General features: G+C 49.0%; 2 protein-coding genes and 1 long non-coding RNA gene across 3 annotated transcripts; 1 reads left to right on the top strand and 2 right to left on the bottom strand.

Annotated features, from left to right (window-relative positions):
• Positions 1-2,046: 2,046 nt before the first annotated feature.
• Cimap2 (ciliary microtubule associated protein 2) lies at positions 2,047-22,700 on the bottom strand. Its single transcript, XM_069987041.1, has 10 exons — positions 22,593-22,700; positions 21,335-21,422; positions 20,624-20,788; positions 20,304-20,426; positions 16,844-16,981; positions 16,590-16,733; positions 14,136-14,297; positions 13,105-13,224; positions 9,944-10,077; positions 2,047-2,363 (listed from the first exon to the last, which is right to left on the bottom strand). The coding sequence occupies exons 1-10, from the start codon at positions 22,646-22,648 to the stop codon at positions 2,291-2,293; spliced, it is 1,203 nt and encodes a 400-aa protein (XP_069843142.1). The 5' UTR covers positions 22,649-22,700; the 3' UTR covers positions 2,047-2,290.
• A 4,317-nt stretch (positions 22,701-27,017) lies between these two features.
• Ttc22 (tetratricopeptide repeat domain 22) lies at positions 27,018-48,620 on the top strand. Its single transcript, XM_069987131.1, has 7 exons — positions 27,018-27,765; positions 41,398-41,453; positions 41,621-41,736; positions 42,419-42,537; positions 43,313-43,474; positions 46,078-46,230; positions 46,674-48,620. The coding sequence occupies exons 1-7, from the start codon at positions 27,199-27,201 to the stop codon at positions 47,208-47,210; spliced, it is 1,710 nt and encodes a 569-aa protein (XP_069843232.1). The 5' UTR covers positions 27,018-27,198; the 3' UTR covers positions 47,211-48,620.
• On the bottom strand, positions 30,057-37,161 carry LOC138803299 (uncharacterized). Its single transcript, XR_011364928.1, has 2 exons — positions 36,984-37,161; positions 30,057-31,502 (listed from the first exon to the last, which is right to left on the bottom strand). It is a non-coding gene; the product is annotated as an uncharacterized lncRNA (long non-coding RNA).
• Positions 48,621-59,477: the final 10,857 nt, after the last annotated feature.

Below are 59,477 nucleotides of genomic sequence, written 5' to 3'. Positions count from 1 at the left end.
AAAATGTCATTTCACCAGTAGAGTCCCTCTAACAAAGTGAAGGGCAGGGTTCAGATCATGAAGGGGAAGCAGTAAGACAATGAGGCAGGGTTTCAGTGAGAGATGGCAGCAGGTCAGGGAGAGTGCCATCCTTCTAAGGCAATAGACATGCCACCAGATGGCAGCAGGACATCTGGCTCCGGTCCCATGTCTGTTACTTGGTTATGACCAACTAATTTTGACAAGCTAGTTACTCCTGATAAGAGTGTTTCTTCATCTATAAACTGGTGGGAAAACACTAGCTGTCCACAAGGCATTCCATTCCTCAGCCTTCCCAGTGCCAGATGCATCTTTAGGTTAAGCATCTCTCCCATGGATAGGAAAAAAAGTTCATGTCTGTTCTGGCTCCCATGCATTCACTGACCAGTGACATAAGTAGCTGTGTTAGGTCAGAAGCTTGGATCCCTGACTCATTGTGTAGAGAACTACCTACCACCCAGAACCCTACTATGGGCTATTATGGAAGTGAGAAATAAACTCATAGTTGAGACCTCTACATACTCTGGAGTATTGTTAGAGCAACATAACACCCCAACTGTCAGTGTGGTGCACTTCAGTGAAGAGAAGTAGTTCGTTTAATACCATAAGGTTTTATGCAAATACAAAAATACGCATTTCCCTAGAATATGTGTCTTATTCTAAAGTTGGCTGCAAGGATCTCGATAATTCCTTTTCCAGTTAAGTTTTGCAAATTAGATTTTGTGTATTGTCTCTAAAGGGCAAAATCTTTCATGTTAGCTTAGATCACCAACAAAATACCTGAGACAACTTGCAAAGGAAAGTTTATTTTGGCTCGGTTTTGGAGGTTCCAGCCACCATCAACTGGCTTAGTTATTTTGGAGCTGGAGCAAGAGAGACTGTTAGAGTGGACATGTAGTTGAGGGAAATTCACAAGACAGGGATCAAGAGGGAGAGCAAGTAACTGAGGTCCCAAATCTAATGACTTATAGACCTCCCATTAGGCCTTGCCTCTTAAAGGCCCCACCACCTCCTAACTGTACCAATCCAGGGATCAGGCCTTTAACATGTAGACCTTTGAGTGTTCCAGACCCAGACTGTAATATTTACTAAAACAATGTTTGCCACTTCAGCCCTAAATATCATTCGATACTTGAATTGTATATAACGTGTTACTTAATCCCCATTGTGTAGATGAGGAAAGGGAGGCTCAAGAAGTCAGGTGAGTTGTCAAAAAAAATATACTGAGGCTACTAATGAGTTAGACCACATCAGGTGCTAGCACAGATGGCCTTCTGGACTAAAGAGCAGCACTGTGCTGACTTGGATCAGAAAGGAGGCACACTGGTGGTCAGCAAAGAGTGTTCTGCTTTGACCCAGAGCAGTTGCTTCAGTGAGGACCCCCTCCAGCCCAACTGGCAATGTCGATACCAACATTCATGCCAAGGCTACCATAATTGGTTTTCCAAATGCCACTATTAGAACAAATCAAGCCAGGTACTGGTGGCTCACAGCTGTAATACTAGCTACTCAGGTGGCTGAGATCTGAGGATTGCAGTTTAAAGCCAGCCTGGGCAGGAAAGTCCCTGTGAGACTCTTCGCTGCAATTAATCACCAGAAAACCAGTAGTGGAGCTATGGCTCAAAGTAACAGAACACTAGCCTAGAGCACAAAAACTCAGGCACAGCACCCAGGCCCTAAGTTCAAACAGCACAATCAACAGGAGGAGGAAAATTCATACACATACTGTTATCCCTACAGACCTACCTCTGGGAAACCCTACAGGCCTGACTTTGGTGCAGCTGGTTTGGTCCCAGTGGCTGGACACTACCTTGTAGTCAGCAGTCTCCTAATATGAGGCCCTGCTGAGCTTCCAGAACCATCCTGGAATGGTTACAGAGCAATCCTGGAGGCCTAACACTGCCCTGTGACTTCAGCCATTCTCGGCCACCTCCATCTGAGCTTTAATAAGTACCAGCACTCTTGGCTTTGAATAGATGGGAGTTCCATGGAGTCATTCATATTCAACCCTCTGGTCCATCTGCTGTCTGATGTCCCCAACTAGAAGTCTCAGGACACTTGATCTCTTTTAACAAAAGATACCTGGCCTTGGCTGTCCCAATAGGTATTGTGACTTAGGTACATGGCTGCACCAAAGGTAACCCCTCCCACCTCTCAGGCAGTCTTACAGTCTTCTCCAAAACCCGTTGTTCCCACTGCCATCTTCCTGCCTCCAGATTTATCTTCAAGCCTTGGGCCCTCTGGTCTCCATAGCTGTCCTTTCCAGGTAGCTTTAAGGAGCAGGATCTGAACTGTGATCCACAGTTGGTTGGTACTTGCCCTTTGTGAAAGGTGTGATCCTTTCCCTTTAAAAAGACAGAGAAGCTGGATGTGATCACTTGGAAGGCAACGGGCTTCCACTCACAGAAGCCAAGTGGGTACCTGTCAGCTGTGCTCTACAGGGAGGCCTATACTGGGTGAGAGGCCAAAAAATGGTGAGCTCCAGACTTTTTGCACCAAAAGGCCCATTCTCAGGAAGACACCCTCTATTTTCTACTCATTTCAGTTCATCAAAGCACTCTGATTGGTGAGTAAGAACAATCAGTGAAAGATCATCCACCCCAACCCTGGTAGGGAGATGGAGGACCCAAGAGAAGAGGTGAAATCACTACAACAGTCAAAGCCAGGGCCAGAATACATGCCTGGACTTCATGATCTAAGTCCCATGTTTCTTCTACTGCTTTGACTCTGTCTTGGGAGTGACATGCCTAAGGACCTGGTCCCCATCCTGTGAGCCATTTGGAAGATGGCATTCTCATAGGAAGGACCAGGGGCTATGTCCAACAGCATCCACCAGCTGTTACCTTCCTTCCTTCCTCTTTTCCTCCCTCCCTCCCTTTTGTCCCCCCTTCCTTTCCTTCCTCCTTCCCTCTTTTCTTTTTTCCTTCTTCCTTCTTCCTTTCAATTCTTTTTTCTTCCTTCCTCTATTCCTTCCTTCCTTCCTTTCCTTCCTAACTTCCTTCCTTCTTTCCTTTGTTTCCTTTCCATTTTTTTTCTTTTGAGTGTATGTGGCCAAACAATGTCTTTGCACATGCTAGACAGGCATTCTACCATTAAGTTACATCACCAGCTGTGCATTTGATTATTGTCTTCTCCGCCAAATATGAAACACTAAGAAGGCAAGATTGAGATTTTCCTTGGATCTTCCCTTCACCTCAGTTGTAACCCATGAATTAACAAGCATTGTACAAATATAGTCAAAGAAAGGGAAGAAGGAAGATTGAAAAGAGGCAAAGAGGGGTCAGGAACAGGGGACCTTTCCTGCTAAACAGTGGATCTTGTCTACTCACTGCTCCTCACTGTCCCCAGTGTCTGGCTTGGCCCAAAGCCTTATCTCTCTTCTGAACCTTAAGACTGCTTCCTTGTCCCTACCCACCCCTCCCCCCCACACACACACACTCTATATTCTTTGACACAAGAATGCCAGAGCATTTTTAAACACACCAGTTACTTCCCATTGAAATCCTGAGTGTCTGGCAGAATTATTTGCAAAATATATGTCTAAGAAAAGACTTATGAGTGGTGCTGTGGCTCAAGTGGTAGAGTGCTCACCTTGAGCTGAAGAGCTCAGGAACTCTGTGTTCAAGCCCCACGACTGACCAAATTTTTTTTTTTTTTTTTTGGGTCCGGTCATGGGGACTGAACTCTGGGCCTGGGCGCTGTCCCTCAGCTCTTCAGCTCAAGGCTAGTGCTCTACCACTTGAGCCACAGCTCCACTTCCGGCTTTTTTTCTTTTTTCTTATGTGGTGCTGAGGAATCGAACCCAGAGCCTCGAGCATGCAAGGCAAGCGCTCTACCACTGAGCCACCTTCCCAGCCCCTGACCAAATTTTTAAAAAAAGACTTCTGTCTAGAATATATAAATACATTTTAAAACGACATAAAAAAGCAACCCATTTTTTTATACAATGTGAAAAAGATTTGAAAACATTTCAGCAGAGAGTTTCAATATGCTGTCATTGGAAAATGCAAATTCAAACCATAATGAAATATACTATTATGATGGCTGGAATGTTTTTTTTTTTAATCTGTTAATCTCAAATGCTGAGGTTAGATTCTTTGTACACTGCTGGTAGGAAAACACATTAGGTCTGGGATGTAGCTGAGTGATAAGATTATCTAGCATACACAAGGTCCTGGGTTCAATTCCCAGCACTGAAAAAAATGAAACAACACAGGAATACAAAATAATAGAGCCATAGACTGTGAGGCAGCGTTCATCATTCCCATTCTACAACTGAGAAGAGACAGCATAGCCTATGATAGGAGATGACCAAAGTAAGATTCATCTCAAGGTCCACACAGTTGTCAGAGGCCAGATGGAAATCCAGGCTAATCTAAATGAAGCCACCAAGCAGACCACCCTGGATGGAGTAGAGTCCAGGCTCCCCACTGGGACCTGAATTATAAATGCTGTAATCTCCTGGGAAATAGCATGGACTGGCTTATAAGCAGCACAATCCCATTCTTCCCCATTCCAGGGCTCAATTTTGTGGTCTATCATAAAGTTTCATAACCCTGTAAGGGTTCCCTAAATTCATACATAATGAGGCAAAGGTGAGTCCCAACCTAACTGTCCCTGCCAAGGACACATGTTAAATACTTGCTCACCAACCTGCAGCACTATTGAAAGGCGGTGGAACCTTTAAGAGGTGGGTCTTACTGTCCCTGAGCTCTTCAGCTCGAAAGCACTCTACCACTTGAGCCACAGCACCACTTCCGGTTTTCTGGTGGTTAATTGGAGATAAAAGTCTAATGGACTTTCCTGCCCAGGCTGGCTTTGAACCATGATCCTCAGATCTCAGCCTCCTGAGTAACTAGGATTACAGGCATGAGCCACCAGCACCTAGCAAATCTTTTCTTTAAATTGATGTTCTCAGGTAGTTTTTACAAAAGAAAACTAACAACAACAGCACCCCTACCCCTGTATTACATCTTCACATGGATCTTTCCACAGATTTCCTCCCAAATTGTGATACTTTGATTTGCAGCTAAGAAACCAGATCCAATCCCACCCCACAGAATCCACTTGGCTTCTTTCTTCCCCTTCCCTTTCCATTCCTACCCCTGACTGTCTAGCCACTCTGGACAGGCCTCCAGGCCCACATTAGCAGCTTGGAACGTCATCCATCTTTCCAGGCAGACTTGAACATTTCTCACTCTGTCCTTCACAGTCTCATGGGGCGCAGCCAAATCCTCTGTCACATATCGGATGCTGGATCCACCACTCCCTTCTGGCCCATTTGCCTGGGAACTGCCGAGAGCTCAAGCCCAACAGTATTCACTCAATTTAATTGAATCATCCACTTTTTTTTGTCTCTTGTCCCTTCCTAAGGCCACCATTTTCCTGCAGGCCAGGGAGGCCCTTCCTCCAGCCCATGCAAGGAGCACATTGCACAATACAATTTTCCTACATCTTCCTTACCAGCCCAGAAATACGCTCATCTCTATTCTCACACACCCCAGCAAAACACAGAAAGGGAGGTAGAAAATAAAGGAAAGAAAGAGAACAGGAAGGAAAGGAGGGCTCTGGCTCTCTTGGGGCTAAGTCCCTTTCTTTTGGAGGGTGGGAGGCACTCTGTTGTCTCCATGGCAACCACCTGACTTCTGTGTTGCACAGCAGCAAATGGATGGTAGGAGTTGAGGAGTAGCAGGGGACTTTGCATATTGAGCTTGCCGAGTCTCTCTTTCCCACCCATACTTCTACCTCACCAAAATGGCACACACACGAAAGAGATCAGATGAGAACAAGAACAGGTAGGGTGAGGCAGGAAGGCACATCAGTGAAGGCCAGCTCTGCCTCCATCTTCCTGGGCTCACCACATAACCTTCCCCCTGACCTCATCTTCCAGAAGGCATCCAATTGAGAAAGCTGTCTGGGCATTAGAAGAGCACCCTAGTCCTCCTTCCCATCTGTCTTCTGATTTCTTACAGCTGTGGAGAGCAGGGGGCGCACATCTTGAGAAGCTGGGAGCTGCTCAGGGGCACAACTGCTGTCTTGGCTCAGCCCTAGCATCCCAGGATCTAGGTTGGTGCCAGCAAATATTGATTGCTCAGCAGCTCCCAGGAAAGCAGGGACCAATGCCACGTACCAGCAGTGACTTGGGTAAATCATGTTCTCCCTGCCATCTTCAATTATCTAACGGAAACTCGCTGAAATTAACATCTGCCCTTTGGAGTTCTTGCAAGTAGTCAGCAGCACACACAAATGTAGTACTACAAATAAAGAATGTAGTATACATTCTTTGTTATAAAGAATAGACATTTGGGATTTTAATTTCCGATTTGGGAATCACGAATGAGTTTTCTATTAAAATTGTAAAAAAAAATTTTACCATGTGTATGCTAAAGTATTTAGGAAGAAGAATACTGGTAACTGGCATTTCCTTTGAAACTTATCAAAAATAGAAGATGATAGGGCTGGAAATGTAGCTCAGTGGTAGATCGCTTGCCTAGCATGTGCAAGACCAAGAGCACTGAAAAGCAAAAGATGATTAGTAGATGGATAGAGAGACAAGTAGACAGAAAGACACGTCATAGGGCAAAATGGGTAAAACAATAATACAGTCTAGCAGAGATGTAGCTCAGGTGGTAGAGGGCTTGCCTGGGTTCAATCCTCAGTAATAAGAAGGAGTAAGGGAGAGAGGAAGAGGAGAGGAGAGGAGAGAATTTCTCTGGATTATGTACATTTTATTTCTCTATAAAGGATTTTCCACAGGCTAGAGCATGGTTCAGAGGGCTCACAAAGCAAATTCAAACCCTTGAGTTCAAATCTCAGTGTCACAATTTACCCCTCCTATAAATAAATAAAGCACAGAATTTGACAAGGCATAGCAGCTAAACAGAGAGAGAAAGAGGAAGCTGTCATTTGCAACATACTTACAGGTATCTACAACATCCACAGGGTAAAGCACACTCTCTTTCCATATCCTTACAATGGGTGCAGGTGTAGGGATTGCCCAGCAAAGACAAAATTCCAGTACCTGCTGCCTTGCTCACCAGCTATGTGATTTGGGGCAAGGTATTAGCCTTCTTCCTCTCTCCAGTCCTGGTGTGATACATGGCTAAGCATCTGGGACAGCAAGGGGAAAAGCACCTTTGCACATTAAAGGTCTTCCTTAGGACTGGCCATCAAAGAAGGCAAATGACTCCCTTCCGAGAGCTACTATTAAGGACTTTTCTAAAAACAAAAGAAGAAAGTGAGAGGAGGTGTGAGGGGACAAAAGAGTTGGAGGTAGCAGGAAGGTAAGCAGAGCCCATGAGGCTAAAGAGCAAGTATCAAGGGAGACCATCTCCTACCTCCAAATTTCAGGAAGGCCCAGGGACTTCAGGCAGACATGACCCCCCACCAGCTCCACAGCAGGAGATAGGAGGTTAAATTTGTGCAGAGGGTCCAGACAGGGAAGAGACAGAGGAAGCAGAAGGAAGTGAAGAGACTTCAGTAGTCTGCCCAGCCTCCTTCTCCAAAGCATGGTACTGACTCTCACTTAGGATGTAAGATCTTTCCTAGAGAAATCCAATAATCCCAGAGAAAGTTCTTGAAATATGACAACTGAATGACTAATCTCTAGCCAGTAATACCCCCACCACACACCTGCTGCTGCCACATTCATGGCATAGATAGCTTCTTATTCACGAATGTAGAGAAAGTTGGTGGAATTGGAGATAAAACAGGTGACAAAGGAACTTCAGAAAAACTATAACTAACACCCTTAGAAGAACATACTGCATACATACAGAACTGGGTGCTATTGAGAGAGAGACACACACACACACACAGAATGAGCAATCCACAACTCTTGGATACCAAAAAAATGTGATAGTCAAATATTTTAAATGCAATAGTAGGATTGGAAAACAAGAGCTACCTAAAACTTACCAGAAAAAAGTAGAATGGAAAAGGTATAGAAGGAATGAGATGGGGGTGGGGGCACAAAAACACTAGCACACTAGCATACCAAGCCAAAACATTTTCCAAAAAGAGAGAAATGAAGCCAGGCATGATAAGTTCATGTCTGTACTCCCAGCATTCATGATGAAGAGGCCGAGGCTACAAAGCAAGACAGGGTCTATTGATGGGGATGATAGATGACTGACAGACAGACAGACAGACAGACAGAACAAAAGGGACTGAGTTTATAAACACAAGGAGTCCACTAATAGCTAGGACAATGGGTGAAAAAAGACCACATGAAACCTAACCATCATGAACTTTCAGAATACCAGAGACAGAAGGAAGATCCTGGAATCTTCCAGGAAGAAAAGGCAGATTAAATACAAAGAAAAGAGCAAGACTGGCCTCAGTCTTCTTCCCAACTTCACTGAAAGCTAGGAAGCATGGAGCAAAGCCCTCCAAATTCCTAGAACGCTATGTCCCACCAAACTCAGGATCAGCTGTGCAGGTGGGAAACTACAAAGCATTTTCAGACATGGAGTCTCTCAAACACCTTGCCTCCACTGCCCCTCACAGGAATCTTCCAGAGAAAGGGAGCAAATCAATGGGGAAGGCACAGGATGACTTCAATGAAAACAAAATATTATAAATTATACCCAAAAACTGGTTTCCTTGGCAATCTGGCCCCAGCATCTGCTTCTTATGCTTTCTCCACTGTTTCAAGAAAACAGAAAGCTCACTTCTAAAGTACATGTTCAGTCACAATTTATAATTTTTTTAATTGAGATGATATTACAGCTGATAGCCAAGAAAATATGGGAGCTCTAATATTTGTCAGCTCCTTTATAATTTGCCATGGTTTCCAATGGATCTTTTCTAGGCTTCACAACTGTTTTTGTTTTTTTTTTCTGTCAATCATGGGGCTTGAACTCAAGGTCTGGGCACTGTCCCTGCGCTCTTGTGCTCAAGGCTAGTGCTCTACCACTTGAGCCACAGCTCCACTTATGTTCTTTTCTTTTCTTTCTTTCTTTTATTCTTTCTTTTTTTTTGGCCGGGTTATGGAGCTTGAATTCTGGGTCTGGGCGCTGTGCCTTAGCTCTTCAGCTCAAGGCTAGCACCTTATCACTTGAGCCACAGCACCACTTCCTGTTTTCTGGTGGTTAAATGGAGATGAGTCTCAAGGCTTTCCTTGCCTGGGTTGGCTTTGAACCATGATCCTCAGATCTCAGCTTCCTGAGTAGCTAGTATTACAGGCATGAGCCACCAAATGCCCAGCTCCACTTCTGTTTTTCTTGCGGTTAATTGGAGCCAAGAGTTTCGTGGACTTTCCTGCCCAGGCTGCCTTTGAACTGTGATCCTCAGCTTCCTGAGTAGCTAGGATTACAGGCATGAGCCACTGGCACCAGCATAACTTCTTAACATAAATTTTACTAACCCATTCTGAACACCCACTCCCAGGGCAAAACCACTCAAGGCAACACCTAGACCATGTGAGTTATGGTTGGTATAGAACAAGTACCTCTTCCTGAGTTTTAGAGAACTCTCCTGAGTCTCCCCATCTACCTACCATCTCATTTGCGAGCTGAAAGAAATGAGGCTCAGAGAAGTTAACTAATACTGTCTAATTAACATAGCCTGTGCTGTCTCTGCACTGCCTGAAGTGTGGCTGGCATTAGCCATGCTCCCTCAAGAACCAAAAATAGCGGCTGGGAGGGTGGCTCAGTGGTAGAGTGCTGGCCTTGCATGCATGAGGCCCTGGGTTCCATTCCTCAGCACCACATAAGAAGAAAAAGCTGGAAGTGGTACTGTGGCTCAAGTGGTAGAGCGCTAGCCTTCAGCTGAAGAGCTGAAGGACAGGGCCCGAGACCAGAGTTCAAGCCCCATGACCACCACCACCAACAACAACAACAATAAATAAATAAAGAATCCCAGCCTACAGTAGGTCAGTCCTTCCTGCCCTTGGACCCTTAACTGACATTGAAACTTCACTTACTTCAAGACCCTGTCGCGGACCGGATTGAAAGGGTAGCGCTTAGCTGGAGCCAGGTACAGGGACCGGTATCGCTGCCTTCTGTCCTTGCTCTCCATCAGGGTGGTGTTAAAGTAGCGGCCCACTGCTACTGGGTTCTGCATCAAGGAGAAGATGGGCGAAGATGGCAGGATTTTAGCAAGCATGGATTGGAGACTTGAGCTCAAGTTTCCTCCCCTTCTGACCACTCATACCCCAACCATTATGAGTAGAATTGTGTCCCACCAAAACAATAACAACAACAAACAACAAACAACAAAGATTTGGCCAGGCACTGGTGGCTCATGCCTGTAATCTGAGCATCAGGGTTCAAAGCCAGCCCGGCTTAGGAAAGTCTGGGAGACTCATCTCCAATGAACTCCAGAAAATCAGAAGTGGCGCTGTGGCTCAAGTGGTAGAGCGCTAGCCTTGAGCTGAAGTGCTCAGGCACCCAGACCCAGAGTTCAAGCCACACCACTGATTTAAAAGAAAAGAAAAGAAACCCAAAGATTTGCTGAGGTGCTTTGGACTGTGACCTGATTTGGAAATAGGATTGCTGCCGATATAACTGAGATGAGATCATGCCAGAGCAGAGTGGTACTCTGATCCAACAGGACTGGTGTCTTTATAAGAACAGACATTGTGGGCTGGGAAGGTGGCTCAGTAGTAGAGTGCTTGCCTCGCATGCATGAGGCCCTGGGTTCGATTCCTCAGTACCACATAAGTAGAAAAGGCTGGAAGTGGCACTGTGGCTCAAGTGGTAGAGAGCTAGCCTTGAGCTGAAGAGCTGAGGGACAGCGCCCAGGCCCAGAGTTCAGGCCCCACAACTGACCAAAAAAAAAAAAAAAAGAGCAGACACTGTAATACAGAGGCCGAGGAATGCATTTACCAGGCAAGACTTGCTGGCTACCACCAGAAGCTGCTGAGAGGTTTCAGGGTTGCTGACTCCAAGATTTCAGCCTTTTGTTCTCCAGAGTTGTGAAAGAGTACACCTTTGTTATGCAAGCTACCCCTAGTCCACCTTCCCATCCAGCTATCTACCCAACACAGAGGTTTAGAGAAGATGACATGACTTGCCAAGATGACAGAGTGAAGGAGAGTAAAGGCAGAACAGGAACCTTGCCATCTAAGGAGATAGGCCAACAAGGGGAAAGGAAGGTAATAGGACCCAAAGTCTTGGCCAATGTCAAAACCATTGCCTTCAGCAGAAAGGAATCTGAAGAGAAGGACTCCCTGCTGAAGGTGTCCAAAGAGGGCCTTCCTGTCCTGCCATTGGAACCAGCTCTTGAATCAGCCCTTCCACTTCAGATGGTTGACCCTGGGGTAGAGCACAGCCAGCTAGCTCTAGTCTAAGCTATACTTGGGGTGCCTGAGGACTCAGATAATGGGGTGTGTGGAATGGGACAAAGCAGGAGCATCAGGAGAAAGCAGGTAAATTACAATTATAATTGTATGTGAATTTATTTGCATATAATTTATATGTAGATCAGATACAAATTATATATATATATGTATCTTAAGAGCACGTGTTATGGTTTAGACAAGATGTTGATGGGTTGCAGGGTTGGTGGTACTATTGAGAGGTGATTGGAAGCTGCAGGCTCTGCTTTCCTCAATAGATGAATCCATTGAAGACTTCCTAGCTGAATGGGCTATTGTGGAGCAGGGCTTAATTGGAGGAAGTGACTGTGGCTTTTGAAGGGACCCTGGGATCATGGCCACCTCTGTCTCCCACACTCCCCTCTCCCTGGCTTACATGAAGTGACCAGTTTTCCTCCACCAAAGGCCTAAAAACAAAGGAGCCAAATGCCCATGGACTTAAACTTCAGAGACCATGAGCAAAAAAAGTTCTTCCTTAAGTTGGTATCTCTCAGGTACATAGTGACAAAAAGCAGTAAAACAAACCAGGAGACACCTTCAAAATAGCAAGCCAATTAGCACCACATAGAACTCCCTGCAGGGGCCTGGGAGTGTGATGTGAGTGCGGGGGGGGGGGGGGGTGAGGGGGGCCGTCAGGGGGGGGATGCAGGATCAAGCCAATTTAATAGACACTTAAGATTTGTGCACCTGGGTTGGGAATGTGGCTTAGTGGTAGAGTGCATGCCTAGCATAGTTCAAGCCCCAGCACTGACAAAAATAAAGAACCCAGGGTCTTGTGCATACTAGGCAAATGTTCTACTACCAGGCTACATCCCAATCCTCAGATGTGTGATCATTAGACTCCAATAACAGGTGTCCTTAAAACGTTTAATGGAGAAGTGAAGGAGAGAATGATGTCAGTGTCCAAAGCCATTTGTGGACATTAAGCTAGACACTGGTGGCACATGCCTATAATCCTAACTACTCAGAAGGCTGAGATCTGGGGATCACGGTTCAAAGCCAGCCCAGACAGGAAAGTCTGTGAGACTGATCTCCAATAAACCACCAGAAAACTGGAAGTGTCACTGTGGCTCAAGTGGTAGAGCATTAGTCTTGAGCTGAAGAGCTGAGGGACAGTGCCCAGAGTTCAAGCCCCACAATCAACACACACAAAAATAGAAGGCATGCACACAAAACCTAGGAACTGGCCTATTCCAAAAGAACACAAACACTCTAAAGCTTACATCACACACACACACACACACACACACACACACACACGGAAGAGAAAGAATGCAGAAGAGGGAAGAAGACAGGAGGGACACTTGCTGACCCAGGGGTAAGAAATGGATCAACCCTACTAGCTAAACCTAAGGCTGCAAGACAAATATGGCAGACTAGCAGGAGCATTTCTCTGCAAAATAAGAGAATAGGGAGTGGGAGCTCTCTTAGCTCCTTGGTTCTAAAAGTATGGGGCACCATCACTGTCATCTGGGAGCTGGTTAGACATGCAGATTCCAGGCTTCCTCTCCAGGCCTACTGTATCAGAAGTCCAAGCATGGGGCCCTGCAATCTGGAAAAAAAAAAAAACAAGGCCTCCAGGGAACCTGCCACCTGCTCAAGTAGGGCAAGCAGTGCCTTGTAGAAATGAGACATGAATGGGGCAGAAAGAAGTGGCACCAAGCCCTCTAACATCAGTGCCCAGAAGCACGGAGTATAGCAGCAAGAGAGAATTCCCTGCCCATCACCATGAACCACACAGCCCCACCCACCCCAGTCTAACTTACCCAGCTTCCTAAAACCATCATGGAAGGCTTTGACCGCTTGGAGGTCAGGAGGAATGGTGGTGAGTTGACATGTTTGGATGTTGTTCTTCGAGGGACGAAGAAGCCAGGGCCAGATGTGGCCTAGAAGGAAGGAAGGACATCTGAGAGCCCTGGTAGTGCTCAGCCCGGGACAGAGCATCTGCTCAGCAGGGCTGAGACTTCAACCAAGCACAGGGGAGGTGAAGGGGTCCCTAGTGCCCTCAGAACCCATGCACCACTCTAAGCTCCTCAGCCTGATATCTCTATGTAAGGCTCCCAGGAACTCTTGTCGTTGGGCAGGTCCCCAGGCCTTCGAGCTCCACATCTGGGTTCCAGTGCATCTCTTCCCACTCAGCTCTTCCAATCTCCAGGGCAGATCCCCTCCTAACTCGGGCCAGCTTTCCTTTTGTGAAATGCAAATACTGATCCTAAATGGGAAAGTGGCTACCAGGTGTTCAGGAAGTGTTGATTCCCACCTCCCACTGCCATTCAACCCTTTCCCATATCCTTCAGAGCATACTCTCTGCCTTGAGGCCTGACTTAGCACAGGATCTCCTATTACCCTCCAGGGAGAATGGCGCAGAACCAGGCAGCGCTTGAGGCTACCTGGTCCAGAACCCATAGGAACACCACCTAAAACAGTCCTTATGTCATGCTCCATCCGGCCCAGTCTCCCCTTGGCCTCTCTTCAGCTCTTGAGGGCCAGGACCCTTCTTCAGGATGGAGATCCACACTGGCTGGCACTTCCTGAACAACCAGTCACCATACTGTAGGCTCCAAGCATGGAATGCCATGTAACCCATAAACACTCTCTATCCTCGGAGGTCAACTGTGCAAAGTAAGGCTGAGAGGGTAACAGGGCCAGAGTAGAAATGCAGGACCAGGACTGGAGACGAAGTGGATCTCATCCCTAGGCCTGTGCTTGTCGCTCTAACACAGCTATCAAAGCCCACCTACCCAGCCCACCCATAAGAGAACTGTCTTATGGAAGTCAGGCCACAGGGTACACTGACTGGGTTTCGAGGGCACTGGCTAACGGTAGTCCAATAAAGCCTCTCTGTTGGAGTTTTCGGGAAACGAGGCATTTTTGAAAAAACGCCATGCTTCTTATGGCAGCATGAGTTAAGATCTTCCAGGAAGCTCTTGAAATCTGATGGTTCCTTTGGCTTTTTTTTCTGTGAGATAGACAGAGAGACAGAGAGAGGGTGGGAGAAGTTATGCCAGGAAAAGCAAGAACTCTCTTTACACCCTTACCAGCGATCAGAGCAGAGCAAGTGGCAGGGACAAGTAGGCCACATTCACTGCCTTTTGCCCATCTGTCCTGGGCTTAGCAGATGCTTCTACCCACTAGCTGGCAGGGTGGAGATAGTCCCTTGCACCCCATATACATGCCATACCCCGCCACCCAGCTTGCCTTTATCCATTCCTTCTCTCGTTCACTCACTGGCCATTTACTGAACCAGGCAATGTCCTAAGCAAGAACCGTATTTCAACTGCTAAAAGAACCAATGTGGCTAGGCACAGTGACTCACACCTGTAGTCCTAGATACTCAGGAAATTGAGATCTAAGGAATAAGCCTATGCAGAAAAAAAATCCCCAAACTTGTACTTCTAATTAATAATTAAAAAATAAAAGCTTGACGTAGAGTTGTGGCTCGAGTGGTAGAGTGCCAGCTCTAAGGGGAAAAAAACTAAGGCAAGAGCTTGAGGGCCTAAGTCCAAGCCTCAGTATTGCTCAGTATTGGCTCTCTCTCTCCCTCTCTCTCTCTCTCTCTCTCTCTGTCTGTCTGTCTGTCTGTCTGTCTGTCTGTCTGTCTGTCTGTCTGTCTGTCTCTCTCTCTCTCTCTCTCTCTCTCTCTCTCTCTCTCTCTCACACACACACACACACACACACACACACACACACACACATATGCATGCAGATGATTTTCAGGGTATTGAAATGACTCTATCGGACACTACAGCCACACTCACTTGTCAAAGCCACAGAATGACCACCAGCAAGAGTGAAACCGCAGGCTGAGGGGACAAAGCATGTCACTGTAGGTTCACTGACTGTAGCAAAATGTTCCACTCTGGTGTGGAATCTTGATAGCAGAGAAGAGAGGATTCATATAAATTTGTACTTGCCTCTCAGTTTTGCTAGGAACCTACCCTTACTCTAAGATATAAAAATCTAGCTGGGCACTGGTATCTCATGCCTGAAATCCTAGCTTCTTGGGAGGCTGAGATTTGAGAATCGTGGTGCAAAGCCAGACCAGGCAGGAAGAAAATTGGAAGTGGAGCTGGGGCTCAAAAGTATAGAGCTCTAGCCTTGAGTGAAAAAAAGAGTTCCAGGACAGCACTCAAGCTCCTAGTTCAGGCCCCAAGACAGAGAACGGGGCGGGGGGGGGGGGAGAGGGAAAGAGGGAGAGAAAGCAAGAAAGCGAGAAAGCAAGAAAGAAAAAGCAAGCAAGCAAGCAAGCAAGGAAAGAACGAAAGAAAAGAAAAGAAAGAAAGAAAGAAAGAAAGAAAGAAAGAAAGAAAGAAAGAAAGAAAGAAAGAAAGAAAGAAAGAAAGAGAGGGAGAGGGAGAGGGAGGGAGGGAGGAAGGGAGGGAAGGAAATGGAAAAGGAAAAGGAAAGGAAGGAAGAAGTCTATTAAAAAAACAAATGCAAAGAAGCATTAAGGGCTGTCACTGGGCAGGGTGGAGGTTTGCTGTAGTCCTGTACTGGTGGCTGGTCAGGGGAGGTCTGGGAAGTCCTATGGGGCGCAGCCAGGTCACAAGGCACAAGCCATCAACTTTTTACCGAAAGGCCACATTACCCACCACCCTTCCTAGCTCTCCTACTGGCCTCTGCCACCACACTTGTCACTTGCTAACTCCTACCGATGATTTTCTAAGTTCCACAAAGGTGGAGCCCCCCGTGCCTTGACTATCAAGCAGACCCAATTGTCTGCTCTGATTGACTGCACAGAGGAGAAAGAAAAACTAGGTCATTAGACAGACAGCAGGTACCCACTGCTAGAAGCATGAAGAAAGCCAAGCACAGTCATAAAACCCCACTACAAGAACTTGAAGGAGGTAGGCAGGCTAAAGTTCTACCTCAGTTTCCCCTCTTAACCCTCTTGTTCTCCAACAGAGCACACTCCCTAACCCAGCCAGACTAGCTCTATACCTATGAAGCCAGGAAGATACTTCTTCCAGAATTGCAGGATACTACACCTGTGTCCAGCCTCACATCACAGCCCATCCACACCTCCAGCGCAGTTCTTGCAGGAGCAAGGCTAGAACTAGCCATGCAACCAGAAGGATATGCTTGGGTTCAAATCCCAGCTCTGCCTCTCACCAGCTAGCTGGCCAGCCTGTTTCCTTGCCTTACTGGGTAGAAGGCCCAGAAAGCCAGTTGTGGGATAGGACCTCTAGGCAGCACCTTGTATTCTGTGCAAGAGTGCCCTCCTGCCCCTTCCCCCCACCTGGGGACAAACCTGCGTAGAGTAATGTCCATAAGGCAAAGGCTTGCTTCGATCACCAGAGAAAATGTCATAAGGGCCGCGGGCGGTGGTGGCTTTTTCCAGGAATAACTGGATGCCGTCTTTGATGGTGTAGGTGCCGGGTCCCAGACCACTCCCCTAGAGACAGAAGACGTGACAAGGCCTGCCAAGAGGGCTGCAAAAGGCAGGGCACCCTGAAAGCCCCCTCCCAGCCCCGAGTGGGGGAGGCGTGGCTAGGTGCGGGGTACCTCATCACTGGAGCTGGGTGGCTTGTGGGACATCCTGCACATGAGGCCCTCAGAATGTGACCGGTTCCAGGCATTTTCCTCCAGCTGCGTGTATGGATTGCCTTTCTCCCCATAATTCCCAGGGCCTGGGTAGAAGTTCTGGGAGGCAGAAGTGAGGACCATCAGTATTGGTTCCTTGGAGGATCCTCACCCCCCAACAGGCGAATGAGATTTTCAGGTTGTCCCTGAGTCACCACCCCCAACATACAACCTGGTCAGTGCTGATGCTCCTCTACCGCCCACACCTTCAACTCCAAGTTCAGCTTCATCACCAGACTTCCCGGCTGCTGGCCTGTCCCACCTCTATCTTGTGGGCTCCCTGCTACCACCTAAGCGCAGCCCTTGCTTGCTACTGCAATTACTGCCACTCGAAATCCCTTCCTGACCACTTTGCCTCAGAAACCTACTAATACTGCGGGCTAGTGACTCAAGCCTGGAATCCTAGCTACTCAGGAGGTTGAGATCTGAAGATCAAGGTTCAAAGCTAGCCCAGGAAGGAAAATCTGTGAGACGCATCTCCAATGAACCACCAAAATGCCAGAAGTGGCTCCAGAGGTTTAAGCCTTGAACCCAGCATCTGGGTGCTGAGTTCAAGCTCCCTCCAGTACCAAACATGAAAGGGAGGGTGGGAAGTGGGAGGGAAGAAAGGAGGAGGGAAGGAAGGAAGGAGGGAGGGAGGGAGTCCTGTTAATCCTCAAAGCCCTTCAGGCACCGTCTCTCCTGGGACTACACCTTCTTCCCCCGCACTGTATCAGGCAATCCTCTGTTCCCAATTCCCAGCCCATCCTTGGCATGTGCTTCCAACAGTGCTTCGGTTCCCCAGAAGCATCTAGAGTCCTGGGTTCAGATTCTCATTATACTGCTTCTGAGATGAGTGAGCACGGGCCGTGAGCATCAGAATCCACTGTGGTAACTAACATTAGGGATGATCATTCGGGGAGTGATGGTGAAGCTGAACAGCCTCTCTAAAGGGCCCTGGAGTGCCTAACACATAGTCAGGGTGAGGTGACTGACAGTGTTGGGGACAATAGAGGTGAAGAACTGTATCTGGAATAAGCGTCAGGGGCCTGGACTGAGTAACCAGGGTGGAAGTGTGGTCTTTACCTAAGAGAAGTGAGCAGAGCTGCCTGCATGTGGGTGGGCATACTTCGGTGAAATGCAGCAGGATTTGGCCTGCTAGTCTGCATCTTCTAGCCACATGGGGTCGCTGTCATTCCACAGATAGATCAGCTCTGCCTATCTCTGGGCCCTGGAACTAGCCCTGGGAAACCCAAACTTGACAAAGAAGCAGGGGCCTCTGCTGGACAAATCAGGCCACTGCAAGCAGCATAATTATCTCCAAAGCAATGGGACTATGCCTCGCCTCCTGTGAGGAATAGGAGTATCTTGGTATGTTCTAGAGAAATTCCCCAAGAGTTCAGGAAGCTGGGGCCCTAAGTGATGTGCTATGTTAGAAGGCCTCAAAAACAGGTACCTGGTGCCAACTCAATGAGACCAAACTGATGTGGTTGGTCCTCAGAAAGGCAAATCACATCTGTGTTCCCACCTCCAAAAAGGGGCACTGGGGTGCTGGGCAGCAAACATCACAAGCCCTGGAGGGATCCCCTGTACTAGGAGTTCCTGGACAGCACGAGGCCTAGAGCTGGGTACTTTGTCACCACAACCACATTTTTTTTTTCCCTTCAGACATCCAAATTCAGAGATTCTATAACTTGGCTGGTGTGAAAGATTCCAATTCTTTTTTCTGCGAGCTCAGAGCCACACATTCTGAGGCCAGAAGGATTAACTTGGGGGAGAGAATGGAGGAATTGTTACTTCTTAAAAAGTTGTTGCTCAAAGCCTGAGAACGATTCCCCAAAGATGCTTGGGGTGGGGGGGGAGAGTCCCTCAGGCAGGAGTAAAGACAGATATTCCAGTGCTCAGGGCTGAGGACACAGGAAAGAGGGTGTCAGACGTAAATCCTGATATTAGACCAGTCCTCCAGAAATGAAGGAAGCACAGCCCCTGGGGAAATGGAGAGGCTATACCTTGGGCACTTTAGATTCCTGTCCTGCTGCTATAGCCACCTTCTAGCTGTGTGGCCTAGGAGGGCTGCTTAGCAATCTCTGTGCTCCAGGTTTGTCTGTACAGTAGACACAATGGTAATACCTACTTCCCAGGGCTGTCCTGAGGACTAGGTTACCAAGTGCTGGCTAAGTGCCAGCTATGATTGTCTTAGATTAGGAGGTAATAACTCATTTAAAAATACCTCCAGGCATCCCTGTCCTAGGTGACAGTCACACTCTACACCTGAAGATGTAGCTGTTTGTTTCCTGAATGTCAGGGGACGCCACATTCCTAGGTTTCTGGGTGACAGGGGTTAGGGGAAATGCCCTGGGTTTTAGGATCGAACATTCTGCTATTTGGATCTCAGTTTACTCCTTGTCAGCTTTGCAGCCCAGGGCAAGTTACTTATCCTCTCTGATCCTGTAGGTCCCAAGGTGATTGCAAACACTCATTTCATGCCAACTGTGTACCAAGCACTACAGGGCCTTCAAAATGTCATGGGCTGTGTAGATGTGCATCACACTCTGGTGAGTGGGGAGCGGGGGTGAGGTGAGACACCAAACATCTACCTACAACAGCGGCTCATAGGAAGAGAGAAGGCTCCTAGTGGATCCAGAGGTTTCTGAAAGCTGAGAGCTACTGGGTGAGCAGGAGAGTCTGGGGCTAGGAGGCTGCTAGGGGAGGAAGGATGTTCCTAGCAGAGGGCTGCAATGGGGTAAGTGTGGGAAAGACCATGGCACATCCTTCAGCAGAGTTCAGGAGCAAGCGCAGGAGGGCACTCACAGAATGGCAGCACTCACCACTGAGGTGTGTGGAATGACCCTCTCTCCTGATGTGGGGCCTCCTTTGTCCTCCTGGGAAGTGATCACTGTACCCCACACTTTCTTGAAGCCCTACTCAGCCAGCACCTCTCCCTGCAAGTCTGCAGCTGCCTTCCTAGCCCTGACGCCCACAATCAGATGCTCCCCATAGACAACCAAGCAGGCCATTGGATCCAAACCCTCAGCGTCCCTCCCACAGCCCTTGGAATGACCCTTGAAGGAGCCATCTTGGCTTCAAGGGCCTCAAGACCCAGCTCCTCCTTCCCCTGCCCTCTTCCTTTTCTTGCTTAGCTGGCTGTGTATACAGATGAGGACACTTGCTGAGCACCTAATATCTTCCACATGCGCTGCAGGGACCTAGAGAAGGACCAAACCCATCCCTGTTGAGATACAGAAAGCCCAGCAGCTCTGAGGACCCAGAGGAGAGCCTGGGCCAAGCCTGAAGAGGAAAAGATACAAACAAGGAAGGGGGGTTCTGGCATCATTCAAGCTATTCGCAGTGCCCAGAGAGCAGAGCATGGCAGGGATCCTTCTCTGCAGTTGAGAACACCTACCCCGATGAGGCCTCGGAACCGGATCTCCCCAGAGCTGAGAAGCCCCCGAGTGCTACATGGTTTCTGCTGTAGCTCTTGTAAGAAGTCTTTGAAATTGTAGCAGCCAGGTCCTAGTTTCGTCTCCTGTCCCAAAAGAAGAAAGCATAAGATGGAAATTGGGAAGCAGGAAAGGTCCACACAGGAAGGGGACTCAAGGGATGACATCTTCCAGGATGAGCTAGCACCATCAAAACCTGGAAGGACACTGAGGTCCATGCATGGAGCAGCCAAACCTGGAAGCCTGGCCCAGGAGAGGACAGGGCGTGAGCCAGCAGCCTCACCTTCTTATGTCTCTCTTTCATGATGGCCTGGTACTGGAAGTGAGGCAACTGGGTCAGCCTGGTAGCTTCCAGAGCCCGGGCCCATCCTGTGCCCACTTCCTTCTTCAGCTTCTTTTTGCTGAAGCAGGTCTCTGTGCAGTTGTAAGCCCCAGGTCCTATATGGGACTGAGTTAGAACATTGTCAGAACTGGACCAGCCATACACATCTAGTCCATCCTTACAGCAAACTCCATACCCACCCAGTCTCTCCTCACCAAACCACCCCTGACCTGGAGCTAGAGGCCAAGCAATCCCCCCCCCCCAGCATCCATCTGAGCATTTGGGCACTTGGTATGCGAGGTGTGATCCTAACCTCCTCTGGCACTGGCCCTGTCACACTTGAGGGAGGCGTAGGAACACTGGAGAGCCCACAGTGGCCAGCACTGAAGCTGGGACCAGGATCCAGGTCTGTGCAGCCCCCAAAAATGTGCTGTTTGCACCACAGTCCATGTTATCAAACACATCAGAAGCCTGACTCCAGATCAAGCTCATACCTGGGGCTGTAGGTATGGAGAAAGGGAGAAAAGGGAGTGGAAGGGGTAGGAAGGGAGAAAAGGGGGGAGGAAAGGGAGGAACACATCTCATACACAGCTCAGCTCACCCACTGGGATGGGCTGCTTCGAAGAGCAAAAACCAGACTATGTGGGGGAGGCCAAACGGCCAAGAACTCACCACATCCACGGAATGTTGTCTGGAGTAGGGAGCCTCTGTGAAGGTGCTGAGTTTCTTTCTTTGGGGATAAACACCAGAGACATCGAACCTAGGGAGACATGCAGCCCACTGAGCCAGTGCCTAGCACTGGACCCCAGCTTGGGCAGTCTTACAGGATGGGCAGGCCACTCTCCCAAAACAGGTGACGTTGGAGCTGGCCATGAAGGTTGAACATCAGGGCTGCAGTAGCTTGGACCATTCGGGGTGACTCCACCCCCATCTGTCCCACTTCACCCTCCAACTCTTCCTCCAGCTAAGTTTTTTGCTAAAGGGCCCATCACCACTAGACTTCGTGTATGTATATATATGTATATGCATATTACACTATTATATATATTTTAGATATACATCATATATAATGCAATGTATGTTTTGTGTGTGTTTGAGACAGTTTCCTGATGTAGCCCAGGGTGGCCTTGAACTTGAGGTCCTGTTGCCTCATTCTCCTTTGTGCTGGAATTACAGCTGTGAACTACCACACTGGGTTTGTAGATAGCTTTAATATGATATGGTTTTTATCTACCCTGCCCCTCTCTCATAGAGTGCAAACTATAAAATGCACATAATGTATCTGAAGATGAGACCACTGGGTAAACTCTCACCCACAACCTTTCTGTGGAGTGGAGGGCTGTACTGGGGTTTTGAACTCTGGGATATGGATTTGTTTGGCAGCTGCTCTGCCTACCACACTCCCACCCTTCCACCCACTACTTTTTTTTTTTCCAGTCCCCAGGCTTGAACTCAGAGCCTGGGCACTGTCCCTGAGCTTCTTTTGCTCAAAGCTAACACCCTATCACTTGAGCCACAGCGCTACTTCTGGCTTCTTCTGTTTATGGAGTACTGAGGAATCGAACCCAGGGCTTCATGCATGCTAGGCAAAGCACTCTACCACTAAGCCACATTCACAGCCTCCCACCCACAGTGCTAGATTATCTGGCTTCTCTCTAAACCCGGCACATAATCGGTGCTCTGGACCTGACTTACAAGGATGCACTAAGGAAGTAGAAGAGGTTGTTATTTTTTTTTAAGGGGGTGGGCAGCAGGAAGAAGTGGAGGGAGGTCCAGCCCCCCTTACTGCTAGACAACCCCTCCTCCTCCTCCAAACTACATCCCTTCCGAGGGGAGGGGCCTTAACCACCCCCAACCCTCAGGAGGGGGCGCTGGGGGACGGGCAGAGGCTGCCTTAGAACGTGAGCTCCAGGATGCAGATGGGCCGCACCTCTGGCTCTGCACCCCGAAGGGCGCCCGTCCGAACCACTTGAAGGTGGAGGTCATGGTGCCGGTGGTGGTGATCGGGCACCAGCCACGAGGTCCGAGCAGCCTGACTTGAGCCTGCCCAGCCCCGGAGCACCCTTCCCCCAGCTCTCGCCCCGGCCCGCCCCGTTACCACGGCAACCAGAGGCTTGTGATTTTCTGCGTCGGTGCGACGTGGCGCCGCCAGCCCCTCCCAGAAGTGTTCATTCATTTGTGTGTTTTCCAGGCTTGCCTTGCCAGAGATCCTTCCCTGAAGACTTAATGACCCCTCCTGGTGTTTAATATGGAGCGATTTGGTCTGATCATTTGCTGAGGATTTGTTTGCTGGGTGAGACCAGACTCAGGAGGTGCCTCTTAACATCCGATGGGATGTAACCAAGGACCGAAAGAGCAGAGATTTGGGCAAAATGGCACCCCGACAATGGAGGGAAGGAGGAAATAGGGGCAGGCTAGGAGAGAGGAGCATGGAGGACCAAGGTCAGGTTGGAGAGGTGGGCAGGGGCTTGCAGGGTCTGTCCCTCACACACCTGAACATCCATTCTGGACAGACACTGTGCAGCCTGCCTGGGGGCCAAACCTGGCCCCTACCCTGTGGTCAGGCCCAAGAGAGATCCGTGGATGGGTCAAGCGCAGGCTTCCTAGAGGAGGAGAATTCCAAGCTTAACACTGAAGCGTGGACTTGCCAGGTGAAGAAAGGAGTTGAGCGTGCGCACTTCCAACAGAACATGGTCAGCTCTCCCTCTTCCTGTATTTCCTCTTTCCAGCACCCCTGGCTGTGTCTAGCTGAAATAGCATCTCCAGGATTGTCTCTTATCCCACAAGGGCCTTTAGCAACTAATGGAGCGGAAATCTCCATCTAATTTGTATTTTTATTTTGGTGGTGGTCATGGGGCTTGAACTTAGGGCCTGGGTGCTATCGCTGAGCTTTCTCTCAAGGCTAGTGCTCTACCACTTTCAGCCACAATGCCACTTCTGGTTTTCTGGTGGAAAATTTGAGTCTCACTGACTTTCCTGCCTGGGCTGGCTTTGAACAGCAATCCTCAGGTCTTAGCATCCTGAGTAGCTAGGATTACAGGTGTAAGCCACCAGCTCCTGGCTTCCTTTTTTTTTTTTTTCCCTATCAGTCATGGAGCTCAAACACTGGGCTTGGGCACTGTCTCTGAGCTCTTTAGCTCAAGGCAAGTGCTCTACCACTTGAGACACTGCACCACCAGTTTTCTGGTGGTTAATTGGAGATGAATCTCATGGACTTTCCTGCCTGGGGGAGCCTGAACTCTGGGCCTGGGCACTGTCCCTCAGCTCTTCAGCTCAAGGCTAGCACTCTACCATTTGAGCCATAGCAACACTTTTGGCTTTTTCTGTTTATGTGATGCTGAGGAATCGAACCCAGGGCCTCATGCATGCAGAGCAAGCCCTACCACTGAGCCACCTTCCCAGCCCTCCATCTAATTCTTGATGACACAGTTGAAGCCACAGACAGGTAGGATATGCTCTGGACCAGAGGTGCACAGTTTTCCTGTGCAGGCCCCACCCAATGCCCTTCTCATACCCAGAGCCAGTATTTAATGTGTGGCCCCACCCTCCCACAGCCCAGAGCTGGACTTTGAGGCTCTATGCTTTGGGGCACATGGTCATGGCTGCCAGAGTGTCCATCGTATATCACTGAATGGATGGTCAGAAGCCTGGGGCCTCAGGATCAAATACCCTGAGTCATCCACTGTCCCTCCCCAGGACTGGGATCTAGGGCAAGTTGTTTCCTTCTCTGTCTCAGCATTCTTCCATAGAGAGAGTGATCTGTCTCCACAGACTGCTGCAAAAATGAGATGACCCAATTTTGGTGACATTCCTAAACACAGCAAGAGCTGTCATTCCTAGTCCTTGGAAAAGAACCTGTCAGAGGCCTACAGAGAGACTGTATCTTATCCTCTTCCTGATAAAGTACCTACCACATAGTAAGTGCTCAGTAAATATTTGTTAAATGACAATTAATGAATGGGTGAATGTAGTCCAATGTCCAGAGCAGGATCCCCTCTCTGCTGCTTCCTAGCTGGTGACCTTGAGCAAGATACCCTCACCAAGCATTGTTTTCCTCACCTAGGACAGGGATACATGACTGGATCTTCCTGGAGGAGAATTTTTGAGGTATCAGGGCAGCATCAGATATGTAGACCTATACACCCAGAACTCTTCCACCGCCCCAGGTCTGCTCAGGAATCTTTGGGGGTCCAATCTTTCTACAGCTGCTTAGCTGCTTCTCTCCCACACTGATCCGTTGGCTCTGGGACTCATGGAGGAGTGACAAGGTCCACTGGGTCCTGGTGGACAGGCAGGCTAGAATGGGCCATGGTGAGTCAACTGTGCAGTAAGGGCACCTGTCCTAGGCAGCCCAACACTGCCCTATCACAACTACTTCCTTGTCTGAACAGCAAGCTTATTCCCTCTCAGAGATACTAGCCCAACCTCCCCACCCTCATTGTACAGAAAAGGGAACTTGGGATTGGAGGTAAGGCTCAGGTGGTAGAGAAAATAAAATGAAAGGGAACTATGGCCTAGACAAAATGATCCAGTGCCCTGGCCATATATAGTAAGGCAGGATACATTTGAGACATAATATTTGAGAGCACCCTTTAGCCTTTTCTGCTTCTGAAACACACACACACACACACACACACACACACACACACACACACACACACACACACACACACACACACACACACACACACACACCTCCAGACTCAAGCTCTCCTTTCCTCCCAACTTCTACTAACCTTCTGGGAGTCAGGCAAAAGCTAAGCCCACCCATCAGCGTGCCTATTATAAATAATAGAAAATACACGTGTTGGTAAGGATGTAGAGATATTGGAATGTGGCTTATTGCTGGTAGGAAAATAAAATGGTTTACTTGTGGAAAACAGCACAACGGTTTCTTAGAGAACAGAAAAGCATTATTGTATGATCCAGCACCTCTACTTCTAGATACATACTCAGAAGAAAGCAAAGGCAGGGCCCAAACATGTACTTGTATAGTAATATAACCTGTTCACAACAGCCACAAGATGGGAGAAACCCACATGAATGCCAACAGATGAATGGATAAGCAGAGTCTGGCATAGACAGCCTTTATTCAGCCTTAAAAATGACAATTGACAGCTGCTATGTGCTACAACATGAACAAATCAAGGCAGGTAGAGGACAAGGTTCATCTCCTGATCAAGAGCAATTTATAGTAAGCTTTTTTAGATTAAAAATTACTAATTGTATTACATTTTTTATCTACAAAAATAACAAGTGATCAATGGCACCAAAATCTTGGTTGGTTGGTTGGTTTTTAATGCCAGTACTCGGGCTTGAATTCAGGGCCTGGGCACTGTTCCTTAGCTTTTGTGGTCAAGGTTGGTATTTTACCAGTGGAGGCACCACTCTACCGCTGGCTCTTTGATGATTAATTGGAGGTAAGAATCTCACAAATTGTTCTGCTTGAGCACACATCTCCAGGCCTGGGAGCAAGAATGGCAAGAGGGGTCCAGAATCCAGAGCAGGGTAGCAGGACTCAGGCCTGCAGCAGAAAGCATGGCCCCCCAGTCTGCAAGCTAGAGGTCAGGAGACTTCCACAGGCCTGAGAGCAAGACTGGCCCAAGCAGGAAACTGGAACCAGGCAGGTGCAGGATGGGAATGAGCAGATAGGGGGAGGACCAAGCTGACACTGACCCAGAATGGCCACTTACGATTTTACCTGTGACATCTCCCTGCCCTGTGGGGGAAGGAACTGGCATCCCCATGTCACAGAAGAACAAAGTAGGCCATAGGACCAATCACACATTACTCAGGTTGAACAAGTGAAATGAGAACTGGCACCTGGAAGCCATTGCTGAGCAGAGAGGATGTAGCGAAATCCCGAGTGGGAAGTGTGGGAATAATGGCTGAAGGAACCCAGGTGAGAGGTGTGGGGGAACTCTGCCGAGAGGAAGAACACTGGAGAGCTAGGAGGGCCGAGGGGAGGGGGGGGGACAGCAGCTGAGGGGACCGGACAGCAGTGGAGGGCATGGAACAGCTGGGCTTCCTCAGCTGCAAGACCAGTCCTGGCTTTGCTCAGGAGGGCAGCACGGAGCCGCACCCCGGAGGGAGGTGATCTTGGGCAAAAGTGGGGTTCCAGAGCTCTTGCGGGGCACGCCCCAGTCCTGTGAGCTGGGCCAGCTCTTGTCCTCCTCTGAAACAGTTTCCTCATCTGCTGAGCAGAGTGAAAAGTTCTCCCTTTTGCCCCGCGTACCCGGGTTTGCGAGGCCCGCATTTGGCAATGCACCTGTTTTTCTGGCACACCTGGTTGTGCAAGGCTGTGTCTAGCTGAGCAGCGAAAGCGGAAACACCTACAGGACACTCCCCGTGGCTGACACGGGACCCACCCATGGGCGGGAGGCGCCCAGGATCCCTGGGTCGGACGGGGACCCGGTGGTGGCCGCGCCCTGGGCCTCCATGCCGGCTCGCTCTGGCTGGCGTCCTCCCCGCCCCGCACCCCGCCATCCACTGCCCACCCACCGACTTGGCGAGGCCAAGGGAGCAACAGCGCAGCCATGACGGATCCCGAGGCCGTGGCTGACGACCTGGACGCGCTCATCGACGACCTAGACTACCTCCCCGGCCACTTCCACCTGGAGATGCAGCTGAACTTCGAGCCGTGCGCGCCGGCCTCATCGCGACCCCGCGATCTGAAGCTGCAGCGGGAGCGCCTGCGGCAGGAGCTGGAGCTGGCGGCTGCGGGGCAGAGGCCGGCCTTGGGCCACCTGCTGGGCGCGCTCGCCTTCCACCTGGAGGAGCTGGACGAGGCCCGCGAGCGCTTCCTCCAGGTGGCCCGCGAAGACCCCGGCAACCTCAACGCCTGGGCCAACCTGGCACACGTGTACGGGCGTCTGGGCCAGGAGGAGGAGGAGGAGGCGTGCGCCGCGAGGCTGGCGGGCCTCATGGGCTTGGCAGAAGAGCCCGAGGCCTCCGGGGACCCCCAGCTCCGCGCTGCGCGCTGCCTAGCGGAGCAAGGCTACGCGCACGGCTTCGATGTGGGCTGTGCCAGCCCAGAAGAGCGCGCACGGGTGCTGGTGGCAGGCATCGCCCTCTACGACAAGGCGCTCAGCTACGGGAAGCAGGTGAGGGACACTCCCAGCCCCACACCCCCAAAGGCTGTGGTCTTTGCAGAGACACCTCCTCCAGTGTGCACCCCATTCTCTTCTTGGACGACCTCTATCCCTTTGCCTTCCTGTACTAGGGGCCCACATCGGTATTATTATTGTATTCCCAGAATACTGCAAACCCAACCTGGTCAGTCCATCCCTCTTCCTTGTTCCTTCAAGCAAGTGCCTGTTTCTGTGACCAGAAAAGAAAAGAGAAAAGAGAAGAGAGGAAGGAAAGAAGGAAGGAAGGAAGGAAGGGAGAGAGGGAGGGAGGGAGAGAGGGAGGGAGGGAGGGAGGGGTAGAGAGAAGGTGAGAGGGGGGAGAGGGAGAAAAGAAAGAAAGAAAGAAAGAAAAAGAGAGAGAAAGGGAAAGGAAAGGGAAAGAAGGAAGGAAAGAAAGAAAGAAGGGAGGGAGGGGGAGAGGGGGGAGAGAGAGAAAGAAAGAAAGAAAGAAAGAAAGAAAGAAAGAAAGAAAGAAAGAAAGAAAGAAAGAAAAGAAAGAAAGAAAGAAAGAAAGAAAGAGAAAGAGAGAGAAAGAGAGAAAGGGAAAGGAAAGGGAAGGAAGGAAGGGAGGGAGGGAGGGGTAGAGAGAAGGGGAGAGGGGGGAGAGGGAGAAAAGAAAGAAAGAAAGAAAGAGAGAGAAAGGGAAGGGAAAGGGAAAGAAGGAAGGTAGGAAGGAAAGAAAGAAAGAAGGGAGGGAAGGGTAGAGAGAGAAAGAAAGAGAAAGAGAGAAAGAAAGAGAAAGAGAGAAAGGGAAAGGAAAGGAAAGGAAGGAAGGAAGGAAGGGTAGGAAGGAGGGAAAAGAAAAGATACAGGGGCTGGGAAGGTGGCTCAGTGGTAGAGCGCTTGCCTTGCATGCATGAGGCCCTGGATTCGATTCCTCAGCACCACATAAGCAAAAAGAAAAAAGCCAGAAGTGGCGCTGTGGTTCAAGTGGTAGAGCGCTAGCCTTGAGCTGAAATGCTGAGGGACAGTGCCCAGGCCCAGAGTTCAGGCCCCACGATCAGGCCCCCCCAAAAAAAGAAAAAAAAGAAAAAGAAAAGATACAAGCTGTCCAGGTGCTAGTGACTCACACCTGTAATCCTAACTATTCAGGAGGCTGGGATTTGAGGACCCCATTTCGAAGCCAGCCCAAGCAGGAAGGTCTGTGAGACTTTTATCTCCAATTAACTACCAAAAAGCCAGAAGTGAAGCTGTGGCTCAAGTGGTAGAGTGTCAGCCTTGAAAGAAAAAGCTAAAGGACAGTGCCCAGGCTCTGAGTTCAAGCCCCAGTACACACACACACACACACACACACACACACACACACACACACACACACACACACACACACACACACACACACACACACACACACACACACACACACACACACACACACACACACACACACTAGCTGATAAACCCTCGGAATCTGGGGAGGGCATTTGAGGTCCTTGGTGACTGCCACCTGTCTCTCTTCCTCTACTTTCCCCATTTTCAGCCAGGCTTTGGCCATATTCTACTGCACCTTGATTCCCGTGAGCCTTTGCTCCTAACAGTTCACTTTGTGCTGGCTCGGGCTCTTCTTGGGCGACCTTCTATTCCACCTTTGCCTGGAAGGCTTTTCAGTCCCAGGTCTGTATCAGACATCTCTCTTTAGGATATCTCAATAACTTCCCAGACCATCAGAGTCTCCCCTGAGCTCCCACAGCATGGTTCCTACTGTCTGCCTGGTTTGTCAATGCCTGGTGCATAAGGGCACTCATGCAGCATATGTCAGTGAAGCATAGGGATTGGCATGAAATGGAAAGTTACTAGGCAAACAAGTTGCCTGTTGCTGCAGAACAAGTCTCCCTCAAACTTCATGGCATAAAGCAGTAAGCACTTGTCTTTGTACTGTTTTGTGGGGGTAGGAATCCAGACATGGCTCAGCTCAGTGCCGAGGGCACAGTGGTCGAAGCTGAAGGCTCGCCTGGGAGAAGGGAGACTTTCAGTTCAGCTCTTTACCAGCAGCTGGCAACATCATATCACTTGTGCCATATTCTGTTCATTAGAAGCAAGCCAGTAGATCCAACCCACACTCCAAGGGTGGAAATTAACCAAATCCTACATCCCAGGTGGTGATCACGGGGTCTATCTCTCAAGTTGCCTGCTGCAGGAGGTATGAATGGCGGGAGAACGATGTGGAGGGCATTCTCTCTCCTATGAAAGAAAATACCACAGTTGAGAGAGGGTGCTGTGACTTCTGTGAAAGCATAACTCAGTCAAGGTCAAGCAGAGAACAGTACTGTTTCCTAATTTATAGACTGGTGATATTTAAAGAGCCACAACCTTTACACACAGGCAGCATATCTGCATTCACAAAGCCCACATATACTCTCTCAGTGTTTTTTTCCACCCAAATTCATGGCTTCTGTAAGGAGAAATGTGTGATTCACAACCTCAAGGAGAGCGTGAATGGGTGGGCATAGACTTGACTTTCAGACAGCAGTGCAGGGTAGAGGCTGGGAAGAGACTCTGGGCCAGTGGCCCAGGTTCTGAACCCAACTCTCCATGCTCTCACTTCTAATGGGCACTTAGCATCTCTAGCATCCCTTCCCTGTCTGTGAAATGGGATAATAATAGGGTAACATCCTCAGTAAAACAAGGACATCCTTTACTTGGCAGATGTCATAATTAAGAGTTAGAGTTTGAAGCTGGTCACTGGTGTCTCATGTCTGTAGAACTAGCTACTCCGGAGGCTGAAACCTGGAGGATTATGATTTGAAATCAACCTGGGTAGAAAAGTCCATGAGACTCCAACTCCAACGAACCAGCAAAATTCCAGGCTGGAGGCGTGGTTCAACAGTTAGAGCACCAACTGTAAACAAGAAAGCCAAGCGGAGCTTGAGACCCTGAGTTCGAGCCCTTGCACTGGGAGGAAGCAGGGAGGGTGGGAAAGGAGGAAGAAGCATTAATGATTGTAAAGTCCCTAGAAAGAGCCTACACAGCGACAAGGCAGGGTTCCAGGTGTCCCTCAGCCACGCACAACACCTCCTCCATCTGCAAGCTGGGTGCAGGTGTGCCCATCAAATGGAGCCAGCAGGCTGGAGGTCTCCAGTTTTGAAGTCTAAGCCTGTGGCCCTGAATGCCAGGCTGCCCTGCGTGGACAGCACCCAGCACTGTGGTGACCAACATTATGGTCTCAGGTGGTTTGGGGACCTGAAGAGCCTTGGGGGAGCAGCTAGGGGGCTCAGAGCTCATTAGGGCTGTAGTGATCCCCGCAGAGATGCTCTTTCTCTCTACTGTGAGCACAGGAAGGAGCACTGTATGGTCCCTCGGGAGGCATTCTGGGAAGGCTTCCTGGAGGAGGTAAACAGGGAGAGTTCAAGGATGATAAACAAACAGAGGTCAGTTCCATCGTCTCCACAGTCAGCACAGACACACGGGGCAGCGAGTGAACACCCAGCTGAGCGAGTGCTGAGTCAGGTGCCCAGTGTTCCCCAGAGGGAGCCAATGGCTGCAGGCGGGGCTGGGTGGGTAGAGGCAATGTGGCTCTCAGGCTCTGTGCTGCGTCCTTGGGCCTGGTCCAGTGCTGCTCCCCAGTTCTGTCCAGAGTAGCTGCGGTCAGGAGAGACAGGTGTCATTGAGGAGCTGATGGCATGGTGTTTATAAAGTACCTGACCCAGGGCACAGGCTCAGTGGTAGATCACTTGCCGAGTGTGCACAAGGCCCTGGTTCTGTCCACAGTGCTGCAAAAAATAAATAAATAAATAAAAATAAAAAATGAATAAATAAATTCCTTCTTAAAGTTCTGGCATCAAGAAGCTGCTCAAGAAATAGGTGCAGTCAGGATGACAGTGAAGTCCCCCAGCTTCCTCCTCCCCTGCCTGCTACTTGGCAGCAATTCTCACCTGCTTATAGTTCTCCAAATATCCTGTACTGGTTTATGCCTCTGAGAGGGTTCAGTGCCCCCTGCCTAGGCAGCAAGCGCCATGCATCAGAGACCAGCTCCGGTGTCACCTCCTCTTGGAAGCCTCCCTCACTCAGCTGACTTGGTCGTATCTGTGACCACCTCACACAGTCCTCACAGGAGACTTACCTTACAGACCAGAGAGCTGCAGCGTAGCAAGCGATGTGTCCTAGGGGACAGAGCTAGTAGGTAGCAGTTGAACCTACTACTGCTCCTGATTCCAAATCTTTGCTTTGTGTGTGTGTGTGTGTGTGTGTGTGTGTGTGTGTGTGTGTGTGTGTGTGTGTGTGTGTGTGTGTGTGTGTGTGTGTGTGTGTGTGTGTGTGTGTGTGTGTGTGTGTGTGTGTGTGTGTTATCAGTCCTGGGGCTTGAACTCTGGGCCTGGGCAACTGTCCCTGAGCTCTTCAGTTCAAGGCAAGCACTCTACCACTTGAGCCACAGCATCACTTCCGTTTTCTGGTGGTTAATTGGAGATAAGAGTCTCACGGACTTCCCTGACCAGGCTGCAAATCTTTACTCTTGGTCAGGCACAGGTGGTTCATTCCTGTAATCCTACCTCTTTGGGAGAATGAGATAAGGAGGAGCATCATGGTTTGAGGCAAGCTCCATTCACAAGAGTTCATCCCAAAGGACGAAAGCTGTATGTGGTGGCACATGCCTGTTATCTTAGCTATGACAGGAAGCATAAAATAGGCAGCTGGTGGTCCAGCCACGTGTCCTGGAAATTCGAGAGATTTTTATCTCCAAATAACCAGTGCGAACTGGGCTGGAGGCATGCATGGCTCACAGTAGGATGAGTGACCTAAGAAACACAAGGTTTTGAGTGCAAAGCACTATTGCCACTCAAGAGAAAAGCCTTTGATCTTTCTGGAGGGGGTCACAGAAGTGGGAGTGAGGAAGGCCAGTGGAGAAGGGACCCTCTCCAGAAAAAGAAAACCGGGGCAGAGGAAAGTCACCATGTCTTGTGTTGAGGATACTCAGAGGATGGGTGTGGAAGGTAGAGGCAGTAAGGGCCTTCCTTCAGTGTAATGGCCCCTGCAGAGTGCTGCGGGACTGGGCATCTGCAGCTGTGTCAGTCTAGGCTGTGACCAGAGATGTTTTACCTGACGAGGCTGGGCCAACACAGGCAGGGAAGGGCCCCAAGAGCCAGAGGATAAAGAGGTGCTAGAGAGCAGTAGACAACCCCTCTGCTGACCAGTGACAAAAGGACATGCTATGGGGCTAGTTCAGCTCAGAATCTGAAAACAAGCAGGCCTGATGCATGGGCGGGTGCATCTATGTGACTTTCTGTCTCTGTTCTCTGTTGTGGTTGGTTATTTTTTTGTTTGTTTTTGCTGGTCCAGGGTCTGGGTGCTGTCTCTGAGGATTTTGTTTGTTTTCTCTCAAGGCTAGCATGCTACCACTTGAGCCACAGCTCCTACATATGCCTTTTGGATGGTTATTTGGAGTTTAAGAATCTGATAGAGAGCTAGGAATATGGCTTAGTGGTAGAGTGCTTGCCTAGCATGCATAAAGCCCTGGATTCAATTCCTCAGTACCAGGAAAACAAAAAATAAATAAAAGAAATTTTAAAAAGACAAATCCCTCACTTCTTCAAAAAAATAAAAATAAAAAAGAATCTCATGGACAAGCTGGGTGCTGGTGGCTCACACATGTAATTCTAGCTACTCAGGAGGCTGAGATGTGAGGATTGCAGTTCAAAGCCAGCCCAAGCAGGAAAGTCCATGAGACTCTTATCTCCAGTTAACCACAGAAAAAGCTGGAAGTGACGCTGTGGTAGAGTGCTAGCCTTGAGCAAAAGGAGCAGGGACAGAGCCTAGGCCCAGAGTTCGAATGGCAGGACCAGAAAATTAAAAAAAAAAAATCTCATGGACTTTTCTTCCCTGGGCTAGTTTCAAACTGCAATTCTCAGATCTCAGCCTCCTTGGTAGCTGGGACTACAAGGCATGAGCTACTAAGCACCTGCCATCCCCTGTGGTTTTTTTTTCTAACTATTTTTAATTGTTTTTATTAAGCTATTATACAGAGGAGTTATCCCCCTGCTCTTACATGACTAAAAACAAATATGAAAAACCAGTTTGCTTTATCATTCCTGCTCCTCCAGCATCTCCCTCCACCCCCCACCACCATGAGTCACAAAGGGTTTCCTAGTGGCAGACATCAAGGTTTTGTGGGCATTAGGCTCATGTGTACATAGACTCTGCAGTCAGATAAGACCTAGTTATGCGTTCGTGTCAGGCTCTGAGGTTCAACCTTCACTGTCTTTATTAGTGAGACCTCACTAGCTGGGCACTGGGCTCCCCTCACACTCAGGGCACAGCAGCTCAGGGCGGAGAAGGGACTTCTCTGGTAACCTTGTGCTATGTGGATTTCACCAGGCATCTGGGCATGAGGGAGGGAGAGAGGGAGGGGAGGCAAAGCTACAGGCCAGCCTCACAAACAGGTATGTGAATTCCAATCCTTCTTACCCTACAGGGTGGTAACTGGCAAGAAGGTACCCTTGGTTAGCCACCCCAGGGTCCCAGTGTCTGTGTGTGTGTTCAGGTGTGATTGTGCACATGTGCACACGCATCCCTCCACACTTCTGAGTGGTTATATTTGATTCAGCTGGGTCATGTAAGGATAAGCCCAGCACTGAGCTTGTGCTTTTCATAGATAAATGATCTCACTGGGTCATCACAGAAATACTGAAAATCCCATTCCTTATTAACCCCAGTCTAAAGACAAGCAAGTGGAAGCTCAGAGAGGTGTAGTGACTTGCCCAGAGGCACACAGCATGAGCGGCTGAAAGGAACTGAAGCACAGGCTAAGGACAGCACTCCTGAGGGTCTGACTCAGACTTCTTCTTTTTTTGGGGGGGGGGGGGGCGAGGGGTCTGGTTGTGGGGCCTGAACTCTGGGCCTGGGCGCTGTCCCTCAGCTCTTCAGCTCAAGGCTAGTGCTCTACCACTTGAGCCACAGCGCCACTTCCGGCTTTTTTCTTTTTGCTTATGGGGTGCTGAGGAATCGAACCCAGGGACTCATGCATTCAAGGCAAGCACTCCACCACTGAGCCACCTTCCCAGCCCCTGACTCAGACTTCTTGACCTCACCTTGTACATCAGTGCTGCCGAGTTGGCTGCTGGCTTCTTGCGCACTTAACTGGTGAGTTTGAGGGTTGAGTCTCCCTTCCTATAGATTTGGGGTCCCCTCCCCCCTCCCCCACCGCTGCTCTAACAGGATCCAGCAGCACCAGCCTCTGGCTGGGAGAAGGAGTTGTGTACATATGGTGTCATACTACACAGGCTCATGAGGCCTGTTAGTGCTGCACCCTTTCCCATTGGGGCTAGAATTGGATTTGGACCCAGGACAAGGCAAGATGTAGCCCTTTCTCTCTAGGGACCATGGACTAGAGAAGTGGCTCCTCATTGTCCAGCACTGAGCCTGTGTCCACATATCAGACTTAGGCCCAAAAAAGACATGCTAATAGTCCATCTGCTCTAAGTAAAATTCATGTGGAACAAGCCAGATGCTGGTGACTCACCACTGTAATCCTAACTACTCAGGAGGCTAAAATCTGAGGATCACAGTTCAGAGCCAGTCCAGGCACAGAAGTCCACAAGACTCTTCTCTCCAATTAACCACCAGAAAACTCAACATGGCATTGTGATTCAAAGTGGCAGAGCACTAGCCTTGAGCAAAAAAGCTCCGGGACAGTGCCCAGGCCCTGAGTTCAAGTCCTAGGACTGGCAAAAAAAAATCATGTGAGACAGTCCAGGAACACAGTGCAGGGCTGAATATTCACTCCCCAGGCAGAGGCTGATCTGCAAACTTCCTACAGCTGGCCGTATTTAACCCTCCATGACCCTCTCCACAAGCTTCTAACACAGGCTGAGTCGGGTGACCTTTCCAGAATCCCTGAGGAGAGATGGCAGGGGCGGGGGTTGGGGGGCCTCTGAGTCCAGCCTTGCATGGCCCTTACACCTGGCAAAGCTGGCAGGAGAGCATCGGCTTCCATGGGGGGCAGAGAGGACCCCTCCTGCCCGTCCCACAGGTGGCAGGGGGCCAGGTGGGCCGACACCACAGAGGACATTCCAGATGTGCAGGAAGAACGAATTGTCCTCCTAGACCAGCAGTTTGTGACTTCCTCAGTGGTGTCAGCCTTCACAGTGTCAGCAAGGAGTCAGAGAGGATGTGGGGTGTTGGAGGGAGGCCCACGAGGCCGTGGAGGCCAAAGAGGCTGATGGCCTTGATCCCAATACCTCCCCTGTTTTCTCATCTGTACAATATCCTTTCCACCACAGTGAGAATCTGGTGCTGTGTACACAAGTGCCCAGTGACCCCAGAAAGTTCTCAGTCTTTGCCCTCTACCCTTTGCCACTCCCCTCCTGGAAGAGAATGAGTCAGCTGTCAAGAACCCACTCTGGAATGTGGAAGGCAGCCATCAGGGACGAAGTTCAAACTGCAGGCAAATAGTTTCCATAAGAACAAACAAGGTGTCTGTCCAGCCCACTCAGAGCATATAGATCTGAAAGGCATTGGTTTCATAAAAAGGGCTTTTATTGCCACGCTCCCAGCACCCCCTTGATTAGCACCCTGCTTTGAAGGAAATGGAAGGCTTGGAACCATCCCCTACCTACCCAAGTTGACACACACCTGCTCCTGTTTAGGGCTTATCCTGATCCCATTGTTTCTGCCCTGTCACCGGCCCTGCTGCTTACCTACCCAACGGCAGGACCCAGGCTCTTCAGGCATTCCTGAGAACCCCACTTCCTAACCCTGGAACTCAGTGGCTGAGTTTTGAGTTCTGCTGCCTGTCATCTGTTTCATTCTGGGAACATCACCCAACTTCATGCCTTTGTTGCCTCATGTCCTGATAAGTTTTCACCTTTGGGAGAGCGAAGGAGGGAACACATACATCTGTGGTTTGTATATAGTAAGCACTGATTAAACTTGCTGTCGTCAGCATAGCAAAAAGAGCCTTAGGCCCAAGTTTCAGTCCAGGCTTTCACAGTGGCCATGTGGCTTTGAGGACAGTATCTTGCCTCAGTTTCCCCTTTTGTAGTGCGTAGGTAATGGCTTTTACCTTGCATCCTATGCAGGATGTTCTGAGGGCCCAATGGAATCATGTATAAGCCTTCTGTAACTGGTAAACACTGTATAAACTCTAATTCTTTGGAGAAAGACATAGTGGGAAGACCAGGAACTTGAGATCAGAGAGACCTGGCCTCCAGAGCCAGGAGATAGTCTGAAAACTCTCACTGAGTTTGTCCTTCGCTCACCTGCAGCCCAGACCAAGGTTACGTCTTCTACCACAGAGGCAGTGTAGGCCTGGCCCAGTTCCTTTCCATGAACCAGCCACAGGACAGCAGTGTCATTGTTGACATCCAGCTTGAAGCCTGGGCTTCTGTGCTGGACCTCAGGAAACAATCCTCCCTCCTGGTTGCCTCAGCGCCTGGGAGCTGGAGTTCCTGAAGCTGCTCCAGCACAGGCTCCACAGTAACTTTTATCCTCCAGGAGAGGAGAGCAGCCCCTCCCTCAGTGGGAGGGAAGGACAGCCAGAGGCCTGTTTAATTTAATTTAACACACTGTGGCTTGCCAGGTTGCCCCTGGTAACAGCTCCAGCTGCTGCTTCTGCATCAACCAGAAGGCCATTTAAAGAGACAGCTCATTTTCAGTCACCACTGAGTGAACAGCCCTCTGGAAGCTCCGTTGCAAGGATGGAGGATGAAAGCCAAAGCATGCTAGCTAGCGGCTCTATTCCATCTAGCCATGCCATTCCTTCCACTCCGTATCCACTAACCCCAGCTGCAACCCTCCTTTTGCAACTGTCATTCTCAAGTGTGATATTGGGGGCTGTATTTGAGATTTGTCATACACATGTCACTCAAAAGCCAGGTTTTTTGTTGGTTTTTTTGTTTGTTTGTTTTTGTCGGTCATGGAGCTTGAACTTTGGGCTTGGACGCTGTCCCTGCGCTCTTCAGCTCAAGGCAAGCACTCTACTGCTCAAGCCACAGCACCACTTCTGGTTTTCTAGTGGTTTATTGGAGATAAGAGTTTCATGGACTTTCCTACCCGGGCTGGCTTTGAACCATGATCCTCAGATCTCAGCTTCCTGAGTAGCTAGGATTACAGGCATGAGCCACCAGCACCTGGCCCAGGTTTGTTGTTGTTGTTTTGTTAATTTAGTTAAAGGGAAGGAATTAAACTCCTGAGTTGCCCTGCAATTCAGCCATGCTACCATCAGGTGGTGGTATTGCTAGGTTAGTGAAGTCCATAACCAGGCTCTGACTTCAGACATTGATGGTGTGGTAAGGGAAGGGCATGCTGTAAGCCCTGGTGCTAACTGTTGTGTGACCTTGTGCGGAAGTCACTTCAGTGTCTTCAGATGTCATAAGGATTGACAGAATGACTGATTGCTGTGGACAAAGCATGCACTTGACCATGTGGTTAGGGACAAAATTTAATCGATTGCCAAGTGAGAGAGACAGAGAGACAGAGAGACAGAGAGACAAAGAGACAGAGAGGTTGTGCAGCTGTGCTTCAGGGAGAACATTGCTGTGGGCAGTATATTCTCTCCAACTCTGAGACCTGCAAAAGCAGCAGTGGTGCAGTGACCCCACAGGGGCCAGAAGTCCTAGGAGAGGAGGAGACTGGGGACTGAAACAGGTCACAGAGGACAAAGGAGTTGATTGAAGAGCCTGACTCAGCTTCTCCACAATGCAAGCCAGGATAACCCTTCCTTTCAGCTGGTCCTCACAGCCCCTGAGACACCCAGAGTGTTGCAGTTAAGGACCCAGGCTCCCCATGGTCTCCTCCCCCAGGACTTCCAGGCCTCTGCAATCTCTGTTAACACACCCAAACCAACTCATTCCACCTGCTCTCACTTCTGTCCTTTCCCCCTAGTCAGGAGCACATAGGGAAGGCAGGGCCATTTTCTCCTGCTGTGACTCAGTTTGGCCAACCATAAAACAGGTCTGATGTCTGAGGCCATACCACAAGCAGCCAGGCTGCCCAAGGTACCATAGACTCCTGTTCCTGCCCTCAGTCAGACCTGGACAATATGTCAAGGTCTTTAGTCAGCATGGCCCACAGAAAATGCTGCATAACTCTGCATCCATCTTCCTGCTCCATTTCTGTGGAAGGAAAGTAAATACAGTGATCCAGCATCCACCTCTCTGCTTTGGGAAGTATTGCCTATCCTCAAGGGTGCCCTGGGGGGCCTGTTCCTCTCTCCACCACAGTGTTCTTCAAAACTACAGCCTTAGACATATTTCCACTTAACAACTAAGGAGGCTGAGATCTGGTGATCATGGTTCAAAACCAGCCCAGGCAGAAAAGTCCATGAGACGTTTTATCTCCACTTAACCACCAGAAAACTAGAAATGGCACTGTGGCGCAAAGTGGTAGATTGCTAGTCTTGAGCAAAAAAGCTCAGGGACAGCACCTAGGCCCTGAGTTCAAGCCCCATGACAGGCCAAAAAGAAAGAAAGGAAGGAAGGAAGGAAGGAAGGAGAGAGAGAGAAAGAAAGGAAGAAAGAAAGAAAGAAAGGAAGAAAGAAAGAAAGAAAGAAAGAAAGAAAGAAAGAAAGAAAGAAAGAAAGAAAGAAAGAAAGAAAGAAAAAGAAAGAAGGAAAGAAAGAAAGAAAGAAAGAAAGAAGAGAGAGAGAAAAGCAAGCACAGAGGATCTTGGAACTGCGCAGCTCTTACCCCTGCTATGGCTCCCCTCTGCCCTGCAGAGGAATTCCCAATTTTGAACGTGGTACTCAGACCCTCCCGATGTTCTCCTGCTCACTCCCCAACTCCTTGCTCCCTGGTTCCAGCCTCAAACTGCATGCAGATCCCAGCGCCCCCATGCTCCCCCATCTCTGAGCATGAGACCCATGGCCTCTTGAGGTGCCCTGCGGTGTCCACCTGGGCAATTCCCTGGCATCCTGAGCCTCTCTCCAGGGCCGCCTCTGGGAAGCCTGGCAATTTCCTGGACAGGGTGAGATGGCCCTGCAATCTCCCATCATCCCTGTATCCCTTCTCTAATTGTGTCTTTCCTGCCAGGCCCCTCAAGAGGGGACCAACCTCTCCTCTCTTGTTCTCACTGCCCTGCCTCAAGCCACCCAGAGATAATCCTGGAGGGAGGGCTGAGGATTCTCGAGAGCCTCTCTGGGTGCTCTGCCTGGAGCCGGGACTTCCTGCCCCTGCCCCAGTGGGGCACCTACATACAAGGTTCCCTCCCCTTCCAAGTTCATCCAAGGTCCCTGTTGCCCCTCCTCTATGCATACACTCAGCACTGTGCCTCAGGTGTCCTGTCCCCAGGCCTTCACTCATGCTAAGCCCTTCCTCCCGTCTGCCCTGGTCCCCATCTACAGTGCTGCCCACCACTCAAGACCCACCCTAAACTCACAGACCGGGGTGTCCTGTCAGTCCTCACAACCTGCATCACTCTCACAGTCTTGGTCAGGCTTTGCTTTCTACAAGAGTTTTTGGTGAGCTGGCCTGGTGAAGAATCCCAGCTCTGACACTCAAGCCGCATGATTGGCAAAGTCACAATACCTTCAATATGTTCAACTGTAAAAATGGGGCTAACTTGTCCCTCCCAGGTTGGTTGTGCGATTGAGGTGAGCAGGGTAAGGATTCTGCACATGGCAGGTGCTGACAAGTCCTGACTCTGTTTCCCCAGCCAGCTGGGGAGCCTCCTCAGGACAGGGGGTCAGTGCCTACTCAGTACCACATTCTCATAGCAAGTACCACATTCTCAACTAAGACCTGGGGTTGGGGAGGTGGCTCAGTGGTAGAGCGCTTGCCTTGCATGCCTGAGGCCCTGGGTTCGATTCCCCAGCACCACATAAGAAAAAAGAAAAAAGCCGGAAGTGGCGCTGTGGCTCAAGTGGTAGAGCGCTAGCCTTGAGCTGAAGAGCTGAGGGGCAGTGCCCAGGCTCAGAGTTCAGGCCCCACGACCAGATCCCCCCCAAAAAAAAAATCAACTAAGACCTGGCACCAGCTCAGAAATGCCAGCAGAACTGAATGCTGCTGGAGGTATGTAGGTATCCTCAGCTGAGGCAGCCCTGGGATGGGGGTGGGGGAGTGCAGAATACCAATGGTGGGGGATATGAATGAGGGGGGAGGGGCTGGAGCCTGAGGCCAAGCTTCCGACATGCACTGGGGGTTTTATTGGTTTTCATTAAAATTCCTTCCTGAGGCAGGAGCAGCTACTTCCATAAATAACAGCATAAATATTTTATCTGGTACCCAAGTCAGTCTAAATGTGTGGTGATGGGGTTGGCAAGACTAATAATGGGAAAGCAGTTGGTGGAGGGAGGGAGGAGCCTAGGCTGGTCAGGACACGCCCCACAGGCCCACAGGGGCTTTCTCAGGAAGGTAGAGGTGGAGGAAGGTGCTCAATGAGGGCAAGAAAGAAAAATATCCAAAGCAAAAAGGGCTTGGGGTGTGGCTCCAGTGGTTGAGTGCCTGCCTAGCAAATTGAGGCTCTGAGTTCAAACCCCAGTACTGCAAAAATAAATAATAAATAAATTATCCTTTGTGATCAGTGGCCAAATCAGGGCTGGAACCAAGGGGTGTTTAAGGCCAACGTCTTTTCCACTGTGCTTGCTGCCTCTTGGGGTACAGGGAGAGCGTGTAAACCTGTGAACAGCCTTCCTGAGCCCCTCAATAACAACTGCATGGTGTTCTCTGTCTCTCTAGATCCCGCAGGAGGAGAAAAGGAGCTGGTACTTCACCATGGCAATGCTCCTCATCAGGTCAGGCCTGGGGTGGAGAGGAACATGGGGCGGTTGGGGAGAGCCGGGATTGGAACCCAGGCCAAGGGCTGGGGCAGAGGTGGCTGGGGCCCATCCCATGAAGAGGTTTTCCCGGGAGGCTTGCAGAGCTCTGAAGTGATTTGGAGGAACACCCTTTGGGGTCACAGGCTGGATGGCATCTTCCTGGAGCTGGGCAATGAGGAACAGAAGAGGCTGCCTGCCTTCAACCGCACACTGGCCCTGCTGCGACAAGTCCTGAAGTCCTCAGACTCCCTCCACCAAGGTAAGCTCTAGCGTGGAGGTAAAAGGAGATCTTCTGCCCTGTTGTCCCCGTACACTGTCCCTGGTCCTTGTCACAGGCCCTGTCACCAAACTCTAGCACTGTCTCTCTATTTCTGTTGCCACATCTTTCCCCTTTGTGCCTGTCTCATAAACTCATGTGTTCACCTCAAGGAGACAATACTTTTTGTGCTAGCAAACATTCAGATTACCAAGCAGTGCAGAGCAGGGCAAGGTAGCGCCCACCTATAATCCCAACATTGGAAGGCTGAGGAAGAAGGATCATGGGTTTAAAACCAGCCTGATCTACATAGAGAATCTTTGTTCCCTCCCACTCCCAAAGAAATAAAGTGTTACAAGTGCACATTCCTAGACCTGAGGAACAGGATTGGGGATGAAGGCTTCCTCTAAAAGACATTGGCTCACAGAGCCGGACAAGCTAGCACAAGGATCACAGCTACCAGGAGGCAGAATGAGAAGACAGCTATGCCCTGGCATTGAGGTCCTGGGTGACATGTTAGACGGAGGCTGAGCACCAGAATGTCCCACCCACTCCCTCACTCCGCCTGTGCTTCTCTCTACCCCTGCATCACTCCCTCCCTCATGCCCTCACCCCCACTGCCCTTTCCATCCTCTTCATGGGGGCTGCTGCTCCCCAGAGACCTTTCCCACCCTCTCACACCCAGCTCTGGCCTGGTGCTACCTTGGCATGCTGCTGGAGAGGAAGGACACCTTCTCCACTACCCCGATGGGCGTCCATGACTACGGGTACTCAGGGACCGACCCCCTGGACTGCTTTGGCAAGGTACATGCCCCAGTCACATGTACTTTGCACATTTGGAGGAGCCTGACATCTCCCCTCTCCCCCAGAACCATTGTCCCTCTCTGTATCACCCCCACTATGTGGCTAACCCAGGGAGCACCCTCCTCCATACCTCTCTCTCCAACCACCTCATTCCTTTGTGGCCATTCCTCCTCCCTGTGTAAGCCCATGTCCCCCACCTCCAGCTGGCCCAAGCCTATTTCTCTAGGCTTGAAATTGACCCCCAGACTTGCTCCTTGAAACCAGTGTCTACATTGTCCCTACCCCCCCCCCCCCAGTGGAGATAAGATGAGTTTAGTTTAGCTGAACTCTCCTTTCCAGATCCTCCCACGGGCCACATGACCCTAAGGCAAGTCACTCAGAACAGACAGCAGTCAACCAACATGGCAGGAGGGTCGGCGGGGGAAGGGAGGAGGATGCTGTATCCGAGCAGGAAGCCCCAGAAGTACAGGGAGGTAAAGGCTGACTCTGGCCTTTCTGCCCTGGGAAACTGAAGGGATACTGCTGGTGGAGGGGTGACTAGAACCTGAAGGGTCTTCTGGCTACAACAGGCAAACACGGCATTGAGTCAGACTCTCTGGAGTTGAGTGCCAGTGGGTTTGTCCTGAAGTGTTGGGTTCCACATGACAGAACTGATTGGGTAGAGGTGGGAATTAGTACCTCTGTAATGGCAGGAATCTAAGTGGAACCGGGCACCTGTGGCTCAGGCACCATTGAGCCAGTCTGAGAGACAACCTCCTACCCTCTTCCTTCCCAGGCCATTGAGATTGCCAAGGACCAGCCTCCCATCCTGAATCGCCTGGCCAAAATCTTCCACTTCCTAGGAAAGCAAGATATGGCCATTGGAACCTGCAACATGGCCCTGGATGTCCTTCGAGACCCAGAGCTCAACTGGCAGGCATACTGCACCAGGGCCAAGGTGGGTCCATCTGCAGTACCACCTCATCCTGTCATCAAGAATCAGAGGCCAGAGGCCCTGGAACCATTGTGATGGAAGAGGAACCAGATGGTGTTGAGGAAAGTTGTAGAGTAAGCCCTGCCCCCAGAGCCTGGCCAAGGAGCCTCCATGTTCTGGATCAGCCCTGCAGCGTAGGGCTAATGGAATCAACATCCAGCCTCTCCATCTATTGCTTGGGATGTATGACAAGTCATGTCCTCTCCGAACCACACTTTCCAGATGTTAAAGACATGACTAAGGATCTTAGGGTCAGAGGATAAATGAGGTGGCATTGAAATTCATCCCTGGGTATGGGAGGTACTTTAGAAAGGCCCAAGTGCAGTAGACATAGCCTACAGCAGTGGATCAGAGCTCTGGCCTTGAACACAGACAGTCTTGGTTCAGATTCTACATGACCACTTCCAATTCAAAGAACTCAGTTCTAAGCCTCGATTTCCATATGTGTGGATTGGAGAGGACAGATTACCTGCCTCATGAAGTCAATAAGAGCCTTACATTAGATTCCGCATCAAGTATATCATAAGCAATCCTAAAGAACTGGTATTCTCTCTCTCTCTCTCTCTCTCTCTCTCTCTCTCTCTCTCTCTCTCTCTCTCTCTCTCTCTCTCTCTCTCTCTCTCTCTCTCTCTCTCTCTCTCTCTCTCTCTCTCTCTCTCTCTCTCTCTCTCTCTCTCTCTCATCAGTCATGGGCCTGAACTCTGGGCCTGGGCACTGTCCCTCAGCTCTTCAGCTCAAGGCTAGTGCTCTACCACTTGAGCCACAGCACCACTTCCAGCTTTTTCTGCTTATGTGGTGCTGAGGAATCAAACCCAATGCCTCATGCGTGCAAGGCAAATGCTCTACCACTGAGCCGCCTTTTCCCAGCCCTAATTCTCTCATCTCTCGAGACAGTCTCACATGCAGTCATTCACTGCTGCTAGTTACACATTTCAGTGGGAGCCACCTCCCTCCAGCTCTCAGAGCCCATCTGGATGGGGAGCTCCAAGTTTACTTTGCTCCAAAGTAAGTCCTACTTACACTCCGGTTTCTCTTCAGCTCCTATAAATCTTTTACAGTCCCATTTCTCCCATCTTCTCCACCTCCTTTCACGCCACCTAGTGGCCAATCATCTCCCTGTCTTGGTCTCAGGGACTTTACGAAGCTGCCTTAGATGCCAGGCAGGAAATTCCTTGATGTGGTTGATAGGCGTATTATTATCAGTAATAAGGATATTAATTGTTGCAGCAAATGATGGAACAGTTTCGTTGGTCTCAGCATCTCACCTAGTGCTCTTGTTTTTGGGTCTGTCTTACTCCTCACAAGAACACAGTGAGAGAGAGAAGCCAGACATGGGCCAGACTACAAATGGGGCCACAAGGGCACCAAGAAGCAAACAGCTTCCCCTCACCCCAGCTTGCATTCCGTTAGCAGGAACTCTGCTTACCTCCTCACTTCATCATCATCTTGTATCGTAATGCTTGCTGTCTCCCTGTAGCTCCCAAGGTCCACTTTACAGGGAAGGAAGAAGCCAAAGGAAAGAATTCACATGATCAATGTAGAGGCCTCAGCCAACACTAGCACCTATGAGCCAGACCTACTCGCTCTGCTCTTGCAGCCCCCTGGCCTGGCCTTTACCCAGCGTATTCTTTTTCTAGATAGCTGATTAGCTTTCCCCTTACTCTTGCAGACAGCTTCCAGCAGTCATCTTAGTGAAAATATCACCCTTTGACAATAGTTTCTATCCTTGCCTGGTTTACATTTTCTTTTTAACATCAATCACTCTGTAAGATACTAGTTCTTGATTTATTGTGTTTACTATCCCTTCCCCACTACAGGGGGTCTTGCCATTTTGCTCTCTATTGTACCCTCAGTGCCTGGCATATAGTAGATTCTACCTGCATAATGAATGAATGAATGAATGGATAAATGAATGAATGAAATGAGCATGTGCTGGGGCCTGACTAAAACATATTCTGTCTGTTGTCATGGCAATTCCTCCAAGGGAATGGCTTTTCAGATACAGAAAATACGGTTGACAGAGGTACCTTTCTCCAAGTCACCTGGATAATAGTGGGGGGAGGGATCAATATACATTTGCTGAATGAGTAGATAACTCATTTCTTTTTGTACCAATATGAGGGCTTGAACACAGGGCCTGAGTGCTGTCCTGTAGCTTTTTCCATTCATGGTAGTGCTCTATCACTTGAGCCATAGTTCCACTTCTGATTTTTTTCGGTAGATAATTGGAGATAAAGACTCTCCCAGACTGTCCTGCTGAGGCTAGCTATGAATCAAAATCCTCAGCCTCCTGAAGAGCCTCCAGAACAGGATTATGGGTGTGAGCCACTGATGCCTAGCAACTGAGGGGTTCTGACTACACCAGGCCCTCACTGTATGGAAGGGAGGCCAGACGTGGGGGAGTGGCTGGCCAAATTGGCACAGGACTAAGATGGGGGGGGGGGGTGGATTTCTGTTGCACCACCGAAAGTCTGGTGGCTATGGAGAGAGATTGGCTTCATTTGGGTCAGAAAGGAGGCTGAGGTCCTTGCCTAAGCACCTTTTCTGAGCTGACCCTCTGCTGGCAGATCCACATCAGAGCCTACCTACACGACCTGGAGCGGGCCAAGATGGGGCTAGGGGGCATACCTGACAGGAACCATCTGGCCTGTGCCAAGTCTGACCTGGAGGAAGTGGTCAAGGTGTGCCCAGGTCTCAGGGCCTACCTGGACATCAGTCAGGTAAGAAAGCCTTTTAAACTTTATTAGCCAAAGTCTCAGAGAACCTACCAGGGTAGGCCTGGGCAGGAGGACAGACAGTTGTGAAGGTCTCCCCCTTCGGTAACTCATCAACTGCCTCAAAGTATAGAGGGGCCTGGCTCTCTCAGTGGTAAGTACAGTTCGGCATCCAGATGTGCCTACTGTGCTCTGGGGTTACCAAGAGATGAAAATTCTATTTGGGAAAACTCACTGATGGAGATTGACAGGCCCGGGGACATAGGGCTGAGCATGGAGGGGCTGGACCTGTCCTCTTACTTTTCCAGAGGGGCGGAAACAAGACTCGCGTGAACAGTTAAGGGAAAAGGGAGGTTGGGAATGAACAAAGGGGATTTTTAACCATCAGGCTCCGGCTGGGAGGGTGGGGATTTGCGGGAGGAAGGCTCATTCGCTCCCCCCCCCCCCAGGTCTACTACTACATGGGCGTGGACGCTGTGAAGGAGCTGCTGGCGGTGGACGAGGCGGCGCTCAACCAGGCCCTGGTCTTCCTGGCCAAAGCCGGCGAGTCGGAGCTGGGCGCCACGCTGCCCGAGCTGCAGCTGCTGCGGGGCAAGTGCCTGCGAATCCAGGGAGAGGAGGCCAACGCTGCCGCTTGTTTCAAGCGCGCCGTCGAGCTGGACGACGCGGGCTCCGGCCACACCGAGGGCTTCGGCTGCCTGCTGGAGACGCTGCTGGCACAGTGGAGCCAGGCGCAGCTGAGCGACGGCGAGCTGGGCTGCGAGGTGGACGTCTGGCTGCGCCGCGCCCAGGGCAAGTACCCCGCGGCACGCCTGCGCCAAGAGCTGCAGCGCGTGTGGCGCGGCCACACCGAGGAGGTGCTGGGACTGGCTCGGGCCTTGGTGGTCCAGGGACGGCCGGCGCTGGTGCGGCTGCTGTTCGAGACCATGGAACTGGAGGGTGAGAGCGCCGCAGCGCCACGTGGCCGTCGGGCCTTCTCCTTCTGAGCTGGAGCAGGAGACCTGATGGGAGGCCCCGGCGAGGCCCCGTCCCGGCGAAGCCCCGCCCCCCGGAGAGGGCCCGCCCCCGATGAGGCCCCTTAGCCACAGCTGATTGGATCAAGTCTGGGAGCCCAAAGAATGGCTCCACCCTCCCGTGTAGGCAAGGACAGTTCAATTCTTTTAGGAAATTGTGGATGGGCTTCAAGACGAGTTTGAGACCAGCAGAGACTGGGAGACTGTCAATTGAGGGACATGCAGAAGAAACATGGCTCACGCCCTCTGAAAAAAGGAGTTGCCTCAATTGTGGTGATTTTCTAAGTCCTGGTACTGGAGACCCTGATGCTTGAATAGCTAGCTGTCTTTAGATTCCCAAGATCTACAGGGTCCTTTATAATAAAGCCTCATAAATAAGTGAAGTGGGTGTTTCAGCCAGAAAAGCTCTAAACCATTAGGTCAAGATCTCACAATGGGTGGGCTACAGACCGGACCCTAACGTAAATCTGGGTGCACAGAACCCATTCCTACCTACCACCTTTCCATCAGTCCTCTTCCTTGGCCAGTTACTTAGTCTGAAAGGCCTTCCAAACTCCCTGAAATAAAACCCATTAAACAGAACCTTTATCTGATGTCTCTATTCTTCAGAGAATCCATTAGGAAGTGTGCCACCTGTCTCCAATCTTGAACCTTCTGTCAGAGAATGAAGGAAATCTTGGAACTTTACACACTTGGGATCAAAATCCTAAATCTTAGATGTGGAATTTGTTGAAGGCAGATTCTAATTGCCACCAATTATAGAATGGCTGGGCTGGATTCTGCAGCCTCCCACATAAGAGCTAACTTAACCCCCAAATTCAGAGTCAGTTCTTGTCAAATTCCAGGAATGCTAGTTGCACATAATTGCAGCAAGACCTCCATAAGGGTTTATGAGTTCTTTGCATCTTTTGCTTTCTCTGGAGAGCTGTATTCCTTGTATTGCTTATGTCCCTGGACCTCAGGCTGGACCTGAATCTCCATAGCCACTGGAAGATGGGTAGACAGAAGTACAGTGCTGTAGGTCATACCCCACAATCCCTTCACTGCACACCTGGAAGAACAGAGCCAAGAAGGGAAGTGGCATGCTAGTCATCCATCCATCCTCCTCAACCTGTACCTCAGACTGACTTTCAACTTTTTTTTTTTTGGCCAATCTGGAGCTTAAATTCAGGGCCTAGGCACTGTCCCTGAGCTTTTGCTCAAGGCTAGCACTCTACCACTTAAGCCACAAAGCCACCTCTGGTTTCTTCTGTTTATGTAGTACTGAGGAATTGAACAGTTTCATGCATGGTAGGCAAGCATTCTACCACTAAGCCACCTTCCCAGCCCCTTCAAGCATTTTTAAGGTTTGGAAAAAATGCTAATAAATGGAACTACACTAAAGCCTATGTGTTTACTTACACTTATGTGTCACTTGTCACATGGTGCATTCAGACAATGTTCTAAAACTAATGGTGGTATACATGGTGGTACTAGTGGAATGTGGATACAAGGCCACCCTGAGGTCCCTGTTACCTCAGCATTTTAGATAATGATATTCTCTCCCTCCCTCCTCTGTCTCCTTTGCAGCTGGGGCCAGTAGGCAGTATACACGGCCCTGTCTTCTATCCCCACCCCCACCCCAATCCTTCTCCACCCAAAGCTGTAACTATGACCTTCCATGATGGGGACCTGTTTCTTTCTTCTACTTCACTAAACAGATAAACTAAATTTTGGGTGGTTTAGTAGCAAGACTTGTAAGTTGGTGAAGTTTGTCCTTGGCTCATATCCCTGAGATAGGCACCAAATATAGGGTGCCTTGTTGCCAGGGCAACAGGACCAGGACCATTGACAGGGCCATAGATCTACCCATAACTCCCAGTCCTCTGTAGGAGATGCCTCAGGCCCCAGAATGATCTTCCCTAGGCTGCCATAAAAGTACAGATAAAGAAGCTGGTAAAACCAGGCGCTGGTGGCCTATAATCCTAGCTACTCAGAAGGCTGAGATCTGGGGATTATGGTTTGAAGCCAGCTGGAGCAGGAAAACCCAGTTCACCACCAGAAGAGGAACCATGGCTTCAAGTGGTAGAGTGCTAGCCTTGAGCAAAAAAACTCAAGGATAGCACCCATGCCCTGAGTTCAATGACCCCATGACCACCAAAACAAAAACCCTTGGTCTAGACAGCTGATAGCAAGTCCTGCTAACCAAGGGTTCATCTGGCAGGCAGGGCCACCTCCTCAGTGCACAGAAGCAGAACATACAATGGCCCTACAACTACTTCTTGGTCCTAAGGTGCCCAGGGATCTCAGTTCCACAACGATTCAATCTCTATAGGGGGTCTGTGCACAGTGACCCAACAAATCTAGACCTTCCCAGATACACATTTGTTACATAAGCTATACCCTTCAACCAACCTGTCCATCAGAGTTCCCAATAAACAATGGACAGTCCACATTTAACCTGGAATTGTTTTTTTTTTAATCCCAGAAACACAAAGCCTAGAGAGATAGCTGAATCTTTGCTCAAACCCACTGCTATCTTGCAGTGTATCTCATTTTCTCTTTAATAAACTTTTCTATCCTATTCATTAGCTTCATGTCTTGCCTGAATTATTTTTTAGCAAGGCAAAAGCATCCAAGTTAAGCTGCATGAGTTTTTGGTAGCACAAGGTTTTGCTGCATGCCTTTCCAGTAATGTCCCGTTTCTTTCCTTCCATCTCTTCAGTTTCCCAAAGTCATACATTTATCTCTCTTTCACACTTCTTGTAAAACACTTCCAATAAGCTTTCTGATCATTTCATTCATACTTATCATATATATGGTTCACAAGTACCATTTCTGGGTTTCTCTCAGAGCTGTCTGCATATTAACCAAAAGTCAAAAACAGATAAGAAACTTCATTTCTTGGATTGTCCATTGCATGCTTGGTACTTTACGTATGTATGTTCTCTCATTGAATTCTCTCCACAGCCTGAAGGGTAGCCATTATAATCATTCTTTTACAGATGAGGACACTGAGGCGAGGTCACAGATAAGCATGTGAAGAGTGAGAACATAAGGAAAATGAGCTGAGTCCCAGGCTATCTCCTGCAGCACAGCTCAACAGGACACATGTCATCTTTCTTCCAGAATCTGGGCCCCTGCTGCCCTGTGAGCTCTGCCCTACCTGTTATTTGGCCTAGTCTCTGCTCCCAAACCAACTCACTCCTGGGCCTTTGCACTTCCTGCTGCTTCCTGTCACCTCTATCCTAAATGCTCAGTTCAAAGGCACCTCCTTCAGAAGTCTTGCCAATTTCTCCCATCTCTGATCTCTCCCTTTTCTACCTGGAGTGTTGCCCTGGAATTGTGTCCCATTGCCTAGCGTACAGTTCCTTCTCAGACTGTAGTTCTGTCTGCATATGACTTGGGTTCTTATCAGCAAGGGGATTTCCCCCATGGCCTTGCACTGAATATGGCCTACAGGACAGGGTTAACTTGGTAGTTGAACTAAGCAAACTAACAGGAGTGACTTGGCCTCTCAATCCCAAATAGGCAACTTCATAACCCTTCTGCAGGTCTAAGACCAGATCTGGGCCTCAAGAACTCTTGAGATCTAGAGCTCAGCCAGAAACAACTATTCTTTCTATGTCCTGTCCAATTCTTCCTTACATCAAGTCCCTATTTCTGTGATTAGGGAAAACGAAGCTCAAAGAACATGGACTTGGGCTGGGAAGGTGGCCCAAGGGGTAGAGTGCTAGCCTTGAGCTGAAGAGCTGAGGGACAGCACCCAAGCCCAGAATTCAGGCCCCCCCCCAAAAAAAGAACATGGACTTATCCAAGGTCAAATTCAAAACTGCCTCCCAAATCATGATTCTTTCACAGATACCTCCTTGCCAAGTTTACATCTGTCCTATCAAGAAAGAGCACCATTCTTCTGTTCTTCTAGTCAACAAGTATTTACAAGGTACTAGCAGAGTGTCAAGCATTGTGACAATGATAGGGAACAGAAAAGATTCTGTTCTGGTTTCCAGGAGTTCACAACTTAGTACAGAACAGTTGGCAATGTGGTCTTCCAGGCCACAAGGGAAAGCTTGAAACCTACTGAAAGTTTTAGCTATTAGAGCTGGTTGGACAGCCATCCTGTCAGGGTGAGTGGTCCTTCTATAGTTCAGTGGGAAGGAAAATGTACTATCCCTAGGGCCCAGGACCTGACCTTTGGCTGTCCCTCTTTAGAAACAATTCTTCAGGCCTGACAGTTCCAAGCTGCTGGAGGACCAATAAATGGATGATATTTTAATCACAGCTAGAAAACAGAACACCCCTGACCATTGAGCAGCGAGGTTGTGAGGACAGTTTCAGAATAAAAGCCTTAACCCTCCAACAATGAGGATGAATCATTCCTACCTGCACTGCCTACCCACTCCTTCTCTAGGGCTAGCAACAGTCGCAGGCAGCCAGGAACTCTTATTAGATCTGCATGACCAAGGCATGTTAATGATCAGGAAATTAGGTGGATTCCTCAGTTCCAGGTTTCCAGGGTTTCCGAGTTGAAAGAACTTGGGTCATTCCTGTTCCAGTCTTCCATCTACAGCAACATTCCCCTTTGCAGTGAGTGTCCAGAAAGGAAGGGTTCAATAGTTTCATGTCTCTGGTGGACAGGCAGCTCACTACCTCATTAAAAATAATCACTTTTCAGCAAGTCTAAGTCTTCTGAGCTTGTCCTTCAACTGAGTTAAAAATCTTCTTTTCTGTCATTTCCTTCCTTGATTCAAGTTTACCTTCTTAAGCCCATACAGCACATATCCTAATAAGCACAGTGACCTTGAAGAACACACTTTCCTCTGGCTCACATCTTCCCTTTCAGTTTTGGCATCTGATCCAATGCTGGGGTTGTTCAAAGGGTGGCACATGACTGTCAGCAGCCAGGCTGAGCGGAGCCAGAGGAGCCAGCCTCCGCTGCCACCCTAGCTGGACCTGTTCTAGTAGAGCAGGATCTAACAGCTGCAAGTGGAATGGAACCTGGCTTCTCCCTGTCCCTAATCAGACTCTGAGGGAGCACCCTGCATGGATGATAGTGGCTGGCTGCCAAATGAAGTGAAATATTTCCTTTCTCAGGCTGTTAACTTTCTTCTCGTTGTTTAAGGAAGGGGAGGAGAATGACATTTAGCACTTTACATCTCAGCAGTAAAATGAGCAGATGGAAACAGATCCCCAGTGTTGCGGGCATGCTTCCAGCAAGGAGTCCTCTCCCCGCCCGTTCTGCTCTGTGGAGGATGGAGACACGGACATGGTGGCTCTCCCTTCTCCTCCAGCTCCTCCCCACCCAGCTCTACACCTGCCCCGAGTCACTACCTTGTCTCTGCTCTGACGTTACACCCAGCTAGAGCACCTGTTCTCCTCCCAGATCTGGCTGGAACCCAATCTCTATTTATTAGATGATAAGAAAGGAGGGAGATGCTCTTGAGAGAGTGGAGAGCAGGTTCCCATGGAGCCATGGAAAAATGACAGAAGGCCTCTGGTTACCACAGAAGAACAATGCTACTGAGCAAGTTAAGTCCCCACAAGGATGTCATAGGAAAATCACTGTATCCTCGTCACCATCAAAATGATTTACTGCAAATAGTAAATCACTGTGCTTGTCTTTCACATACCTTACCCTATGAAAGATGCTCACAAGCCCATGAGCAACCTTCTCATTTTATATTTTTACAGATGAGGAAACTGAGACTCAGAGGGGTTACACAACATTCCTGAAACCCCTTCATACCACGCCAAACAGCGACAGGCTAAAGGGCATTCAGGAATGGGCTTTAGATGCCTTTCTCTTGGACCACATACATTGCTCAGTAAACTGCACACTTTAAAATTTGGGCGGATTGTTCATGTTGGTATTTCCAAGCCAGTCAATAGCTCTCTGTGGTGGAGTTTTCTCTGTTTGGGCATGATTATTTGTTTTTATTAAATTGCAGCTTTTCTTAGGGTTTTATTTGCTACCCACTAGTACTCTGGTGAAGATCCATGGTTTCTTCTTCCCAGAAACTCTCCTTAATGGGAATAGCATACTTCTTCTGGAGAGGGCTTCTGATTGCTTCTCCCCTAACCATGAGTAGTGGTGGAGGTTGTCCATCATAAAAATCCATGCCCCCGCCCTGGACAATAAAGGCAGATAAGACCAAGTTCAGCCAAAGTCCTGTCCAGGCACAAAGGAAAGTAAAAGCTCTCTGCCTATTTGATGGATTGGCTGTTAGTCAGAATAAGGCTTAATTTGAACACCAAAGACCTGAAAACAATATCTTCTTTTTCTTCCCATCCCCTTCCACAAGTTATATAGTTCATTTTCAACATAGTAAAAAGCAGTATCTTAAAGGAAATAGTAGTTTATTTATCCTACAATGCTGGTGCAAGTATCTTCTAGGTCCCTATCCACATTGCCTCTACCCTCGCCCACAGTTACATACCCAACCTACGGCAAGCACCTTTACTCAGCGTATGCGTATGGCAGCCTAAAAGCACAGGGTAGCAAGCCTCCTGGGCCTACTTCAACCCACCATGGAAAGAACCTGAAGGGTGAGCAGGTCATCTGCTGAAGCCCTGGGGGGAAGATAATCTGGAGACACTTTCTACACTGTCTCCAGAGATCCTCAGGGAGATTGCAGCTTAGTAGCCTACAATAGTAACCTGCTTTTCACCATCCTGTACTCCTTCCTCTCCCTTCCTGACTCACTTGTCCACTCCCCTACCAGAACCTCCTCCCAAATAAACAGTTTCTCCTGAATCACAGTTGGTCTGGGTCTCTTCTTGGGGAAATGACTTTGCAATGACAGATGTTTACTTGGCTGGACCACAGCTAGGGTTTCAGTGTGTGTGTGTGTGTGTGTGTGTGTGTGTGTGTGTGTGTGTGTGTGTGTGTGTGTGTGTGTGTGTGTGTGTGTGTGTGTGTGTGTGTGTGTGTGTGTGTGTGTGTGTGTGTGTGTGTGTGTGTGTCCAAAATGAACACATTGGATTAAAGCTCAAAGGAGAAGGTAAAGATGAGGCCTTCGAGGAAATGAGTACGTTATGAGAGCTCTGCCCTCATGAGTGAGTTAGTGCACTTGGAAAAGAAGCTCCAGAGGACTTTCTGCTCTTTTGTGTCTTGTTGCCATTCAGCAGGAAGGCACCATCTTGGGAGCAGAAAACAGTCCTCCCCAAGAGCAAATTCCAGTGCCTGGCCTCCAGAACTGTAAGGCATATATTTCTGTTCTTTAGAATTTACCAAATCTCAGAAATTTTATTACAGTTAGCCTCAGTGCACTAAGATAATCAGACAGTTTAGATATATGGTCATTATTCTGGATGTTTCTATGAGATTGTCCTGAGGTACAAATAATATTTAGATCTATGTACTCATATGTGCTCAAAGAAGCTGGCCATGGAGGGAAGTTTGATTAGATAGGCAGGCAGGCAGGCAGGCAGGCAGACAGACAGACAGATACAAAGACAGTTGTTTTGTTTTGTTTTTTTGGGGTGTCGGGTCGTGAGGTCTGAACTCTGGGCCTGGGTGCTGTCCCTCAGCTCTTCAGCTCAAGGCTAGCGCTCTACCACTTGAGCCATAGTGCCACTTGCGGCTTTTTTTCTTTTTGCTTATGTGGTGCTGGGGAATCAAACCCAGGGCCTCAGGCATGCAAGGCAAGCGCTCTACCACTAAGCCACCTTCCCAGCCCAAGACAGTTTTTTTTTATGCCAGTACTGGAGCTTGAATACAGGGCCTAACACCATCCCTGAGCTTTTTTACTCAAAGCTGGCGTTCTGCCGGGTGCCAGTGGCTCATGCTTGCAATCCTAGCTACTTAGGAGGCTGAGATCTGAAAATCCCCATTAAAGCCAGCCTGGGCAAGAAAGTCTGTGAGAACTCTTATCTCCAATTAATCACCAGAAAACTGGAAGTGGCACTGTGGCTCAAAGTGATTGAACACTAAGTTCCTAGGACCTTAAGTTCAAGCCCCACAACTGACAACAAAAAGGTAAAAAAGAAAAAGAAAAGAAGAGCTGTTGCTCTATCCCTTGAGCCTTACCTCCACTTCCACTTGCTGGTTACTTGGAGATAAGATTCTCACAGACTTTCCTGCCTAGACTGCCTTTGAACTATGATGCTGAGATCTCAGCCTCCTGAGTAGCTAGGATTGCAGCCATGAGCCACTGGTGCCATTGATTGATATATTAAACCACAAACCAAAAAAGCAGTATCTTCTGCTGAACCAAGTGCAGGGCTGAAGGTACAGAAAAGAGCAAATCTGAGCTCCAGAAGGAAGTCATGTGGCCAGGGACAATCAATAAGTTCTATGTGTCTCCAGAGCTGCAGGCACCAAGGTAGGTAGGGAGTGTTTCCTTCCATTTTTCTTTATGATAACTAACAAATGAACACATTTTTTTCTATCTTTTTTTTTCTTTTTGTAACTCATGAGGCTTTAATCATGAATAAGCTTTGTAAATCAAGGCTCCTATTGATTGATTGAAATGTCACCCAGAAAGTTGCTAGCAGTGACAAGGCCAGATGCTACGCCTTCAACACCCTGGAATTTCTGGGCAGGGAGTAAATTGGTTCTGACTCTGGCTGTCTGAAGGAGCTCCCCATTCCGTGCTCCCCAGTCCCCACTGCAGAGACTCCAGCAAACTCACGGCAAAATGCAGTCTGCTTGGCCTTTCTCCCAAGAGGGTCGTGAGCATTAATTAGTTACCATCGGTAAGTGCTCTGAAGATGTGGGGGTGTATAAACACAGCAAGTCATTAGGCCGCTCCACACCACTATGCTCTCTCTAGTCTACAGCCTGGGAAATGCTAATTGAGAAATAATTAACCCCCTCAGGGTGCAAAGGACGGACGCCTGGCTTTTCCAAGATTGGAAGGAAGGTAATGATGTACTTGAGGAGCAGAGAGAAATAAAAGGCTGCTTTGGATATGTGGATCCTGAGACATATAGATGGTGTGGCTCTGCCCTCAAAAGAGAAAAAGAGAGACAGGAAGAAAAAGAGAAAGAGAAGGGATATTGACAACTGAAACTTTGACTGAACTGTCTGGAGAGTACCTCTCCCATAGGGCTGGGCTGCAGAGGTCCAGGTAGAGACACAAGAACTCAGGTCCAAACCCAGGGGCTGATACAGATGCTAGTTATATGCTCTGAGCAGTGTTCTTCCCAACTGTAAGATTGTAATAATACTGTGCATGTCCCATTCCCTCCCTGAAGCCCTGTCATCAGGTTGTCTAGTACCTTTCCTGTAAACAAGACCATCTAACATTCTACTGATTCTAATATTAAAATCATTCCAGGAGAGACTATAAAATAGTGACACTCAGGCTCACCCCAAACCAACAACCAGCACCTCCTATGTATGGGGTAGGGAGTGCATGGTGATGATCCAATGAGGTCAAGGTTGATAACCACTGCTCTGGCTGGCACAGCAAGTAGTATGTCGGAAGCCACAAGAAATACAGGCCTAACCTTCACTACATCCCACGCATTCCTCACATTGCCTCAATGCATCCTGGTCTGTGTCTTTGAGTATCCTGATCCCTCTACCTGGACATTCCATTTTATTCCCACCAACTATCTTGTCCTGGCAAACCCCATTTATCCTCAGATGGAATCCCTCCTTCCCAGTTTCCTACTGGGCTCCTCTCAGCTCCATGATACCCCTAATCACCTACATGTTGTTTCTGGAAGCTCCTGGAGCTAAGAGTTGTGTAGGCAGTGTGAGTTACAGTATCTTGCATTGGATTGGCATATATTGGGGAATCTATAAGTGGTAGTTGTTATTGGAAGAACTATGACATGGGGCTCACTCAAGACATTTGCACTGTGATACTCCCTGTGTCTTCAGCATTCTGCCTGAGAGAACTGCAAAGTTCTGTCACTCACCTCCTTTAGGTCTTTACTAAAACGTTGCCCTCTCAATAAGGCTTTCCGGGATCATTCTATTTAAAATTGCCTCTTTACATCGCCTTTATAATAGTGATTTTTTAAAATTTAAATAAATTGCAATCACCCTGCTCCACATTCCATTCTCCTTCCTATTAACTTTCTCCAGAACACTTGACAACCTCTGATTGACAGACCATGTCTTCCTTTTTTTAAAAAAATCACGTTATTGTAAAGATGATGAACAGAGGGGTTACATTACATAAGTAAGGTAATGACGACTTTTTTTCAGTGTTACCCCCTCCCTCGTTTTCTCCTACTTTCCTTCCTCTCCTGACTCTCTTCCCTGCAGGTTGTAAAGTGCATTTCCAATATAGTGCCTAGTGAGTATCATTGTTGCATTGATTCACCCTTAGTTCTACCATTTCTATGATTCCCCTTCCCTTCACAGACCCAAAATTCTGATATTTTGTTCATTATAGACTTCTAGTGTATTAATGTGTTAAGTTTGGCTTTTAAAAGTTAGCACACTGGCTGGGGGCTCACACATGTAATTCTAGCTACTCAGGAAGGTAAGATCTGAGGATCACAGTTTGAAGCCAGCTTGGGTAGACAAACCCAAGAGACTCATCTTCAATTAACCACACACACACACACACACACACACACACACACACACACACACACACACACACCTCAAAAAAAGTTGCAAGTGGAGCTGTGGATCAAGTGGTAGAGCAATAGCCTTGAGGAAAAAAAATACTCAGGATAGTGCTCAGGTCCTGAGTTCAAGGCCCAGGAGCTGCACACACACATAAAAAGATGTAGTAATGAACTGGAAGTGGGTGGGTACCTCACTTGTAATTCTAGCTACTCAATAAGCAAAAATAGGAAGGATCAAGATTGGAGAGCAGCCTAGGCAAAAAGTAGGTATCCTTCTGTCGTCTCAGTTATGAATGATGCTTAAATAGGAGGATCTTAACCCAGGTGGGACTGAAGCAAAACATGAGCAAGGTCTTAATTCAAACCCCAATCCTGACCCCCCTCAAAAAAACCCCAACTGTATTAAAATCCTATTTGTCTGAGTTCTTTGCTGCCCTGCTTTAATTTAACTGTATTGGTTTATTGACTGCCTCCTCTTTCTAGAATGTAAGTTTCACTGACTGTAGTGGATTTTTTTTTTTTTTTTTTTTTGGGTCCGGTCATGGGGCCTGAACTCTGGGCCTGGGCGCTGTCCCTCAGCTCTTCAGCTCAAGGCTAGTGTGCTACTCTTGAGCCACAGCGCCACTTCCGGCTTTTTTCTTTTTGCTTATGTGGTGCTGAGGAATCGAACCCAGGGCCTCAGGCATGCAAGGCAAGCGCTCTACCACTGAGCCACTTCCCAGCCCCTGTAGTGGATTTTCTTTGGTGTCTTCAACAGTGATTTTGCCCAAGGTAGCTGTTCAAAAAATACTTTGTGAATGAACATTTGAATTTGTATCTTTAAAAATGGGCCACTAAGCAGGGAGTCAGTTGCTCATGTCGGTAATCCTACTCAGGAGACTAAGATTTGAGGATCCAGATCAAAGCTAGCCTGGGCAAGAAAGTTTGTGAGATCTCCAGTTTATAACCAAAAAAGCTGGAAGTGGAGTTGTGTCTGAATTGGTAGAGAGCTAACTTTGACCACAAAAGCTCAAGGACAGTGCCCAGATCCTGACTTCAAGCTCCAAGATGCCTTCTCCCCCACCCCTCCCCACTCCCACACAAAGGCTGGCCACTGGAGCAAAGGTATTTTCTCCAACTGTTTTACAATTTTAAAGTTACTTATTGTGCTGGTTATTTATTTTTTGCTCAAGACTATTACTCGAGCCACAGCTCTACTTCTGGCTTTTTTGGTTGGTTAATTGTAGATAAGAGTCTCATTGACTTTCCTGTCTGGGCTGGCTTTGAACAGTGATCCTCAGATCTCAGCCTCTTGAGTAAGTAGGATTACGGGCCTAAAACATCGGCGCCTGAAAGGCTGGGTTGAAAGGATGAATTAAAAATATCTTCTAAGAGCCGGCGCTGGTGGCTCACGCCTGTAACCCTAGCTAGTTAGAAGGCTGCCATCTGAGGATCGTGGTTCAAAGCCAGCCCGGCCAGGAAAGTCGGTGAGACTCATCTCCAATTAACCACCGAAAGCTGGAAGTGGTGCTGTGGCTCAACGTGGTAGAGAAGTAACCTTGAGCAGAAATGAGTTGAAGGAGAGCTGAGGCCTGCGTTCAAGCCCCAGGACCTCCAAAACAACAACAAAAGACTTCTGCTGATGGTTGTCGTGATTACAAAGCAATCGACAATCCTTCAGAGAGTGGGGCGGAGCCTAGTAGTGGGCCGACTTTAACCATAGAGTTTTGCCTCCCTGATTCCTAGAGT

This window comes from Dipodomys merriami, unplaced genomic scaffold (genome assembly GCF_024711535.1).
Source record: "Dipodomys merriami isolate MVZ:Mamm:240054 unplaced genomic scaffold, mDipMer1.0.p SCAF_34, whole genome shotgun sequence".
Taxonomy (NCBI): Eukaryota; Metazoa; Chordata; class Mammalia; order Rodentia; family Heteromyidae; genus Dipodomys; species Dipodomys merriami.
This window is presented reverse-complemented; position numbering and strand designations above follow the sequence as displayed.

What these genes read in the sequence shown, in the direction of transcription:
- Cimap2 (XM_069987041.1), bottom strand. Translation starts at nt 22,648, where the DNA reads ATGACCTCCACCTTCAAGTGGTTCGGACGGGCGCCCTTCGGGGTGCAG. An exon ending in GGTTCCGAGGCCTCATCGGG is followed by an intron (nt 16,982 to 20,303) that starts GTAGGTGTTCTC and finishes TCTGCCTCCCAG; the next exon opens with AACTTCTACCCAGGCCCTGG. An exon ending in GTCCGCGACAGGGTCTTGAA is followed by an intron (nt 2,364 to 9,943) that starts GTAAGTGAAGTT and finishes GTCTTTTTAAAG; the next exon opens with GGAAAGGATCACACCTTTCA.
- Ttc22 (XM_069987131.1), top strand. Translation starts at nt 27,199, where the DNA reads ATGACGGATCCCGAGGCCGTGGCTGACGACCTGGACGCGCTCATCGAC. An exon ending in ATGGCAATGCTCCTCATCAG is followed by an intron (nt 41,454 to 41,620) that starts GTCAGGCCTGGG and finishes TTGGGGTCACAG; the next exon opens with GCTGGATGGCATCTTCCTGG. An exon ending in CTCAGACTCCCTCCACCAAG is followed by an intron (nt 41,737 to 42,418) that starts GTAAGCTCTAGC and finishes TCTCACACCCAG; the next exon opens with CTCTGGCCTGGTGCTACCTT.